Raw genomic sequence first — 71,283 nt, 5'->3', positions numbered from 1 at the left:
TGTACAGACAGATTTATTTTTAAAATTTGATGCACACAACCAGGTGCAGCAGCACATACCTGTAATCCCAGCACTTTGGGAGGCCAAGGAGGGAGGATCACTTGAGCACAGTTCTAGACCAGCCTGGACATCACAGTGAGATCCTCATCTCTACAAAAAATACAAAAAAAATCAGCCAGGTGTGATGGAGTGCACCTGTAGTGCCATCTGCTGCAGAGGCTGAAGTGTGAGAATCACCTGAGCCCAGGAAGTGGAGGCTGCAGTAAGCTGTGATTGTGCCACTGCACTCCAGCCTGGGCAACAGGAGTGAGACTCTGTCTCAAAGAAGAAAAATTTGTGCACATGATTGTGGAAACATGGTAAATCCGAAATCTGTAAGATTGACTGGAGTTGCAGGGAAGACCCATAGCCCAAGTTCAAAGGTTATCTGCTGGCAGAATTCCTTCTTGCTTAGGGTAGGGTCAGTCTTTGTTCAAGGCCTTCAACTGATTGGATGAAGCTAGCTCACGTTATGCAGGGCAATTTGCTTTATTCAAAATCCACAGATTTAAATGTGAGTTTCATTAAAAAAAAAAAACCTTCACAGAAACATCCAGATTAATGTTTGACTACATATCTGAACACCGTGACCCAGCCAAGTTGATACATTAAAAATAACCATCACAGGCAGTAATGGACAAATTCATTTATTACTAAGAGAGGGGTGTGTGTGAGTTCATCTAGAATTTGGGCCAGGTTTCCATGGTTACTGCCTGAAACGTCAGTGTTATAGATGCCGGAGTGAGGCCACCTGTGGTTCTCATTCCTGGTCATGACAACCACATGGGGAGCTGTGAAAAGATGCTGAGGTCAAGTTACCCTCAGAGCGTCAGAGTCATTTAGTCCGAGGTGGGGTCAGGCATCGATAGAGATTATTAGAGACCCTGCAGTGTCCCTACATGCAGCCAGGATTGAGAAGTTCTGGGCCGAAGTATATCCCTCCAGGATGGTGACTTGGGGAGGTGAGCATGGGCTTTACAGGGAGGTGGGCTGGATTTGAGTCTCACTTCAAGTTAGTAATGGGATGCTGGGACTGCCATTTCGCCTCCCTGAAGCTCTTGATAAATAAGATGCTGCCTAGAATGAGCTCAGACCTGTCCCCCTAGGAGGAAGGAGACCTGGAAGGTGTCATTGTCCTCTGCTGCCTGCTCCTGCCACCCAGCACGGTGTTAATAACTTGGGGGTCTCCTTCCTTTCATTTTTAAGTTCCTATTAAAATATAACAATGATGTTGCTTTATTAATAAACGTATTGAGCTTTGAGTTGGACACTGTGCTAAAGCAGGTATTGTCTTATTTAATCCTCACAATAACCCGACGAGGAAGATTCCATGATGGCTCCACGTTCCAAATGAGGAAACAGGCACAGAGAGGTTAAGCGACTGGCCTACAGTAGATGCTGACAGTCTGAGATGTTCGAGTCTGATGGCTAAAGTTTTTTATAGAACTTGCTTCCCTGACACGTAAATCAAGGTTACGGCCACTGAAATGGAGGAAACAAGAACTGGCATAGTTTCCAGATCTCGCCATTGTGTTCGTAGAAACCCTAAAAAAAAAAAAAAAAAACAACTCTTGGAAAATTAATGGTAGTTTAGCACAGTGCCAAGATACTTGGTGCATATCCAAAACTTAGTCATGTTCCTGGTTCATAGCCCCAGTCCATGGAAATCTAAAAATAAAGAGCCCATTCACAATAGGGACAAAAATAAAACATAGGGAAAATCTGGCATGAAAGATGTAGTACGTGAATGAATAAAACTACTAAACTTTATTAAGGGGTCAAAGAAGATTCAACCTTTGGAGATATGGTCTGTGTACATCATAAATGTTATAAAAATTTTATTTCTTTTTAAATTACCTATAGATTAAAATAATTCCTGTTTTTTTTCCATATCAATGTTGGGCATGGTAGTAATTTCTAAACAATTTGAAAAATTCCAGGTACAATACAAAGAGTGCCTTCTGAGTTCATGGCAACTGCCAATATCTCAGAAGTGAGGAATCAGTCATCCTGGGTACCTGAGTCAGTTTTAGATTTTATTTAAGATTCAGACATCGATGGTAGTGAGATCCTTTTTGCTTGATGTATGTGGGTGCACTCAGATCTAAATTAATCAGTTAAAATAATTACTTCACAGTTTAAAAATATCTAAATTGTGAAACCTATCACAGGTTTAGAAATACCTATCAAGTATATATACAATTAACAAATAAATAAACACATGTAAATGAGCACAGAGCCCCTGAATTCTGAAACTCTTGTGCTCTGGGATCCCCTGCCTGTGAGTGTGGGCAGAACATGTAGCCTGCCTCTAGTCATACGGGGGATGGTAAAGGTGAGGGGATGTAGGTATTCCACACATGTGATTATGTGTTACGTTACATAAGATTGTAACATGAGTCTTGGCTGGGTACGGTGGCTCACATATGTAATCCCATAACCACGGGAGGCTGAGGTGGGTGGATCACTTGAGTTCAGGAGTTCAAGACCAGCCTGACCAACATGGTAAAACCCCAACTCTACTAAAAAAATACAAAAATTAGCCGAGCGAGGTGGTGCGCACCTGCAGTCCCAGCTAATTGGGAGGCTGAGGCAGGAGATTTGCTTGAACCCAGGAGGCGGAGGCTGCAGTGAGCCAAGATCATGCCACTGCATTCCAGCCTGAGAGACAGAGTGAGACTTAGTCAAAAAAAAAAAGATTGTAACATGAGTCTTGCTGGAGACTCTGTCCCTTGCTGGCTATAAAGAAGCAAGATACCATGTAAGTCTCCTTATGTGGTAGCCACGTAGCAGGAAACTGAGGGGCAGCCTCCAGACCTCAGCAGGCAGAGACCAAATGGTGCTGACAACCACATGAGCTTGGAGGCTGATCCTTCCCCAGTTAAGTCTCAGATAAAACTGCAGCCCAACCAACCAACGTCTTGATCATAGCCTTGCAGAGGCCCCAGCTAAGCTGTGCCCAGAGTCCTGACCCACAGAAAATGTGGGATTATAAACATCCATTGCTTCAGTTGCTAAATTATTTGTAATCTTATTATTCACCAAAGATAAATAATATGGCCACTACTCAAGTTAAGCAACAGATTTTTACCAACACTTTAGACTCCCTCATGTACCCTTCCTAAGCAGCTTCTTCTTTCCTCCCCAGAAGCAAGCACTATCCTGATTTTTGTTTTGATTGTTCCTTTGCTTTTCTTTATAGATTTAAAACCTATGTAAGTATCACTAAATAGAATATGCTTTGCTTTGAAAATATGAATATCAATTACAAATGTAACTGGAGCAATTTTTTAAAAGGTCAATGGGGTAATTTTTAACTTGAAAATGTAACTTTGAAGTTGACCTTGAAAAACAGATAGTAATGACAAAATCTCTTGAAAAAAATTACTATAAATTAATTGTGACATCATAGTTTTTTTAAAAAAGACTTTTCAATGAAGTAGCAAGTTAAAAATATCTAGTTGAATCTTCACCTCACAGTGCACTTCTGGCTGCATACACACACTTATATACACAGTGTCACACATCCACATACTTCCACATTCATGGTTGATTGATGGATAAAGGAGAAAGTAAAATCACAATACAAAAGAAAATAAACGTGAATATTCTTCTGACTTGGTAATTAATTTTCTAAGATTTCTAAGTTTAAAAGAAATAAAAAGTCATGAAGAAATTTACTGATAGATTTGACTACATAAAGATGGAAGTCATTTTACCAGTCAGCAACCTAAACATTATTAGAAAACAAAATTGAATCCATGAGGCATATTTATGACACATATAAAATAGCACCAGCTCCTGAATACATATATGAAGAGTTCACACTTCAAAGTCTAAGACATTTATATAAGGAAAAACATAGACAAATAATAAATACATTAAAAATGATCAAACTTAGCTGGGAGTGGTGGCTCACGCCTGTAATCCCAGCACTTTGGGAGGCTGAGGCAGGTGGATCACCTGAGGTCAGGAGTTAGAGACCAGCCTGGCCAACATGGTGAAATCCCGTCTCTACTAAAAATACAAAAATTATCCAAGGATGGTGGGAGACACCTGTAATCCCAGCTACTTGGAAGGCTGAGGCCGGAGAATCACTTGAACCTGGGAGGCGGAGGTTGCAGTGAGCCGAGATTGCGCCATCGCACTCCAGCCTAGGGGACGAGAGCGAGACTCTGTCGCAAAAAAAAAGGACCAAACTCACTCATGCAAATTGAATTGCAGTGCCATACTAGCAAAGTTTGTTTCAAGTTATGATGCCTTGACGAGGGTGGGATGAGACAGGCTCACCGTTGAAAGGAACACAAATTAATAGAATATTTTTGGAGAGCAGTTTGGTAAAATTATCCCTGTCTTTCAAATGTGCATAGTCTTTGTCCTAGTTATTCCATTTGTAATAATCTCTCCTAATGTATTAATCCTAAATACAAGGTTTATGTTGAAACACATTTATCAAGACATTTGATTGGCAAACATGGAGATAATGTCAAAATTAGGGGAATAACGAAACAATGGTTCACTTGTTGGGTGAGATGCAGATATTTTAAGATGAGGTTTACTCATAGTTTTTAATGACAGTGGTAACTCATGGCCATAAGTTAAAACAAAAATAAAGTTGGAATCCTGTAGTAAATCTTAGCACCAGAGTTTTCTGTGGTGTTAGATCAGGATCAAATCCCCATTACATACCTATTTGCTGTGTACCTTTGCGGTAGTTGCTTAATCCTTATGAGCCTCATTTTTTGCTCATAGGTTTGTTTTAAGGCTCCAATGAGATGACTAAATCCAGTAGTCTTGCATATTCTAGACATTTGACAGACATGTCCTGCCTCCTCTTGTTAATAACGCTGAACATGGGATGATGTCACACGCAGAGAGAAAGGGACAGAATCAAACATTACATATAGACTGATTATAAATTTAAAATACATGTTTGTCCACAAAATGTTTGAAGGATCGAAATGTTTAAAATTTTCAATTTAAAGGAAGTGAAAGTGTTGGCTAACTGTATTTCAAAAACAGTGTGGCTTCTGTCTTGTTGGGGACTATGACAATCTTGTTCACAGGGTCCTTGTCCATAATCTTAACAGGTGGGAAATCTCACACCAATCTTATTCCCTTAGGGACCGATGTGTGAAAATCTTGTGACGTTCCACCCCAGATGGGAAATGGGGTTTGGTGTGATTTGGGGGTTGACAAAAGCACCCCCTCACAATTGCACCACCTGCAACCCCGGTAGTCAACGTGCATTAGCACCATCAAGGATGCAAAATGCAGATTCGCAGAGATATTTGGGTTTGGTAGGTCTGGAATAAGGCTGGGAAGTACATGCGTGTGTGTGTGTGTTACAGATAGTAAAGTTTATAGATCTTAAGTATAGAGCTCAGTGCATTTTTACATATGTAAGTACGTGTGTAATCACCATTCAGATAAAGATATTGACCATTTCAAATAACCTAAAAGGCTCCTTGATGCCCCTTCCCAGTCAATAACTCCCAGCCCCACTCCAGGTAACGTTATTCTAATTTCTGGCACTACGGAGTAGTTGAGCCTGTTCTTGAGCTTCCTATAAATGGAATCACACAGCCGATACTCTTACGTCTGGATTCTCCTGCTCAATGTCATGTTTATGAGATGAATCATGTTGTCTATATTGGTAGTTCCTTCACTTTTATCACCCAATATGGATAAACCACAATCTGTTTGCTCCTCCATTCTCCTGTTGATGCACGTCTAGGTTGATTCCAGTTTGGGGCTACTGAACAGTGCTGCTCAAATATTCCTAACCATATCTTTTGCTGGGCATAAACCCTCCATTCTCCTGTACATTCTTAGCCATGGAATTGATGGGTGCAGGATAGGCATATGTCTGATTCTAGTAGATGCTGCCAAACAGTGGAAATCCATATTTTTAAAATTGAAAATTATTTGTAATTGACACATAATAATTGTACATATTTATGGGGTACATATTATATTTTGATACATATATACAAAGGTATAATGTTCAAATCAGGGTAATCAGCATATTCATCACCTCAAATATTATTTCTTTATGCTGGAAACATTCAAAATTCTCTCACATTTGAAACTATTATTGAAAACAAATTATTAACTACAGGGCCATAGAGTGCTATAGCTTATTCCTCCCATGCAGCTGTAATTTTGTACCAATTAACCAGCCTCTCCCTATCCTCCTCTCCCCATCATCCCTTCCCAGCTTCTAGTAGCCACAGTTCTACTCTCTTTTTTTTTCTTTTCTTTTTGAGACGGAGTCTCGTTCTGTCACCCAGGCTGGAGTGCAGTGGCGCCATCTTGGCTCACTGCAAGCTCTGTCTCCCAGGTTCAAATGATTCTCCTACCTCAGCATCCTGAGTAGTTGGGACTACAGGTGCGTGCCACCACACCTGGCTAATTTTTTGTATTTTTAGTAGAGAAGGGGTTTCATTGTATTAGCCAGGATGGTCTTGATCTCCTGACCTCGTGATCCGCCAGCCTCGGCCTCCCAAAGTGCTGGGATTACAGGCATGAGCCACCGCGCCCAGCCTATTCCCTACTTTTATAGGCTCAATGTTTTTAGCTTCCACATATAAGTAAGAACATGTGGTATTTACCTTTCTGTGCCTGGCTTATTTCACTTACCATATGATCCAGTAATCCCACTACTGGGTATATATCCAAAGGAAAGGCAGGGAAATCCGTTTTTCCAAAGAGATATCTGCACTCCCATGTGTATTGCAGCACTGTTCACAATAGCCAAGATATGGAATCAACCTGTGTCCATCAACAGATGAGTGGATGAAGAAAGTGTACCTACACCACGGAATACAAATCTGGCCATGAAAAAGAATACAATCCTGTCATTTGTGGCAATGTAGATGAGCTGAAGAAAATCCATATTTTTATAAGTACTTACAGAGAGGGGTGGTCTTGGACCACACTTTGAGAAATGCTTCTTGGATAAAAGCCCTATTATATGGACAAATATATTTCCTTTAGTCCTCAGTTCAAGTAGAGAAGGGCTTGCTTTCACAGAGATACCAGCTAGGTGATTTGGGGAAGAGGAGAGAATGAGAAATCAACTGAGGGCCATCCATTAGCACCCCTTCTGAACAAATTATTGCAATTTACCTCTTTTGCCCAAGAGAAAGAAGCTGAGAACAGAGAAGCTTTGATAGGATTTGATAGGGAGAATGAGATGCCAGGCCACTGTGTCCAGTCAACCAAGCCTCCTCTCACCCTGGCCATGGGCTAGAATAATGCTCATTCATTTGCTGGTAAAAGGAGATGGCTTGGGGACCTGGGTTATCCCTGCAGGGAGCAACTATCTCCTCTGCTCATCTTAAACAAGATAATTGCAAAGCGGTTCCCTGCCAGCCCATCCTCTTAACAAAGAAGGTGGGATAAAAGAGATGGCATTCCTCCTGCTGGGCCCAGCAGGCTTGACAACCAGTGCCAGTTATGGGGAAAATGTCCCTTTCAGCCAACTCGAGATCTTTCAAAACAGACCCAGGCAGTTTCTTTGAGGGCTGAAAGCCAGGAAACAGGGGTTCCTGTTGGCTGAGGCTTGGAAGGAGGGCCTGCCTGGTCTGTTGGCCCATATCAGGCTTCCTTAGCACCTCTGCTGGGAGCCAGTTATCCTGCAGGCTGACTCAGCCTCTGCCCGGTCATGATCTGAAGCTGCTCTCTGCTGTTTTAAACTGAGCACTGCAACCGGTGACTTCAGACATCAGAGATAATGCAGGCCTCCAGAAAGCGGGAGAAGGGCTTCTACATCAAGGCTGGCAGGAGGAATGGGAAACGGGCATTCAAGGACTTGGCAGTATGCCAGGCTCTGTACATCAGGACCTCATGGAAACCAGAAAGGTAGGTCGATAATTCCTACCCACCCCAGGCTGGGCCTCATGTCCTTCATTGGGCTCCCACAGCTATGTGAGCATTCTTTACCAACACGGCACTTCTCTCCTGGAATCCCTTGTGTAACCTCTTCCCCACTGCTCTATGTGTGGCGGCTCCTGCCTGTAGTCCCAGCACTTTGGGAGGCCGAGGTGGAAGGATCACCTGAGCCCAGGAGTTCAAGGGTGCAGTGAGTTATCATGGCACCACTGCACTCCAGCCCAGGTGACAGAGTGAGACCCTGTCTTTAAAAAATAAAATAAATGCAGGGACACAAGACAACCTGTATCTGTTTTATTCTCAAAGCTGCATGTGTCTCCAAAGTCAAGTGAGGTGTCTGGTACCTAGTTAATGACCAATGAACACTGGCTGTGAAGGAGTGAAATTATACCACTCGGGCGTATTGACACTAAGTTAAAGCCACCTGAAAAATAGCAGGTGCAAGATCACTCTGACCTTCACGCCGTTTGTTAAAAGCAAAAGACGAGATCCCTACATGAAAGATGCAACGGTCTTACTCTCAAGGCTGAGAAGTCGAGATGGAAAGAATTCTGTACCAACCTTGTGAAAATAACTCTTACCTTTTAAGCCTCCCCACATCATTTAGTTGCTTCTTCACAACTTACTATTATTTGTCCAATTCAGTATATCTGTAACTGACTACTTCTTGAGGTCTTTATTTCCTTATGAGGGTGCCTGTGCTACATAAAACTTGTATTTAAAAATGTGCATGCTTTCCTCCTGTTCATCTGTCTTATGTCAGTTAAATTCTCCAGCCCAGTCAGGACCCTAAGAGTATGGAAGTGGAATTTTGCTGCCCCCACAGTTGATAACATGAGTGAATAAATGATTGAGTGAATTTTGAATTATAAAGAAGCTAAATATCTCAGTTATGGTTTTTCTTCCTAAGAAAATTAATCTATTAAGATGACAGAGTTGTAAAGCTCTTCTAACAGCAGCAGCAAAAACCCAGCTCTTTAAAAATAAAAAGGAACTCTTTTCTGAATTAGCAATGTCTGGAGAGATTTCTGGTTGTCATGACTGGGGCAGGGGTGCTACTGGCATCTAGTGGAGGCTAGGGATGCTGCTGACACCCTGCAATGTACAGGACAGCCCCCACACAAGGAACTGTCCCACCCGAAATGTGAGTAGTTGGTTGTGCTGAGGTGGAGGAAGCCAGCTCGAGGAAGTCGTCTGCCAGAGGGATGCTGTCGACACTGCTTGCTACACAGCAAAAGTTGCCGCTGAGAAATGTGTTCCAGTTGAAAGTAAAGATTGGAAAACTGCAAAGAGCTGGGCGTGGTGGCTCACACTATAATCTCAGCACTTTGGGAGGCCAAGGCGGGCGGATCACTTGAGGCTAGGAGTTTGAGACCAGCCTGGCCAACATGGTGAAACCTGTCTCTACTAAAAACACAAAAATTAGCGGAACATGGTGGCATGTGCCTGTAATCCCAGCTACTGGCAAGGCTGAGGCACAAGAATTCCTTGAACCTGGGGGGGTTCAAGCAAAGGTTGCAGTGAGCCAAGATTGCGCCACTGCACTCCAGCCTGGACAACAGAGCGAAACTCCATCTCAAAAAAAAAAGAAAAGAAAACCTGAAAAGAGTCCCTTAGAACCCAGGCATGGTGGTGCGCGCCTTTCGTCCCATCTACTTGAGAGGCTGAGATGTGATGATCCCTTGAGCCCAGGAGTTTGAAGCTGCAGAGAGCCATGGTCGCACCACCACACTCCAGCCTGGGCAACAGAGTGAGACCCATCAATTTTTTTAAACCACTTAGAGAGGGTTTTACAAGTTACATGAGGAAAAGCTAAATAACTAATACATCCATGTGCCAGAAAGTGAAGAAACGATGAGGTCTCTATGGGACATGTCAGCTAAACCCAAGAATGTGTTTGCGTCTTGTGGCTGAGACAATGATCAAGGCACCTTTCCTCTCAGGGCAAAGACTGTGGTTTGTTGTGGCCATTTAATTTGGCCAAACCTGAGTTTTGATGAATAATACTTTGCAATCTGTAAATGATATTAATTTTGTTTCCAAATCCAATGAACCAGAGGCTGTAATTCAAAGAAGGAAGAAAGGGAGGGAGGAAGGAGACAGAAAGGAATGAAAAGAGGCAAGGCAGGAAGGCAGGCAAGAAAGAAGGCGGAGTTGCCAAAAATCCAAGTTATTTGAGGCATACTGCTTGACCTGACTTTATGCAATACAAACAAAACCAGGGTAAGCTAGAATTCAGAAGACAAGGGTACCACTGTGTTTCTCCCTGGAGCACTCTCAGAAGTGTGACCTTTTCTAATCCCAAACTGCTTAAAAAATGATGTCTTCTTGGGGTGCCATTTAGATTAATCTGTGACTGGACCAGAAACGAGCTAAGCTGATGATTCTAATTCAATTGCCAGTGAGATGGTGTCTGTCTCCATTTGTAAACGTCCTTATCCTGCTCTCAATGGGGCCACATTGATGGTTGCAGCCAGCATTATCCCTTATAACCCTTTTAATTTTTCGGCTGCATGACATGATCTTCTGTGAAGGCAGAACTAGTTCAAACAAAGTATTTCTTATACAAGAGCACAAGCCCTTGGTTACATTCTTAAGAACTAATTCCTTGCCTGTGTGTCTAAACCGCCCCAGCTAATAAACTCCCCCCAAATGTGGCTTTCCTGCATTTCACCAGCCTGGTGGTGTATGTTGGGGTGGGGGTGTGTTATGCCATTTTATGCATGGAGGCTCAGGGTCTATGATTACCTTGTCCAAGTTTAATCAGTGGGTGAGAAGCAGGTGAAGAACCCTGGGCTATTCTTCTGTTCACAAGGGTAGTGCTTTTATCACCAGACAGCACACGCCTCTATGGCAGTGTGTTTGAGTCCAAATGGTGTCTAATGTAGAAGGTGGGTCCCCAAAGTGCACTTCAGTTTATACTGGCCACTCAGCCCGCATCTGCTTGCGTCAAGTTTAAATGTGTCTGGACTGCCGGGCGCGGTGGCTCAAGCCTGTAATCCCAGCACTTTGGGAGGCTGAGATGGGCGGATCACAAGGTCAGGAGATCGAGACCATCCTGGCTAACCCAGTGAAACCCCGTCTCTACTAAAAAATACAAAAACTAGCCGGGTGAGGTGGCGGGTGCCTATAGTCCCAGCTACTCGGGAGGCTGAGGCAGGAGAATGGTGTGAACCCGAAAGGCAGAGCTTGCAGTGATCTGAGATCCGGCCACTGCACTCCAGTTTGGGTGACAGAGCGAGACTCTGTCTCAAAAATAAATAAATAAATAAATAAATAAGTAAATAAATAAATGTGTCTGATTGCAGCCATCGTGGCTCCCTCAAGGCCACCAAAGCAAGTTCTGCAGTTGCTTCCTGTTGCTATTGTGAACAGAGTTGCTACTCTTCAGAGTCTACTTTGTCCAGTTGCAGTAGCAGTGAGGCCCATCCATCAGGGATGCTGGGCTATGAACTGGGCTTCTTGTCTTGCAGCCACTTCCATCATCCCAGGGATACAAGTTACTCCAAACCTAGCTTCCCTGCAACTCCATTTCCCACGCCAAAACATGGAAAGGATAATGCTGACATCCCACTAGGGCTGTGGGGACGACCGATTTTGCTGTATGACTGAACAGCTTTGCCCTCTTCAAGTCCCTATGAAGGCACAAGCCTTGATAACCATTTATACATAAGACACTAGTATGATGAGCAAGGGGGTTTTTATCCTTCTTAAAAAAAAAATTAGGGAGTGGAAGAGTAGAATGGTCATTGTACCAGATTAGGTTATAATCGCAAAATGCTGCAACAGAATCTAAGTGAAAAGACCCAGTTTAGGGTCCCTGGGGCTAGCCTGGCTCGTGGCACAAGAAAACGTGCCTTCTTAGCATAGGGTATCTAATGTCTTGGGACATCTCTGGAATATTTCATCTAAGATTCTTTTTGCCTTTCAAAATTAATTAGCTGATTAAGAATTAATCACATGAACTATTTGGATTGCTATTTAATAAAATGTTAATAATTTATATAATAATAAATTGCTTGACTGATAGGTAATTAATACATTCCGACTCACCCAGCAAGAACATTTTTGTGGCAACAAGGTAAAGAGTAGGATAATTGGATGGCCCAAAACTTAGACCTCAATAAGTGAAAAGCGTGTGTGTTAGTATCAATGCTCCTAACTTCTATCATTATCTAACAAGATTTTCCAGGCAGTGGCACCCTTAGAATCCTATCTTCTCTCAGTTTCCACTTCCTGGTAGCTGCCAATCAGGATGCCAACCATCCCTGATTTTATATAGGATGATGATAGCCAGGGGCAAATGAGGAAACCGAAGACTCACAGAAATCCAGGACTAAATAAAAGAATTTTAAAAATTGGAGATTTTTATGGTAAAGAATGTGAGGTTTGTAGTTTTTTAATTTCCACAGGAGAAATGAACAAATGATTCCATGTAAGAACACTGGAAGATACCAAATTCCACCTTGACATTTTCCAGGAATGTCACATCCTTAGTCTTGGTTGATTTCCTGAAAGTGTCCTCTCTAGTCTTGAGGGACCTCCTGCTCCAGGAAGCCTGCCCTGATTTCCCAGCCAGAGATGGTCCTCTGAATTTCTCCTGGCCTTCAACTGGCCTCTCTAGGAGCACAGTCACAATTCATTGTATATTATCACTAATTAGATCCTTATTTCGTGTCCTGCGTTCACAGTGGTAACTAGCATGTATATACTTACAGTTTGATAACAGCCTTTCTTTCACATCTACAAAAACAACACTAATGCCTAATATCAACTATATTTGCTGTGGGTCAAGCATTCATTTAGGGCTTTACTTGGAGTATTTCATGTACTCCCCATGCAGCCCTATATCTCTACTAAAACCAGGAAAAATTAGCTGGGTGTGGTGGCACCACCTGTAGTTCCAGCTATTCAGGAGGCTGAGGTAGGAGAATTGCTTGAACCCGGGAGGCGGAGGTTGCAATGAGCCGAGATCATGCCACCGCACTCCAGCTCGGCTGACAGATTCCGTCTTAAGAAAAAAAAAAAAAAAGCTTTGCTACTCTAAGCACTAACCCCTTCCTCCTCTACCTTCCCTTCTTAGCTTCCTTCCCAGAATGCAGACACTACCCTGGAGGGCGAGCTGCCAAAATGGATGTGGAGGCAGCAGCATGACGACAAAAGATGCAATCTGAAGCTGATGGAACCACAGGACGGGAGCTCGTCAGTGAGGGTTTCATGGAGGCCGTGCACAGGACTGCCCCCATCTGCAGGGACACTGTGGTTATTCAGTATTGCTGTGTACCTAAGGGCAGTTGCTAAGTAGTGGTAGCTACAGAGCTGGGGAGGGGCTCTGTGAACCAGGGCCTCCTATGGCTCTTGTTGGGTTTGGCCCAATGGGAGGCTCCAAGATACACCCCAGCCTCTCATTCTTGGCTCCCATTCTTGGTGGGTACAGGTTCCCTCCCCTTGTGTCTGCAGGCCCAGCATTGGGAACAGCTTCCTTCTGAGCTACTTCCTGAGCGCTTCCGCCCCTTCCTGGCTTCCTTAATCCTACCTGCACCTCTCCAAAGGGTCCCTTCAATTATCTTCAGTTTAACCCTTTGAGCTGCCATCCATTTGCTGCACCCAAACGGGGCAGGTGGCTTACTGCTTCACAGGCAGCAACCACACAACTGCGGCTTGTCTTCCTACGTCTTCTGCATCTGAAATAACAAAGAACTTCCATCAGGGCTCAGAGTCAGGCAGCATTAATTTCAAGTCCCTGTTCTACTTCCTGCAGTTCAATCATTTGCCCAAAATTACCCAGCTGATAATTGTCTGTTTCATTGTCTGCTACATGGGGATAACATCTACTCCTCATAGAACGACTGTGAGAATAAAGTGGAATAACAATGTATGTAACGTTGACAGATTTGTTAAAAAAACAATACAGGATGCCCAGTTAAATTTAAATTTCAGATCAACAATGCTTTTAGTATGTCTGTGCAGTATTTGGGATATACTTGTACTAAAACATCATTTATCTGATATTAATATGTAACTGGAGGTCCTGTATTTTATTACTTTATTTACTTTTTTTGAGATGGAGGATCTCACTGTTACCCAGGCTGATCTCAAACCCCCGGGCTCAAGCAATCCTCCCACATAGTTGGGATGACAGGTGTATGCCACTGCACCCAGCCTATCCTGTATTTTATCAGGTGAACCTAAGTACCTGTGAAGTGCATAGCACATCGTCTGCACATTACTTGCCTCTAGTGAATAGTAGCAGCTGATATTATTATAATTTGCAATTCCCATATTACTAGCCCCTAACCTAAAACAATACCTGACATAATGCTCAAGAAAACAGCAAAAATGAATAAAGAAATGAACAAATGGAGAAAATGAAAACCACAGAGGCATTTTGTCTGCAGCAAAAGATGCCCAGCTGACAATGGCAGAGAGTCTGGAATTTAAGTGTCCTTGATTCGAGCCTAGTCCTCCAAATTGCATTGGGAACAAAGTGAAAGGAACTGCCAGAAAAGGCAGGGGACCAAAACATGACACCGAGTGAATCCCCAAAGTTGCTGAAAACACCTTTTATCTTTTACCCATCACAATAATTATGTCCTTATTTTAAGTTTAGATTACAGATCGGGACTGAAGCTTCATATCATGGACATTTGCGGTTTTATATCAGTCTTAGCAATTTCATGTCAATCTCAGTAATCAAACATTTCTCCACTTTGTTTTTGCTGCAGAGTAACTGTATTGAGAAAATCTTGGTCAGGCAGATGAGCACTTGGAATTGATATTTTTTAAAATTCATCTTGCAATCCAAGGAAACTGTTAATAGAGATGTCAGGAAAAATTATATTCCCAGATCTTCTCCAATACAACTCAAGCTTAGCAAGGCAAATTAATGTGTCAAGGATGTGTTACATTAGAATTTGGCTCATGAAGAGTGGGCTGGCTCTCTTCCCTCTCCCCTGGAGCAATGGAGTCATGGCTGGGCCTGGGGCCACCTAACCAGGGCTGCCAGCCTCCTAGCCCAGCCACCTGCCCCTCCAAGGTAGATATGCTCACCTAAGAGTTCCTCATAAAATGGGAGTGGACCTGAGTGTGTGGCCCTCAAGACTGCACCTGTGCCTCTGCCGCGCTTTCTGCCTCTTCTCAAACCAAAACGTAGCTGCAACTTCAGCCTGGCAAATGAGACAGATAATGGGAAAGAACGAGGACAGACACACCCCAGGACCTGGACTATTCATTTGGAACTGCAAGTTCTGTGAGCCCAGTGGGATCCTAACAATTAAATGATGTTTCTGTCAAGATTGGTGGTAACCTGTAGAAATGTGATTTTTAAAAATACTTTCTGAAATGTGTCCACATTTGAAAGATTAGCATAACTCAATGAATCACTTTTTTTCAAATAATCAAAGAATGGCACAAAATTGTGCACAGATAAAAGTTGTGTTCAAAGTGGATTTTGACAGGGTGGCTAAAGATTCATTGATAGGGTTTCAGATTTCACACTGCATGAACCTTTAAGGAATTTTCACTTGTTGGATTTTGGCATAATGCTAAGGATGAAAATCCAGTTTTCTGAAAATGCTATTCAAGTTCTTATTCCTTTTCCAACTGTGAATCTGTGGGAGACCATTTTCTTCGTGTACTCCAAACAACAACAACAACAACAACAAAATGTATTTCACACATTGAATGGAGAAGGCAGATGTGAAAGAGATTTTCCAAAACGTAAAACAATGTTACTCCTCTACTATTGTGTTGAAAAACACTTTTCTTTAACGTTTGCTATGGTAACATGTAATGGGTTTATAATTGGCAGAGACATTAATGTATGTTTAAAATTTTTTGTCTTTCCATTTTTGGTAGGGTATATCTTTGCATAACCGAAAGCTCTTCGGAGTGTTCAGTAACTTCCTAGTGTCAAGAGCACCACATTATGGGTTACAGCACAAAGGGACCCCCAGCTCTCAGAGGTCCAGATACAATGCATGAGGTTCTAAGAGGCTCAGGGTCAAACACTGGCCGGATTCCCATAAGGTTGAACCCAAGAGATCCTTTTGCTAACACAGTAATCATTTGAAGAAAAATTGTTATGCTAAACAATGTCAGTTTGGTGATCAATACATTTTTGTTAATGCTGTGATCAGCTGTAAAAGTGAAAACTTTGCAGCAGGGATTCGATTCCACCATATCCTGTCAGTCTGCACATGTGCACACACACACACATTCACTTTTCAGAAACTGATCCAATTGTTCAAATGCATGTTATCTACATGATCATTTCACAAAGGCAGTGTCCTAATGGAAGTAGACTTTGTTCTATATCCCCAAGAGGCTCTTAGAATCTATATCTTCTAGTTCAGCTTCTTCTTATGAAGAGAGGTCAGTGTGTCAGAGCTGGAAACAGAATCCAACATTCCTTAGTTTGGCTTTCTTCTCACTGCACTGCTTCCTCCAGAGCGAGTGCCAGGTCTGCAAGTCCCTAAGCTGGCCGATGAGCATGACAGGAGATGCCTGCACCCTACCCTACCCTCTCCATCCACAGGCGTTGATCCTTGCTGGTTATTGCTAATTGATCTCAGATCAATGTGTAGTTCCAGTGCAGCCCGAGGTCTTGGAATCCTGAACAGTGTTCCAGGTAGCCAAAGCTGGTCTGCAGAATGAAGCTGGTGTGCACAAAGGTATCATTCTGCCTTGAACGGAGCTGTGAGGATCAGCTCCATCTGGGTCACGCCTGGGATCCAGCTTCTCTCCTCCCCCAAAATGACTCCTATTTGAAGTTCAGCCTTGTGATCACGGATTCCCAACAAACGATTAGCTTGAAAATGCTGCCTGCATTCTTTTCTCTCCAGGGATAAAAAGTGGTTTTAGTTTTCTCCTTTAAAGCTTACTTGTGAGTATAAAGATCTTCCTCCTTGAAACTGATGCAGATCCTGGGTAGAGATTTAAGTCTTTAATTTCACTGCATGAAGGAGTAACAGGTACCCTCCCTTCTGCCATGGATCTTCTAAGCCTCTGGGCCTTGTTTGTACCTTGAGTCTGTGGCCTTTTTTCACAAATGGAACCACACTATCTGCATTCTTCTGTAACTTAGTTTTTAATCATATATTTTGAAAACTTTCCCATGTATGGACACAATATCCATGAAAAAAATTTAACCTGTATTAAAGATGAAAAAATTTAACCTGTATTAAAGACAAATTATGTCAGGTGTTAAACACATCCTTCGGTCTAGTTACATGTTGAAAATTTTTGTGCCATTTGTCTTTTTTGATTTTGTGACTGGTGGTTTTTCCCCCTTCAACAGATTTCAAAAATATATAGTCAAAAGTATCACTTCTATTCTTTACCATTTTTGTCATTCTTAGAAACACTTGCGTTTGTGTGACTAAATTCAGTATTTTCTTGCCCTCCTACGGTTTTTGCTACAAGGACAAGGTAAGCAAGACTATTTTTATCACCCAGTTTTATCATCACCATTTACTGAATGATTCACCATTCCCATTGATGTGAAAGTGCCTTGTTCCTAACCCAAAATACACATAGAAACAAAGTCACTTGTGGACTTTATTAAGATATACAATGGTCTATAACTTCAGAAGTTATAGACTAACATTTTATCCTGACTTTTCTAAGAAGCAATGTAATTATACTCTTTGAAGATTTTTTTTTTTTAAACTGGGATAGCAAATTTAGACAACTTTACAATTGTTACAAAAGTACAAAAGGCACTTTCAAAGAACAGTGCCTCTCACTTTGCAATTAATTTGGATGTTTGGGAATTTGATTTTTAACATCTAAATGCATGCTATTCCTTACCTGAAAGCTATAGAGGCTGCTAAGAATCTGAGAAGTAGATGGGATGTAGACATCATCTGGTCCAGTGTTTTCAGTTGACAAATTTAGGCCCAGAGAAGGGCAGGGATGTGACCCAAGTCACAGGATGATCTGGCGGTACGGCTGGGGGCAGGAACTGAGGGTTCCAGCCCCTTCTCTGGGGTTTCCCTTCCACCACACGATGGATCTGACAATCCTGGGTTCCAAATATTTCCTGCCTGAGGCTGCAGGCTGGTAAGACCCCTAAAGCCATGAAAATTCCACAAAGGTTCCTCCCCAACCAGCCGCCCCACATACCCCCATCACACAAAGTCAGTGATCCACAATGAAGAGAAAAGATATTTAATTATTTCTCAGGCTAATCTCTTAAAGCGCTCAAAGTGTTTTCACAAGTGCAAGGGGAGGGATTGTTCTCAGCCAACATTTACCAGTGATTCCGACACACGCAAAAACACTCCCAATCACGGTGCTTTATACTTACTTTTAATTTCTGCACTGAAAAAGAAAAGGAAGGTAAAAACGATGACAGATTAGTTTACAGTGACTTCATCTTTGTCCTTAAATTAACCTTTGCTCCTGAGAGCAGAAGAGGGAGAGAAAGACAGGGGAACATCAAAGCATGATGGTGAAACGGTGACCAGGACACCTCGGTCTGGCTAACAAGGGTTCTAAAAACCTGGACATGGTGCCGTCAACACACTAGTTTGTAAACACTGACAGGCAACAGTTAAGATACATTAAAAAAAAAAAAAAAAAAAAAAGAAACCAAAACAACCCACAATTCCATTCTTAAAATCAAGCACAAAATCTGACAAGGAAACATATCCAGGGGTTGTGTCCCCCATCTGATCAGGAGGTGGCACTCTGAAGGCAGCCACACAGTGTGAGTCACACACTAGGGAGAGACAGACATCTGCTCAACACAGAATTCCGGCTTTGCTGAACTGCAATGCATATTCCCTCTTCTCACTAGTACAGAAATGTTCTGCAGGCAGGAACGTGAGCCCCCCCGGCTCACTCACCTGTACAACCTCCCCTGACAAAGACAGTGAGAGCCACGGCGGGGCCAGGGGCTCTGTGTGCTTTGGAGGCTACTGCCTCTGGAATGTTCCGCATTCTCAAGGTTTGGTTGGGCTGTGGGTTTTAGTTACGCTCCACACATTGTTTAGGTGCTTGCTTTATTTTTCATGTGCAAACTGTTCCTGTCTAAAGCTTTCAGAAGAATGTGTACAGACACCCTGCAGAGACGAGGGTCATGACGGGGCCCTCCTGCCTCTTGCAGTGGGGCGGGGGCATGGGGGCGTGTCACAGAAATAGAGAAAGGACATGTTCCGCTGCAGTTAAACTCTAGTCCCTGATTCGGTCCATCCAGAGGCGGGGGTAGGGCTCCTCAGTAGGTGATTGTCCACTCCTTGACAGAGGCGTCATGGGAGGTTGTGACCAGTGTGTGCTCGTCCAGCCAGGCCAGGCTGCTGACATGGTGCAGCCGGTGTGCATCTGGGAAGGAAGGGTGTGATTTAACGAAAAGCCAAACTTCTCTGCATCTATGTACATCTTGGACTAGGAAGATGGAACAACCTGGGCCCTCAAAAAAATGGCCACGATCATTGTAACTCAGGAATCTGGCATGGTGGCAGTGGGGCTGAATTCTCTGCGTGGCACTCCTGAGCCCTGGGGCGGGGTACCTCTTTTTCATGTGCTGCAGGGTAATTAGCAGGATCCCTGGCTCCACCTACAGATACCAGTGGCTCCCTCTCTCCAAGTCTTGACAACCAAGTTCCAAGGGAGTGAAATAACAATGTCGTCTTCTGTATAAAAGCGATGACATGCAGACAACACACAAACCACTACACCGTATCCATGCCCTATTAAAATGGGGCAGGCATGACAACCAGTAAGAGGCTGGAAAACACAGGACTGGGGGGACCACTGACTTTCCCCTCTGTGACAGTCACACTGTGGGTGACCAGATTTGATTCCCCATCATCTTGCCTCCACCCACCCGAGAGGCCAACAGTGAGATGGTGCCTGTGTGCTTATGGCTCCTCTGTGGCTGGCTCTGCCCATGATGCCCAGGGAGGCTCCCAGCTGCAGGCAAGGGGGTTCCCACCAGCTCTCTGCTCCCCAGGTCCGGGAGGCCCCCAGCCCTGCCTAGACAGGGTAAGATTCAGCCCCCACCCCACCTGGCACGGCACACACCCTGATGCAGGAAGCCTTGGCCTACGGGTGGCCCAGGAGCGCCTTCAACCACCAAGCATGACTTGGCTGTAAGGCCAGGCTTTAGTGCTCCGTCCACATCGCCAGGCTGGCTCTTTTCCAGGTGCAGAACTCAACTATCTGTACGACAGCCCGACGCCAAGGTCACTTGGTCACTTCATGTTTGGTGGCCTGTGACCCCATAGTGAAGACACAGATCCCGACCTCCTACTCTCTATCCGACTAGCTCTTGCTGTATTTTTTTCTGGATCCATTTCATTCATGAACTTGTTTGATTTTCACTACCAGACTGCCGACTGCCTTATAAACCAGGACGGACATTGAAACCTGCTTTGTGTCTCTTCCCTTCCAGACCGGGCTGCCTTCCCTCTGCCTGCCCCACACCTGAAGCCTGCAGCTGGGGAATGGGCTCTGGGGGTGGGCTAAGACATTTTTAAATAGGAAAGGACCCCATTTATGTTTAACACAAAAGGGTATCTTTAAGGAGAATGGATGAGGGGACTTGACCACACACTAGGAGGAGAGTGGTTGGGGGGCACTTGGGGAGGGGAGGGTTTGGACAACACAGATGATGCCTCCACATACGTGCGCGGCCACGCGAGGACATCATAACCCCCACAGGGAGGAAGATGACATGCAGGACTAAATAAAATTGACTGTTACAAATCATTTCACCTGTTTCCTTTTTAAATGTGGCTACCAGGAAATTTCAATGCTACATGAGGCTCACATTATACATTGGACGTGGCTGTCTTAGGGAGGGCGAGACCCTGGTTCCACATGGGATTTAAGGGGTGGGTGGGGGAAGTGAAGATGTCAAAAGTGAGACCTTCACTCAGCTCAGCAGGTGTCCTGTGCATGGGGCCCCCATGGTTCCTCAGTACAGCCAGCTGCGCAGCTGGTGTTTGCTGGAAGGAAGGAGACCCACACCTCTTCCAGGCCACCTGCCTAGAAGCACAGAGGCTACTTAGCCCTGGGGACCGCAGCCAGGGGATAGCCTGTGAGTGGCCCGTGGAGCTCTGGACCATCGGTGGTCCCTGCCAAGGCCTGGGGGCGGAAGTTACCTTGGATCTTGACTCTGGTTTCCGGATCACTCAGGGTCCAAACATACACCATCATGTCCATGCCACCGGAGGCAAAGTGTTCATTGTCTGGGGACCAGGCCAGGCAGACGATTTTTGCATGGTGTCCATAAAAAACATTGTTCTCCTAATTGCAGGTTGAAAACAAGAGAGGTGGCAGGTCAGGTTCAGGCCACAGTTGCCTGTATCACCTCGCTTATCCCTCAAGGCGACAATGGGGACCCAGGTTTCTCAGGCACTAACTCTATGCCAGCGACCCCTGCGAACCCACCAACTCCTCAGAAGCATGGCATGAGGCACCTGCTACTTGTCGAGGCAAGAAAGCTACAGCTCAGACAGGCTCAGCTCAAGGTGACCAAGTCACGGATATGAACCTCCCACTGCCAACTGCACTGCCCAGCACGGGGACCGAGAAGCCCGCCACCCACTCACCGAGTAGCCGTCAGCAACGCTGAACACTGTGACCACCTTGCTGGCGTCACACACCGCGAGGAAGGCGCCATCGTGAGAGTAGGCCACGTCGGTCACGGGGCCCTTCGCCTCTAGGAGCTTGCCCTCATCCTTCAGCGTGGTGCCCAGGATGGAGTACAGGCGGACGTTACCATCCTACGGCAGGGACAGAGAGGAAGTGAGCCACCCCCGAACACACACACCACACCCACCCTTTGTGAAGGGAGGGGTTGAGGGCTTAAGAAAATGTGCTATTCCCGCTAACTGCTGCTCCGCTGGGCCCATGCCAGGCGCTGGGCATAGCTCTTCCCATGGATGGGCCTGAAACCTACGTAGCTCTATGAAAACGGCTGTCGGTACCTCAGCGCACTGCTGGTCTCCTGAAGCCCTTAAGCTGGCTGGTGGAGGAAGCCACTCCATGCCCTGGTCACATCCGGCACCTGAAGGACCGGGCAGCAGGCAGACCCACCCGGCCCCTAGCACGGAGGGCACTGCCACGCCTGCTGCAGGACTGGGTTATCGGAGGGCTGCCCTCCAGGGCTGGGGCGCGGAAATGAGCTCTTCTACAAAGCACTCAGGACTTGGCCAGGCAGACTGTGACCGGGCCGCACACACAAATTCAAGGGCGCAGAGGCCGAACTCAAGGGAAATTGTAAAATGCCTGGTTAGTACTGCACCTTGAAGATGCTAGGAAATTTCTGTCACTCTTCATTTAATCTATGAGCCGAGCCCAGACCCAGGGGATGCCGTTCCTTCATTTCCTGACCTGCTACCCTCTTGTGCTCCCCCCACCACTCATGGGGCTGGCTCTGAGACCCAGCTGTCCCCTCCTCGGTACTCTCCTTACCTCACTGTCCAGTCTTGTGGGAATCCGGACAGTGAGGTGGGGGGAAGTGCCAAGGGGGGCAGGGGAAGGCTCCAGCTCTGGGTGGCAGGAGGTGGCTGGGCCCCAGAGCAAGTCCCTCGCCCCCACCGCCCCCATCCTTCCCCTGACCCCTTGCCTTCCCTGAGATAGCCCTGGTACTCACACAGCTCAGACTGTCCCCAAATCACCCAGATACCAAGGACAGAGAGCATGGGGGAGAGGAAAGTGCCTTACCGCACCCCCAACCGCCACTGTGTCCCCGCCGGGGTGCACTGCCACAACTTCGGGCTCATAGCCGGGGTTGTCGATGCTGAAGCACTTCCTCTGATCCTTCAGCAGGACAATCTGCAGCACACACAGGCAGCTGGTCAGGCAGTCCAGCCCTTCGGGACAAAGCCCTCAGTGGCAGGAGGGGCGCGTCCCTGTCAGGGCTCACTGGAGTTGGGTTTGGCTCCGTCCCCAACCTCTTTGCAGGGCCACCTGGGGCTCTGAGCCACACCACCTGGACTCAGTCCCAGCCTTGTGACCCTCAGTCAGGTGGGGCAGGAAACACACCTAACTGTGACCATCACTGTCATCACTACATTACTTCCACTGCAGTCACCACAGCACCACCTCTTGGAAAGTCAATTGGCCTCTGAACTTTAGCTCCTCCAGACAGTGAGGGAAATAAGTGCACTCCACTGAACAGTGCTCCGAGGCATCAGGAAGGCGGGAGCACCCAGGGCAACAAGGCCGCAAAGCAACAGTGCAAAAGTAGATGGCACACGGGATCCTAGGTTCTGGCTTCTTAGAACAAAAGAAAGAAACAACTCCTCAGCGCATGGTTCTCCTACAGCCCGGGGACAGGAGAACCTTGTGGTGCCCAGAAGACACAACACGGGCACCCAGCTGTGGAGCGTCCGCCTCGGACTCCAGCAGATTGGCAGTGGAGCTGGAACGCTCCAGTCTACAGACTCTGCTCCCCAATCAAGCGTGACTCGCAGGGGTAGAAGGGCAGATGGCAGCACAGCACAGTGGCCGGGAGACTGGTGCCTACTCCCTGGGGCCAGGGTTGCTTCTCCTGATGCCCCAAGCCCACTGGGAAGCATGCACCCCTCATGGTGGCTGCCACACCAGAGGGCAGCCTCCGCCCCTACCCTCTGGGCTTCTGTTTCTGCATGGATTGTGGGTGGATCGGGATGAATGGTAGCAGCGCCCTGACTAAAACCTACTACCGAAGACGCATCTCTGTCATCTGCTTGGCTCTGGGGGTGGCCTTACCTACTCACAGGCGAAGAAGGAAGGCTTAAGCATTTGCCTGAAGCTTTGTCTAACATGAGACTTGAACCTGGTTGTTTCCTGATCTAAAATCCCAGGCCCCTCCCAGTACCCTCCTAACCCTTTGACTGGTGACAGGGAGCTCTGCAGAAAATTCTGACCCAGAGCAGGGGTTCCAGATGCCCTGGGAGGACTGGGTGATTAACAGCAGATCAGACAGAAAATGCCTCACAAGGAGGTGGAGGGACCTGTAGCCTGTACCCCACACATTACAACCCTACCGGGGACCTTTCTAACCTCTTCGGTGGCAGACGCCTGCTGGGCCTGTCTGAACATCCTCGTGGGATCCTTACTCTCAGCCTCAGGTGAAAGGATGGCCTAAGATGACCACAACTTTACAGATGAGGAAACCTGGGTCTGGAGACACAGGGCACTCCTCCCTAGGCCTCATCCCCTCACCCACAAAGCCCCATGTGCAGACCCCTTGGCTGGGAAGAGCCCTGCTGTACAGACAGGCCACCTGCCAGCCTTCTAGAACTCTGCTTTGTAGCGTTTCCCCCAGGCCCCGAGGCACTCCATGTGTGGATTCCCTTTGCACCTCCCCACCCCCACTGGCTGTCCAGGCTGTTTGCAATAATTACTTGGCAGGGATTTCTTATTATCTAGGACACAGAGAAATCTACTCTCCCTAAAGCAATTAAGTTCACAAGGCAAAGGAGGGCTGGAGGGTCCTGAAAACAGCTTTCTTTAGCAGGGCTCGCCACTCATGCCAACAGGTGCCCCTTGCCTTCCCCGGTCTACATGCCAGCGAGCCTAGGCTCGCCAACAGATAATATCTTCTGCAGAGCAGAATTCTGTATAAAGTGAGTCAGGCTTGGGTCTCAGGTGGCTTTGGTCCGGATATTCCAAAGGTGTGCAGGTGGCCCCGCTGTCTGGGGTGAGAAGCCAGGCTGGGGAGTCAGGTGCCACCCTTCTGCATGCGGGAAAGTACCAAGCTGCTCTAGGCCTCAGCCTCCTCATCTGTAGAAGGAACCAAGATGGTGTGAGGAGCCTTACATGTACTTCCTCACAATCACCTGGATCCGTGAGTGCTGGGGATGGGAAACTAAGGCTCAGAGAGGGTGAGGTAAATGCTGGAAGTCACACAGCTACAACGCAGCAGGGCTGGGATGTGTGCTGGAGCAAAGGCAGGCCCACCTCAGAGTCTCTCATAGACCTTACAGGCTGACGGGCACGCAGAGTTGTCTGAGGCTAAGAGACAAATCCCAGCTCTGCCCTCTGACCAGCTGCGGCCTTGGACAACCAACTTATCCATTCTGTGCCTCTATTTCTTCATCTGTACAACTGACAGGATGGCAGTGAGGATTAAATATGTGAGATCCCTTGGTGCAGTGCAAATGAGCGCTCAACCAAAACACTGACTAGAGCAACGGTCAAACGGGACACAAGTCAAATTCAGCAAGCAGGCACCACACAGCTGCAGGCTCCGACCCAAACACTAAGCCAGGTCCCTACCTGCCCAATGCACACGACCACGGCGTATCCCCCGGGGCCGACAGCTACGCACTTTGGTTGAACATCAAGTTTCACAACTCCTTGTCCGCTGTTGGAGAGAAAGGAAGCACATTACTGCGACATTGCAGCAGCTCAGTGTAGGTATGCATACGTAGTTACTGTTAAACCACAGCAATCTTGCTCCTTAGGAGAAGGCAATTCTACTGCCATCTATACTGGAGAGACTTGCTAAAATAAGGGATGGTGGCAAAAAAATGACCCATGACTTTGGTGCAGAGATTATAAATCATAATGGGGGCCTGGGTGGGGGGTGGGAAGGAGTGGTGGGAGGCAGTGAAGGGCATTGTTTATGCTCCTATTTATCTGTGGTAAGCTCTCATTACACCCAGATGTGGCTTTTGTCCCCCTGTTGGCTCAAGACTCTGGAGTTTACTGAGCACAGACAGAATTGAGCTCTGCTCCCCAAACTGGATGGGTAACTTTTAAGAATCCATTACCTGTAATGGGTGAAAATCATGTTATCTTTAGCCTTGGCCAATGCCACCAAAACTTGTCCTAGAAAGACTCAAACACACAAACTTCTTGAAAACTGAGATAATCAAGAGAATTTCTGTGTCACTGGGCCAAGTGTGGCATCCCCAAAGGCTCCGCAGCAAGGTCACCAGGCCAAGGCTGGCTCTGTAAGGACCTTGCCTGGGGTTACCTGGCCCAGGGAAGACCTTCATGGGATGTGTTAAAGAGTGGGGTCACCACAGGGCACTAGGAAGAGGACCAGGGCTCAGATGCCTGCACTCTGGGGCCACTTCTGCCACTCATCGGAAGGCCCAATTTATCTACAGATGCCCAGTCCGCCAGGCAGGCAGGGTCTGTGCAACAAGGACAGCACATCTGATAGGAGCTGCGTGCTGTATCCTGTGCCAGGCTCCCATCAACAGGCCCCAGGAGTCCCCATCTCTCAGGCAACACAACTTAGGCAGGACTACTGGGTCACAGAGAGGTCTACACAAGAAATGTAGGGCCAGAGGAGGGGTCAGACCTGGGTGTGGGGACACTGGATGTGCAGTAGCCTTGTCAGGGCCTGGAACATTTCCCTTTCAAGTCTCTCCAACTGCATTTAGGACTTCAGATCACTTGCAAACTGCTACTCTCCTAGCTCCACTGACTGCCAATCAAAGGCCCAAGAGTAAAAACAAACAAGACATTGTCTTTTAACCAGATCACTGTGTGCCCATCTCACCCTTGAGCAGAAGGGGAATGCTGTCTTGTTCTCAGCACCTGCCCTGTGCCAGGCTCACCTAACCCACAACGGCCTGAGGCAGGCTCCACTGTACCCGCCTTTACTGATGAGCAAAGGGAGACAGGCAGAGACCGCAGCAGGTTCCTGAAGAACAGGGCTGTGATCTGCTGCCCCTGCTTCCAGGGCAGAGTCCACACCTGGCCATCGTCTTTGGGCAAGAGCATTACCCAGACCACTTGGATCTGTAACACAGTGCTGGGCTCAGGGCCCAACAACAGGAGAACAATGCTGGGGACAGGGCGGGAGATGAAAGCAGCAGGTGAGGCATCCTCCAGAACAGGAACTGCTGGTGGCACAAGCCTCAGCAGGGAGCTGAGGCTCATCTGGGACCCCCGCAGACCCAAGCACTCTCACCTGTAGTCCCGCAGCGTGAGGCTGGTGTACCGCACGGTGTCGTCCATGCTGCAGCTGATCAGCTGCCCCGACTCGTCCACGGTCATCCTGGACACCTGGTTCGTGTGGCCCTTCCCAGCGAAGGAGTCGTTCTCCCCCGTCTCTGAATCCCAGTAATGTAGAGCAGGGTTAAGGAAAAGCCCAGCTCCCGGGACTGCTGGGTGTTCTCTCCAGTGTGGCTTCAGTCCTAAGATTCTCCGTTTACATCAACAAATGAGAATGTCATTGCAAACGGATGTAACCATTCCCCCCTGGGAAGCCAGCAGTGTTCACTGTTGACATGTTCTTGGGAAGGGATATCGAAGTGTGGGTGCACACACAGGGACTGGGTTGAGGCAGAAAGGGAGCCATGCTGGAGGCTCACTGGGGACCAGAAAGCCGGGGAGACTCCAGGGTTCCTCTGCCACTAGTTATCGGGCAGGCACACCCCTCCACCCCATTTCTTTACGTTTTGGGGGCAGAGGGTGGCATGTCTGCCCTCCTCTCCCAGCACTGGGGGGACCTCCTTGGGTCCTGGACAGTCCCTCTGGGAGGTACAGCACATGCAGACCAGAGCTGTCCACACAAAAGGCAGTCTCCAACATGGCACGGTGCTCAGCGGGGGCAGCAGGACAACGCACAGCAGGTGCCTTCATCAGCAATTTGTGTGGGCCTCCCTGCCCAAGCACTCTGCAGATGGTGGCTCCAAGATTCAAGACAGCCCAGTGAGCAGGGTGTCATCAGCTCCAGGCCATGCAGGAAAAACACAACAGAAGCCCCCATCATCGGGGAGAAATCAGGACTCGTTTAAAGAAATCAAGACAAGGACTTACAAAGGGGACACAAACACCTCCAGGGAACATCACCGAAGGGCCACAAAGCACTTCGCAGGAGCTCCAGCCCTGGCTCTGCGGACCACAGGCTGCGTGACTCTGGGGAGGGCACGTCAGCTCTCTGGGCTCCAGTTTTCCTATTTTTAAAAAAAGGGGACCCAACGTAAGGGTGTCCAGGTGCTTGTGAATTCTAGGAATCAAGAATCCCACTGTGTGGAGTAGGGCCAAGGTTGGCGCCAGCTGCCACTGGCAGGGACAGTGGCAGCCCAAGCTCAGAGCCGTTAAGCCACACTCTCAGGGTTGCATGACAAGAAGGGACTGACCAGGTCGGAGCCGCCCGTGGCTTTTCCTCAGCCTAAGCCCTGGAGCTGCCAGGGCCCCATGTGCAGACAGGCCACCCCCTAGAGGCCATACTGGTCAGAAGAGCGTGTGGCTGTGGCTGCAGCTGGAGCCACCTGGCTGGCCTGGCGCCTGGCACCGTGGGAACAGGAAATTCTCCTCTAGAGCCAGTGGCTCCGGAGCCAGTTCTGTGAGTCAAAGGATATTAATGTGTCCGTCGTGGCTCCCAGAGTAAATGTAGGACTTGCCGCCGTTTTTATGCACCGTCAGACACTGGATGGATTTACTGTGGCCCTGTGGAGGAGATGCACCGGGCAGGTAAGCTGAGGACACACCGCCCTGCCCTCTGCCACCCACTTTCTACCAGTGAAGCTTCTGGGTAATGGGGGGGCAGATGCCCCTCAACCCATGGCAGTGCAGATGTTCTGAGGCCCCAGTAGCCCCAGCTGCCTGAATGCATGGCCCACAAGCCCTAAGAAACCTTTCCAAAGCTACCCAGTCACCTACAGACCCTGCCCTTCATTCCCCTCCAAGGTACCTAACCCAGACCTGGGCCCAGACCTGCGTCTGACCAAGGCCCAGCACCTGAGCACCTAACGTGTGCAGACATGTGGCCTGCATCCAGCCGACTAGCACCCGTCAGGGTGGAAGCCGCAAGGGGGTCAGTCCAGGAGGCCTTCAATGGCCACACTCGCTTCAGGCCCTGGTTTGTGGGGTTTCTTCTCTCTCCCTGCCCAGGAGTGCTGGCCCTGCTGAGGGCAGGGGTCTCTCTGACCACTGCAAAAGCCCAAGGCTGTCTGTGAACACTGACGCTCCTACCCTGACCTCCCTGACTGCTACAGTGGAGGGCACACAAGGCTGGTCGACAACCAGACAGCTGCTTCCAGAGGGAGGCGTTTAGCTCTCAGTATCTAATCCTGGGACAAAAATAACGGCTGGGGTGCAGGCCCTTCATGCCTCTCCCCTGCAGAGGGAGGCCAGCCCCTTTCCTCTGAGCTCAGGGATTCTCCGCAGTAATTCTTGATCTCTGTAGTATGCCACATGTTGCCACAATATGGCATGGATCTTTGGAGACAGGTCTCCTTGGAGATAAGTACACAAGAGTTACCAGTGGGACTGGAGAATGGGCAACGAATGCAGCTACTTCCATCTTTTCCACAGAGATGTGGGGAAAAATCATCACATGCCCCAGTAAGAGATGCTGAGCTGGGCTGCCTCCTTCCAATGTGGCGTCCCACCAGTCCCGCTCCTTAGTGTGGACCTCAGACCAGCACAGCCCTCACCAGCAGGGCTCAGGCCCACCTTACTGCCAAATCAGAACATGCACTCGGCAAGAGACCAGGAGACTTCTGTGCATGCTCAGTGCCTGGAACTCACCAGAAACACTCCCAGCCCTGCCCAGAGGCCCACAGGTGTTCCTTCTGGAGACCTCCCTGTAAACTGAGTGCCTCTGGGGCGTCAGCAGCCAGCGCTTTTTAGAGCTCCCAGGTGGTTCTAACATGCAGCCTGGGCTGAGACGGGCTGCTCAACCCCACTGCAGCCCAGATCAGCACCGAACATCAGCACCAGCATGACTCACACAGGTGTGGCATTTGAGAGTTGGGACGTGGGGATTTTGATAACTGGCCCTTGGGGTTTTTTTTGGTGGAACGGTGGGATGGGATGCTGGTTGTTTTTTTGGAACATGAGTTTAGCCACGGTGGCAGGCCAGGTGCACCGGCCCCAGACAGTTGGCAGCAGTGGTATTAGAAGAGCACTCTCAGGGCAGCCCCACCAACAGACACGGGATGGCAGACCTGGGGGCTGACACCTGGAGAACACCGTCGGGGATGGCCCACGGGAAACTGCTTTTCTGGGCAGTAGCGAAGCCTTACTCACTTGTGTACAACTTCTCACCATCCCGCTTGGAGGCCCACTGGAGCATGGTCTCGACAAGAGCCCTCAGCTACCCCAGGCAACAACCTCCTCGGCCCCACGCTGTGCGTGCCTTCCTTTTTACACTCATCACCCTGGGCTGTGGGCCCAGCAAGGAGGCGCTCCCGAGGAACCTCTATCCTCAGGGTCACATCTAGTGAGCCTTTATGGTTCAGCCTTTCCCATCTCAGCAATGCTGCTGCCCCCACTGCCCCGGCACAAAGGAACCGTGACTCTATACATGAATGCTAAGGTGACCTGGTCCTTAGGAATCACACACACAACGTTAAGGAGGCCCCTTCCTCGTGGGCAAACTCCCCTGTAAAATGGGGATGGTGATTCTAGCAGCCCCTCCTAGAAGCTGTGGTGTGAAGGAGCCACCGACAGCACAGCACGCTGCTGGGTGCACAGGCCTGGGAGCTGCTCCAGGCTGGCCCACGCTAGCCCTGCAGGGTTCGCACCCTCTGCAGAGGCTGGTCCCCAGTGCTCCATGGCAGCAGGCTGCAATGGGTGAGGGAAGTGCTGGGGTTTGTCTCCCCGAGTGGCTTAAAGCAGGAGCCCGAGAAGGCTTGGCTGCTCGGATGAAGTGCATTGTCCACTTCCCTTGATATTGCAGCTTTGAATAGCAGGAGAGGTCACCCACCGTGGGCCACCAGCGCTGGGGAAACCTGACTTGGAGTTCCCAGCAGATGCAGTATGGGAAGCAGGGGCGGGTGCTGCTGTCAGATGAGGCCCTGAGGATACGGAAGGGACCCCTACTCTGGCTCCTGTCCAGCTGCGAGATTCCCAGAGGCATCAACTTGGCTGGTGTGGATGGAGGGAGAAGGTAGGACCCCTCCAGCCAATGGAATACAGGGAGCCTCTGGCTCAAGTGAATCCTTCCAGGTTAGGGTTCAGAAGCAGGTGCCTTGCTCCTCCCTAGGCTGGCATTCCGGGCCTCCACACCTGGGCCCCATGCGTGATTCTAACTCCCTTTCCTCCTGGTTCCATCGCTCCCTCATGCAACTCCAGTATCTCCTTCACACCATGCCCACATTCAAACCCCAGGCAGCGCCAAGGCCCAGGCCCAAGGCCACCTGCTCTTCCTCCTCCTCCTGCCCCTGGACCTCCGCGAAGCCCCCTCACCTGCCCTGGCGCTCAGTGAGCTCCTGCTCTTGCCTGCAGTCAGGTGAAACACAGGCTGCACACTCCCAATTCAGGGAAGGCCGAGCCCTGCGGGAAGTAACCGCTCTCAACAGCTGGGGGCGATGGCCACTGCCCTGAATCCCTAGGCTCCAGCTCTTACAGTAGCTCAAGGGGAGCTTGGCACCTGGCCCACCACCATGGCTAAACTCATATCCCAAGAAAGCAACCAGCATCCCACCCTTCCACCAAAACCCCAAGAGCCAAGGAGGCTTGAGGACACCTCTCTAGCTTCCACCTGGCCTTCCCTCGGTTCCCCTTCCTTGCTGGCCACACTGGGCTCTTCCCTGCCCACCCAGGGGACAGAGCCTTCCCCAGGGCAGGCCTTACCTTGATGACGCGCAGGGGCTTGCTGGGGTTGTTTCTGTCCAGATAGTTGATATACCCGGACAGGGAGACACTGAGCAGGTGGTCCTTCTGCCATAGGCAGCCCAGCTGCTGGTCCAGAACCGTGGAGCCCATGGGAAACGTGCTGACCACGGAGTTCACGTTGACGTCCCAAATCTTGGAAGTTTTGTCCCCAGAAGCAGAAAGCAAATGGGTGCTGTCGGGACTCCAGCTAATCTATTCAGAGAAAAGCAGTGTGTCATGTGCCAGAGGACTAGACTGGAGAGAGACCCCCAAAAGCAGCTTGTCCACTGCCACTGTTTCTGAGTAGGACAGAAGGAGCCCAGAGGGGGTGGGACATGAGTGAGGCAAGGACAAAACCCGCCTCCAGGTCTCCTGTTCCAGCCACTACCTTCTCTTCACCTCACTGCAACCTTAAAGCTTTTCTGGGCAGAGGCATAAAACCGCCGTGACTTGTAGTCCCTCATTTCAAGTTTTTGTCTAACTCCAGATTGAGTATGGACGGACTGACACATGGACTCGGCCAAATTCCCACCACCAGGCTGGGAAACACACTCATACTCACGGCGTAAATCCCACCGTCGTGGGCCTTGCTTCCGCCCAGCGCGCACACCTTCTCCCCAGTCTTCCCGTCATAGATGTATATCTTCCAAGAAATAAAAACATGTGGGTCACGTGTGTGTAAGCAGTTTCTCCATGGACGGTGGCTCTAGAAAACGAGGGCTAACAGACTGAGCTCCCAGTGTGGTTTAAAAGCAGACATGCGTTTACTGGGCTCTGACGACACGTCTGCAGAGAAGGGGAGGGCGACGTCTAAGTTCTGCATGTCAGGACTAGCCTGTGGCTCTGAGCGGTCACGGGAGCAGGCAGACAAGCCAATCCCCGCCCTAAAACCCATCCCAGGTCTTACCTGGCCGTCAGCACTGGCTGTGGCAAATCTGTTTCCATCAGGAGAGAATCGCACACAGTTGACAAAGCGGCTGTGGTCCTGCAGGAAAACAATTACCTGCCTGGTGAGGGGCCACAGGCCTGACTCTAGGTTCAAGAATGCTCTATATGAAATACAGTCTGCTTGTAGCTCCAGCTGTTCATCAGTGTGAACTGTTAGTCCACTGGAAAATGTTCAGAGCTTAAAAAAAGGTCCCGGGCAGTCCCTCAGTGGAGGGGTAGGAGTCTGCTCCAGCCTCTCTGCCACGCTGACCGCTCTACCTGCTGGGAAAGCCGATCAGCCCGAGCCAAGGCAGACCGCCTCCAACTATGCACCCCTCAATGAGGTGTCCCCAGCAACCACCCTCTTCTCTCTGGGCTCTGAAAGAGCTCAAGCCCCGATCCTTAAGCTTCATGATGGCTGAGACCAGTAGGCCTCTTCCTGGGGGCCCCAGCCCTGTCTTGCTCTGTTGCCCAGGCTGGAGTGTACTGGCTCAATCTCAGCTCACTGCAAGCTCCGCCTCCCGGGTTCGTGCCATTCTCCTGCCTCAGCCTCCCGAGTAGCTGGAACTGCAGGCGCCCGCCACCACGCCTGGCTAATTTTTGTATTTTTAGTAGAGACAGGGGTTTCACCGTGTTAGCCAGGATGGTCTCGATCTCCTGATCTCGTGATCCACCCGCCTCGGCCTCCCAAAGTGCTGGGATTACAGGTGTGAGCCACTGCGCCTGGCCAATAATTGACTTTTAAACAAAGTTAAACAATGATTATGACCCTCATTGAGAACAAGAGCCTAAGTGACAAAGGGGAAATGACATGAATTCCAGGGGCAACTCTGTTACTCGAATAAGGAAATGAATGCATTCTTTCCTCAGTCAACAAGAGTCTGTATCAGAGAATGATCCTCTAAACAAGCAGTCGCAAAAATGCCAACACCTGCCCCGCCCTCTCGCTGCCCACCTGCAGGCGGCGCTAACCCAGCAAGTGCACATCCAGTGCTACCAACTCTCGGCACAGGAAGGGCTTGCTGCTCAGTGGGTACGGACACTAACCTTCAGGAAAAGCAATGCAACACAAGGCGGATAACAGCGGATAACCTGCCCCATGCTCTAAGTAAATCATGGACTTAATTTTAAAGCATGAGCTACCTGCGTGGGGGAACTGCATGTGTTTGATTGTGTAATGTTTTCTCTGGGACCCCGTGAGATCTTATTCAGAAATAGGGTCTTTGCAGATGCAATCCAGTTAAGATGAGGTCAATAGGGCGAGCTGTAAATCCAGCAGGGTTTGGTGTCCTTGTAAGAGGGGAATCTGGACACAGATAAAGAGTTGGAGTGAAGCTGGAGGCAGAGATGGGAGTTCTACTCACAAAAAGTAACCCCCAGGGCTGTCAGTATCTGGGAAAGACAAGGACTCGGAGGGAGCGCGTCCCTGCCCACACCTTGACTACAGACTTCTGACTTCCAGAGAACAAATTTCCATTGTTTAAGGCACCCAATCTGTGGCTTAACAAACTTTGTTATGGCAGCTGCAGCAGACTAACACATGTAATCAATGCTGCCTCTGACACTCATGTAATAACCCACCAAGGTGAGCTGTGCCCATTTCACCAATGAGGAAACGTAGGCCCAGAAAGAGGAATCAGGTGCTGGGGTTCCCGAGGGTCACTCTCAAGGAAATCAATGTCCCCACAAAGTCCGTCAGAGTCAGCAGAAGATACAGACCCGGTTCAGCCCGGCAACGTCCCCAAGGCAGGCAGCTCTTGTGGAGAGGCCCACTCCCGACCCCAGAAATCTCTCTAGGCCCAAGAGTGATGCGACCCCAGAGCTGTGGTCCAAAGCAACCCTGGGCTTCCTGCACTTCAAAGATTAACCCATCTCCTTCGGCCGACAACCCAAACTTGCTTCCCTCTGGTGAGTCCTCCCCACTGGTCTTGGTGAGCTGCCAAGACCTGCTCACGGCTGGAGTAAGGCTGGACACAGGCCCAGCAGGCCCCGGCCCTGCACCTGAACCAGGACCTCCCACCTCATTGACCCGTGTTTTAACCAAGATGAAGGCCCGAGAAATCCCACATTCTGACAAGGGGAGTCCCAGTGCTCCTCGGGAGCTACTGAGGGCGACAACAGTCACATTTCCATCCCAGTAGATGAACAGATTGTCCTCCCTGCCTCATTTCAGGGAGCGCTGCTGTGGGGCTTGTATTCTGTTCTATGACTGAAGGGCTCGTCCTCTGTAGGTTGTGGTCACCGCCCACGAGGAACAGGGATGGAAGCAGCAGGCTGGCTCATTCTGAACTTGGGCTCAGGTCTGTGATCAGCTCATGAGCAATGGGGCTGGCAAGCCTTTTGCCTGCCCCCAGCACCTAGGTGCTGCGAGGCTTGGCCGGGCAATGCAGTGCAGAACTACAAGGCATGCAATACCCAGGCGGGCCCAGGGCTAACTAGGAGATGGAATGGGGGACACTGCACGGTCGTCTCTGGCTCTGGTGCTAGAGGTCACCCTTCCTTGTGTTTAAGTGCAGTTTCTGCATTTTGCATCTTTAGTTCCTTCTGTACCTTTTCCCCTAGTTCTAAGGCTGGCCTTCTTTGCTTAAACGGTCTGTGTTGTAAGTTTTCTAGCATTTCCAGGTAAGTGAAGTTGGGGAAAGCAGTTTCCCCAGAAGGCCCAATCCATTCAGCTGCTGAGAGTGAAAACCAACTTTCCAGATGGGGCTCTGGGGCCCTCCAGAGATGCTTTACCCCTGGAGGGGCCATGGAGAGCCTGTGGGCAAATTCCTCACAAGAGAACATCAGGTCCAGAGCGGCGGGTAACGCAAGCCACATCACCTGCACAAATCTGGTCTCCAGTTTCCTGTCCAGAGCTCTCGTCTTAGCTGCGCTGGCCCCTGGGCCTTGGGCAGGTGCTCGGCAAGCCTAGGGGCGCTCCAACCCAGAGCCATCCCAGAGGTCAGATCCCTAACTCCGCGGGCCCATTTGCAACCCCCTTTCTGTTGTTACTCGCCATCAGGGAGCCATCACGCATTGAGGGCCGGTTCCCGCTGGGGTTAGCTGATGGGGCCCACCTCCTATCTGTGTCAACATGGCCCACGGTCCCTCGTCCATGTCAGCCCATAAGGTCCACATTCCCTGTGTCAAAGGGCCTCACAGGGCAGTTCTCAAGAGGGCTGCAGGAAGGAGCCGGCTGGGGTGAAGGCAGTGGTGGGAGGGCCTGAGGCAAAGCCCTTCCAGACCCCCTGTGGGTGGGGTGGACAGGGGTGTATGCACCACTACTCCTTCCAGATGAGGTCACACAACCTTGCCCATGACATAACCACAGCTTGAATCCTAGACCTCTGACCGGCACATTGAGTTCTCTCGCTGCCCAACTCTGCTTCCTCCACCAGCACAGCCCTGCCTTGCCGCTGACTTCCCACTGGCTCCTCCACGCCAGCCTGAGCTTCCTTGAGGTGCAGTGGGCCAGGGAGATGGCTGGGCCTGGCTAACCCCCTGAGTCCTTCTGACTGAATGAGTTAAGAACTGAGAAAAGAGCTCACTCCAAATGCCCGAATCACCCAAACCCAGATGAGTGGGTGGAACAGTGGATGCTGATGGCTCTTGCTACAAACTGGAGAAAACTATTCAGCCACTGTTCAATTCCAACCTGTAACAAGTGCCAATTTCAGTGGCTCCCTGAGGTTAAAACACGGACATTCCTACTCCAGTTCCAGGTCACAGAAGCGAGGACACTCCTGCTTGCCCAAATCCCAGGACCTCAAATCCGAGTCTGTGGTTCACCTCTGCCAGCGCCTCCCACAGGCTCTGGGAGGGTGGTGTCATGTGTCCCTCCCTTGCCCCAGAACCCAGCAGGGGCAGGGGAGGGGCCTGACAGTCCAGGGACGCAGATGCCCCTTGAGTAGCTCATCCTCATCACCTTTTCCTGCACCTCGAGCCAAGGAGTCCAAATGCAGAGACTGATGTCTGCTCCTGAAATAGCCCCTTCAAAGGGAGAAGCTGCAAAAAGCCCATTAACCAAAAAAAGCGAGGGCTAAAAATAGCCCTTTCCACAGGGAGGCCAGGCCAGTGAACAAAGAGGGAGAGGGTTTGGGGAACCTCCCAGGGAGTTCAGGGAGGTTCTGCCTCTGTCCCACCCCAGCCAACCAGCGGGGCTGCAGCAGTCTCTCGGTCCAGCCTCATCCCTGGTGGACACCCCACGGTGTCTGGTCCACACTCTCTTGCCTGTCCTCCCTTGTAGCCAAACACACAGCCAAGGCTGACCCGTAACAACAAGCCCCCCTCCCCACAATCCTCACTTCCTCCCACCAATATGTTCCCTTTCACCACTGAGGAAACGGAGGCTTGAAGCACTCAGGTCATAATTAAGTACCACACCCATGTCCACATCAGAGGACAGAGCACTACAGGCCCTAGCTGGCCTGTCTCTAGCACACACACGCTCATTACCTACCTGGTCAGCTCAGGAACCCTCTGGGAGCCCACCCCATTCCCCCCAGCCTCAGCTGACCCTGTACACAAGAGGACCACAAGCCCACCCTTAGGCTGTTCACATGCCTATGAGCTGGTAGAAGGGGACAGGCTCTCGGTCCCCATGCCCACCCCCACTCCACACAAGCCCAGCACGGGGCCTCCACGGCCCTTGGTCAGTGGGTGTTCCCAAAACACCTTTACACGGTGACCTGTGAAGCTGGCTCTGGCCCCCATCCTTCAGCCCACCCATCCCTCCGAGCAGACTTCCCTGCAAAGTGCCCTGGGGCAGCCTTGCAGCCCCAGCCCACTTAGCTGGGCTCAGGGGCATGAAGCAGCTCCCCACCCGCCTGCCTCTCCCATCACCCAACATGGGTCAGTTCAGTCACCATGTTCCCTGGAGAACAAGGACCATGTGAAGAGACAAGAAGCTCATCCTAACTAACCGTCCTTGAGCCACCTACTGGCCATGTGACCTGGGCCAGGTCACCCTCCCTGCTGTCAGCCCCCAGTTCTAAGGAGTCAGCCAACAGCCCAGTGAAGAGCAAGGCCAGCCAACAGGAGGGGTGGCGCATGCTGAGGACAAGGGAGGGGGTCTTGTGTACCCATCACAGGGGCATGGCCCAGGCAGCCACCATACATGCCAGAAAGGCTGAAACATCTGCTCTCTGCCCTGTCTTGAGTAAGGAAATAGGAAAAAGAAAAACCACCAGAAACCTTGCCTGTTTAGAGCTCAAATTTTCCTTATCTATCAGTAAGGCAGCACTTCTGATAACAGCCACAGCTGAGGTTTCCTGCCCTGCTTGGCTCCAGCCTCAAGTAGGAAAACTATGTGAGGTGCCAGGCCCCCACAGGGCAGAGGCGATGGACAGAGGGAGCAGCAGAGGCGACGGAACAGAGGTAGCAGTGGCACCCTAGCGAGGGAACCGAGGAGTCCTCCGTGCTGAACATTTTCCCACCTAGCATCACAGCTTGTTAGATCTGGCAGTGAGTTCTCAGTTCCACAGCATAAGGCTGAGCCCCCAGGCCGACATGCTGCTCTAAGTAACCATTTCATGAGACACAAACTATCCGGCGCACCAGCAACTCCTGGGACCTGGGACATGGACACAGCTGTGAGCCACACTCCAGAGGGGGCGTGTGGTGATCAGAGGGCGCGTGTGGTCATCCTAGACCACCAACTGCTCACCCGACTGGAGGAAGCAGACAGCCAGAGAGGCAAAGAATCTGGCCCAAGTAACGCGCATGGCAAAGGCAGACAACAGAGAGAAACTCAGTGGGGGCTTTAAACCCATCCAGGAGTACCTATCCCAGGAGCCTGCCTAGCATGAAGACTTCCCCATGGGTAAGATAGGGGGAGGCAGGGAGATAGTCTCGCCACCCTCCCTTTTTCAGGCCACGGTCAGACCCTCCGAGGGGAACCTACCCCTGGGTTCGCAGAATGCCAGCACTGGAGACCAAGACTGCTGTGCCCAGTCTCGGTCTCTTTTCAGAAATGTTCTCCTGAGAAGATCCCGGGAGTTACTTCTGCAGGTCACCCACCGAATCTTCAATGTCACTGGGTAGGGATGAGCCGGCACCTGGGCCTATTCCAGGTCAAATGTTCCTTCACCCCCATCTTCCCGGAGCCTCACTCAGGTTCAGGCAAATGAAGACCAAAGCTGGGCTACGGTCCCTCAGGAAGAGGGACACACAGGGGAGCCTGGCTCGAGCTGGGCCGGGAGTCCACACTTGCTCTGCACAATGGGCTCTTCAACAAAAAGGAAAAGCCATGTGACCCCCGAACACGGGCCAGCGAGATGAAGGTGGCCTCCCGGACTCCACAGGCAGGGCCCCTCGTTTTCCTCGGAATTAACTCCACAGGAAGGGTCCCTCATTTTCCTTGCGAATAACTGCTTGCATTTCAGCTCAAGCACAGCGTCACGGGAGTTCTGCTTCAGCTTGTACTGAAACACCTTCAAAACATGCCTTGTTCCTTTTCAAGGCAGCAGCTCCAACTCGACCCAGCTGGTCCCTCCGCAGTCGTATGCCAGTCCCTCTCCCACCCAGGTGACTAGGGAAGCACCTACCACCCCACCTCTGCACCCCCAAGCTCAGGCCAGTTTCCTGGTCCCGGCCACATGGGTCCTCTGCAGGGAGTGGGTGGGGAAGGCGCAGATGAAGACAGGCCCGAGCTGCCGCCACAGCCCAGCGGCTCATTCTCTGGAGGGGAGAGGCAGCAGGCAAGGCCACCATAGCCCGAGCGCTGGTGCCGAGGCAAAGGCAGCCCAGACCCAGTCGTCATGGGCTGCGGAGTGAGAGATCTGGGTTTTGAAAAAAGACACACTGCTGTGTGGATTCCACAATAAGTAGAACTTAATTCCCTCTAAAATAAAAAATGCCCACATATACTTGAGTTTTAAAAATCTTTTACTATAAAAGGCTCAATTAATTCCTGAGAACTTCCACATCCCAGGCTTTCCGACCGCATCAGAAGAGCCCACATATGGAAGGAAGCCCAGCAATGCTCAGCCCACCATGTCCTCAACACCGGCTGTGGCTGGGCCTCATGTTAGCACTCACGCCTCCTCTCACTTCCCCCAGCCTGGACGTGCTCCCTTTCTCTGGGGTTGGTCCTGGAGGGTACGACCACAGCTTTCCTCTGGGGTCTGGAGGGCTTAAGTGTAGATACACACCAAAGTGTATCAGCAACTCAGAAGGTATTCGGGGGCAGGTGTGGGGTCCCTGAGCACCCTTCCTGTCCTTCCTATGCGGGGGCAGTTGAGTCCGCACAAGTCTCCTGAGCATGTGGATGGTCACTGCTGCCTCTCACACCCTCCCTGCGGCTGAGGGTGCAGCATGGAAGGGTCACTGTCACCCTGTTTCCAGAAGGGCCCAGAGGCATGACTCGCCCGAGGGGGGCAGAGCCAGCTAGCTCTGTGCCAGGCCACAGCTTTTTCTATTTCTCCCAGGTCCTCAGGTAGGGCCCATGGTTGTGGGTTCCACAAAAGACTTCAAGACACATGGTGGTATCCACCCTGGAGCTGGGCTAGCTGGGGAGACATTTCTACCCAACACTCCTGGGCCAGGGCTGTGGGGTGAAGTCCTTTCTGAAGTTAGAAAGGACAACTAAAGAGAAAGAGTGTTCTGGCCAAGCCCCCAGGCAAGCACACAGCGGCCTGGTGAAGAAGGCAGGCTCCAGCCCACCCTGGAACAAACCTGAGCCCCCGACCCCGCAGAGCACCCTGTGCTGGGTTTAATGCACCGCTGCAGAGTGGAAATGATCCCTCCCAGGGCAGGCAAAGGAGCCCCCACCCACAGCCGGCTTCCGGCTACCACAGAAGCCTCTGAGCTGCTTCCTCCCGCCCTGGGCTGAGATGGGGTGTGCAGTTGACTCAGCATTACTCACCCTACTCTGCAGTGCCTCCACCCCAGTGAAGAAACATGGCCTGAAGCCACAGCCTTCAATACAGCTCCCAAAATAGCCAGGTCTCCGCTACCTACCCATTAGGCAGTAGCCACAAGAGTAGGGTCTGAGAGCTGCCCCGTGTTCAGCTGTAGACAGGGAGCCTCCCTATGCTCTCACCTGCCTGGCTAGGCCCAGCTCAGCCTGCGGCTCTGCAACAAAATGAAGCCTGTTTCACTACGAACCGGGCATCCTTGGAAAGCCCTCCTGTACCCTAAGCCAAGAACAGTCTCGGGAAATTCTGCCCACTTTGTGGGTCCTGTCTTCACCCTTTCCAGCTGCACTGTGCAGGCTATTTATGATTCATGGCATGACGTCACTAAAATAGACAGTGCTCCTCACTGAGCCACTTTAAGGATATGATCTCATTAGTTCTCCATAAGGCAGACAGTGAAACTACTGATGGTCCCAAGAGAAGGAGTCCCGAGACCTTGGTCCAATCTGCAAACACAACCTCCTCCAAGAATGTAAAAAAAAAAAAAAAAAAAAAGTGCATTTCTGGGTCCATTGTTCTCGTCCATCCTCAGCACAAGCACAAGTGGGATGGGGAAAGCCGGGGCAGAGCCGTGGGGCTGTGCTGAGACCGGCTGCTGGGCTCCTCCCCTCACTCCTACAAGGCTGGGGCAGGAAAATGGGCATCACAGATGCTCCAGACCTGCCAGGTGGCTCTCCTACTTCAAATTCATAGTCAAAACCCTCAGATGCTGCTGGCCCCCGTACACCCCCATCTTGCAGTGCAGAAGGGAGAAGTGAGGAGGCTTGGCGAGGCCTGGGTGACTGTCTGAGGCGGGGTGGATGCACAGTGTGGGCCTGGGATGCTGCCAGCTACACCCAAAGCCTGCGGCACTCCAATGCCACATTTCTGGCACATTTCTTCCACACAGTATCTTTTAAGTCTTCTAACCGTTTGTCACTTTGCAGGCGTATCACTGCCCTCGCTGTCTCTAGGGGAGGCCCTCTGAGAGACCAATCTGGATGTCCCGCAAGCTCCTTTCCTCTGCCACTTTGGTGGCCCAGCTAACAGCAGGCCCCGCAGGCTCCCCTCTCTAATGAACACCTCCAGCCCCAGATGCTCGCCTGGTTACGCAGCCTCAGGGTTACCCAGCCCTGCCCCAACCCCTGACATGCGCACATTGTCGTAGGGCAGGGCCCTTCCTTGTGGGAACCATCCATGCCCAGCTAAGGGCCTGGGGAGGACGAGTGCTGGGTGGGGGAGTCCTCCCTCTCTCTGCACACCCCTGGGAGCCCACTTCTATCTGTGTATCATGGCATACGTGGCATGCGCTGTGGTCTCTGCCATCAGCACCTAAACAGGCTCAGCCTCTGCCAGCCTCATATACAAACCATAAATTTCACCCAGAAAGTGAAGTTCACTTACGCCAATTGTGAACTTGAACTTGAATGGGGGTCCCTCAAAGAATGCAGCGCAGTTATCATCGCTTCCCGTGGCCAGCCGGTATGGCCGGCTCTGCTTGATGTCCACACTGTTGATGACTTTGTTGTGTCCTGTGATCTCACCCACAGAAGAGCCACTATCCCACAGGAAGACTGCTCCAAACCTTGACCCAAAGAGGATGGAAGACAAAAAAAAAAAAATCAATCCCAGAAGGTTGGTAAGCAATCTGACAGCTGAGCTGCCAGTGCACAGAGGATGGAGTGACTGCCAGCAGGCAGCTCAGAATGCCACAGGGACAAACGAGGGAAGCACCAGGGTTCTGGCTCCACGAGGCATTTGTCCAAATGACCCAAGAACAAAAGGGAGCAAGCCAGCACCTTCGGGAAGGGGTGGGTGTGTGTGTCTGTGGGGCCCCACGCCACAGGGCCCGGGGCTATCTTTATGGCTTCACCGCTCTCCTTACAGTTCTGTTGGGAGGGAACAGTTACCTTCCCTACAGGAGTGAGATGCCCTATTCTTGGCTGACATTCAACAAAAACACTGTTTTAGTTACTATTTGCTACTGAATAAAGGAATTAAGACCAACAGGAATGACTTGAAAAGCCATGGAAAAACACCTACCGGAACATGTATGAGAAAGTGCCTTGCAGTGAAGAACAGACATGCCACTGTCAAGTTCAAGAGCTTATGGCCAGCCATGGCGCTGCAGGGGGAATCTGACTCTCTTGAAGTAAAAAAACCTGGGTTCTAGCACTGACCTCACCAGTCGCTAGGCCCCTGAGGTCAGTAGCCACCAAGTGCCACCCAGCCAGCAGCCACTGCCCCTCCGTCTTCCATCAGGGACCCTTGCGGGAGGTGCCCAGCTGGAAAAAACAGTTCAGCCTCCCTGGCAGCTTCGTGGGGCAGCTGCTGCGAGGGACCCCACCGGAAGCGGTGTTGCTCTTTTGCTCCGTCCCCTTCTTGCTGCCTGCAGGTGGGCATGACAGCTGGGGTTCTAGGGGGCAAGGGGCTCAGGACGTCAGAGATACACAAGTGCTGGGCCCTGGGGGCAAACCCATTGTGATGTGGAGTTCTGCCTTACCTGTGGCCGCAGCCAGTCCTGACAGGGCCCGGCACCTATCGGGAGCTCAATCCTCACGAGTCCAAGTTAGTCCCGACATCAGCGCGTCCCCCTCCCACCAGGGTCATGGCACATGGATGCATGAGCCACGGGAACAGGGCAGGGAGGGGCTGAGACTAGTGACTCACTTCTCTCTTCCTTCCCCGACCACGGCGATCCTCTTACTGTCTTCAGTCCAAGCAATGTCTTTGATCTTCCCAGCGAAAGGCTGGTACTCATACTTCAACAAGTGCTCCTTCTGCGTGGTATCCCAGATCCTGAGCTTCCCAGACACATCTGTGGGGCACAGTGGCGGGGGGGGGGGGGGGGGGGGGGTGAGAGCCACATGTCACTGCCAGGCCAGGGCCACGTGGCCATAGGCCCACTCAGCATGTCTGGTTGCTTAGGCTTTCTAGAGGAAAAACCCTAGTGAAGAGAACGTGTCTTAGGGCTACGATATTCAGCCACTCTTAAGTCAGAGCCCGTGGCCTCCAGAGGCCTGCCATTCGAGGCCTCTGCATTTTGCCAGAGATCATCTGGATAACAAACCCTGCTTCAGGGACACATGATGGCAAACTCCCATATGCCAGAAAGCAGTTGAGTTTTCTCACTGTTTCTTTTCTTGTAGGGGCATCAGAATGACGTGTGGGCCTCAGGCCACCTTTGGGGAATGGGACGACACTGGCTACACCTGTCTCTCCTGTGCAGTTGCTGCAGTGACTTCTGGAAACGAGGTGCACAGCTGTGAGGGTGCAGCGTGCTGCCCAGTGCGATGCCTCAGCATGGTCTGGCGGCCTCCACCCGGGCCTGCAGACCTGGCTCCCTGTGCAGCTTCCCACAGCGTGCTGCTGTCTGGCAAATCAGCAGCCTCACTCACACACCGAGCAGTTCTGCAACTCACAGGAATTCAAGCGTAAGATTCTTTTGTGAGAGTAGCAGGTGGGTGTTGCGGGGGAAGGAGAACTATACACAGAACTTGATGCTGATTCTCTCCTCACTGGAGCGTGGGCAGCCAATTGTAACAGAAGCAACACTAGGGGCCACGTACCCCCAAACCCCCATCACGATCCTGTCACCAAGTACCAATCCCAATCCTGACACACCCTCTCCAAATGAGCACTGTGTTGGTGTGAAGAAATGGGAGCATTCTAGACTATCTCAAGGCTTCACGGCTTAAAACCTTAGCCCCATCCGCTAAGCAGGTAAAGGCGCCTTTTTAAGAGGATCTTCAGGCCACGTTAACACCCACCACAACTCTACAGCAGCTTCCAGTGAAAAGAGCTTTTGTTTTCTTGATGGAGCTAAGCAGCTCAAGAGAGGGCAGCAGCTAAGAGCCAGGCCTTGGGAGCAGGGGCCCTGGGTTCAAATCCAGCCTCTGCCACATACAGGCTTTGTGGGGCTCAGCAAGCAATGTGGCCTGTGTCCTTATCCAGAAGAGGGGAAATAACACAGTCACTCACAGGGCTGCCACAGGTTTCACGAGTTAAGATGTGCAGTCTCCAACTAGTCCTCAGTGCACAGCAAGAGCTCATTACGAGTCAGGTGGAACTAGTCCACGAATTAACTGAGGCTCTGCACAGGCCACAAAGATGTCTTGCTTGCGGGCTTGTTGGACACACAGCCCGAGCCGCGAATGAGCCAGGCCCTGAGATGCAGGAGATGCACATAACTGTCCCGCTCTCAGCCCAGCTGCGGGGACAGGCAAGAGGAGATGCCAAATCCAGTGAACAGCACTAACTAAGGGGAGTCTCAGAAGGGCCCAGTCCTCTGCGCGAGGTCCAGGAAGACCACCTGCTGTGCTGCCCGAGGTGAGCTCCAAAGGGGACCTGCAGATCGGCTTAGTGAAGTCCTTTCACTGATAAAACAGGCTGCAGGGGAAGAAGGGGTCAGAACAGGAAGTCACCACAGGCTGGCAGCATTGGAGGGGAGCACTGTGTGTACAGGAAGGACACGCATATACACTCAGGAGCATACATACCCACACATGTACACATGACCACACACGCACACATGCAGACACACATTCACACATGCACATGTGACCGCGTGGTCTGCTGTGCTCAGGCCCGCCCAGGCCCATGCTGCCCCAGGGAGAAGACAATGCTCTCCAGGACAAGGCAGAGGGCATCCCACCCTCTCACACAGGTCAGCCCAGCCGTCCCACCTCCCTGGGCTCAGCAAGCCACTGCCTGCTCTGCCCATCAGCTCAGATTCCATCCCAGGCCTGGTTTCCCAGCTGTTTTCCTACTGCCTCCCCTACCAGAGCATCAGCCCCCTCCCCCATTGGATCCTGCTTATTTTTCTAATTCTTCTCCGAAGCAGCTGGGGTAGGAAAGAGACAGTGGGACCTAGGGAGCGAGTGCTCAGACCCTAATCTAATGAGGACAACCCTGATGCAGTTGCCAAACACTGACTGAGGGCCGGCTGGGTGTCAAATGCATGCCGGAGGCAGAGCAGTGAGCCCAACAGGCCAAGTGCCTGCCCTGCTAGGAGTCCAGAGGGGAGGTGAAAATAGAGGCACACCTTCAGTTATTAGTCACCAGCAGTGCAGGGGACACAGTGAGGATGGGAGGGCTCCCTCTCTCCGTAAACTCACGGAGACAAGGGACTGCACCAAGAAGAGCCGCTGTGCTCGGGCCCTGGGCTCAAGCGTAATTCACAAGCTGAGCCATCTCTGGTGGGCCACCTCTAATGGCCCCTTCCTCCAGGAAGCCTGCCCTGGGCCTACCGCCAAACCACACGCCTGTCACATGGCCCTCGCTGACTCCCAAGGGCAGCCTGGAACCATGGCCCCAGCGCCAAGGCAGACAGAACAGTAGCATGGAAATAACCTCAGGAAAAGGAGACCTAGGTCTGCCCCAGAAATGACCCCTGCACTCTGAGGACTGCCCTGTGGGAATGCGGGCTCCCAGAGGGCAGACTGACCATTGTGTTCAGTGCCAGAGGCTCCCAGATGCAGAGCCCTTCCCAAGGTTCAATCCTTCAGCAGTCATGAACCAGCCAGACTGACAGGGTCTAAAGATCCCGCAGAGGGTTGGGGCCAGCTGCCAGATAACCCACTTAGTGAGCCAGCACAGCTCTTTCTCAGAACCCCCTCCAAATCACCCCCCTACCACACTATTTTTAGCGCCACTTCATCTCTGCAGCAAACGTTCCAATGTAAGCCTTAACAATTGCTTTGCTCTATTCAAAGAAATGTATTAGAAACATAAAATGTGATCTCGCCCAAGAACACCTGGACCTGAGGATGGCCCAAAACTCCTTTGGCTCTTCCACAAAATCAGGGCACTTTTCAGGGAGGACAGCGTCCCACGATGGCCACTTATTTATGTGGTTTTTGTCCTTTGCAACAGTCTCCGCAACAGCCTTCCATTGATTTCTGTCTCACTGGACACCCTTCTGGGACTGGAGAGAGGGCAGGCCTGGGCCCGCAGGCTCTCAGCTTGCAGCTGACAGGGCAGGGACAGTGTGCCAGGCAGAGGCGGAGGCCCTCGCCAACTGCATTCCTCTCCTGAGAAGACACTTCTCAGAGCACTCGGCTCTGTGTTAAACATGTAGAGACATTCGGGCCAAATCTTGGGGCTTTAAATTAAGAGACTTTTGCTGGCAAGCAGGGCTTGGGGAAAAAATAAATCACGGAGCTAAATAAATCATGGGATATAAACGAGAACGTGTTTTACAGATGGAGCTAGAGAAGATCTAAACACAAAACCATTAAATGCCTATTATGAGCCAGACTGTGGGCCCAACCCTTCACCGTGAGCACAGCCGACCGCCAACAGCAGCCAGCCAGCTCACGCAGCGGCCTGTCTTGGTCAGAACAGAGCCTCAGTTTTGTGACAGGTAATGGGTCACCCAGGGGGTAAGTACCCATTAGTGCAAGAGCCATGCTGGGCACGTCCACGCCTTACTGGCTCCTTTACCACACCCTACGAGGCAGGCACTAGCAGCCCCAGTTTGGAGGAGAAAATTCAGGCCCAGGAAGGTGAGTTACTCAACTAAGGCTATGCAGCCAGTAAGAAAAGGCTATGCAGCCTCCAAAAGCATGTACTGGAAACTTAATCCCCAATGCACCAGTGTTTGCAGATGGGGCCTATGGAGAGGTAATAAGGCTAGGAGGGCTCTGTCCTCAGGAATGGGTATTATGACACAAGTGGCTTCCTGATAAAAGGACAAGCCCAGACCCTCTTGTCTCTCTCTTTGCTCTTCCACCATGGAATGACTCAGCAGAAGGCTATTGACAGATACTGGCCCCTGCTGTCCAACTGCCCAGCCCCAAGAACTGTGAGCCAATACATTTCTGTTAGTTGTAAATTACCTAGTCTGTGGTATTCTGTTATAACAGCACAAAGCAGACTAAGACGAAGCCAAACCCAGGTCTTCCCCAACCCCAAGGCCACCATCTCCCACACACCCTTCAGGACAGGCTGCTGTGCACACGCAGGGTGGTACAGGCAGAGGGCCACGGTATGCGTGAATCCTGCCCTCCCCTACTGGCTGCTTAGCTCTCTCAGCAATCCGGTTACAGTCGTCACTCTCCAGAGAGGCTGACGAGGCCCACATCAGCTTACTCACTTGGCCTCCCTGGGCTGCAGATGGCTAGGCAAGGCAGGCAGTAAGTATCTGTTGAGCTTATGAATGAATGAGCAAGTGAATGAATGAGTGGGCCACGACTCTAGAAGGGGTACCACTCTTACTCCTGTGCCTCTTATTCCCATCTGTATACAGGAAAAGCTCTACGTCAAAGAACGAAGTGAATAAAAAAAAATCCTTCAAGAGGAAAGATCTCTCCACCCCCGCCTCTGCCTAGCCTCCCACTGAGCCACACAAAAGCCCAGGCTGCAGAGAGCAAAGGCCCAGTCCACAAATAAAACGTGAGCACTGGCCTGGAGGCCAGCATTGTGCTAGCACTGGGAAAGGAGCAGCGGGTAAGGATGACACAAAACAAAACATCATTTCTCACACACACACACACACACACACGGCCCACATGGGCTCCAACATACCATGCCATGGCTTCCTGCAAAAGGTCCCTGGCCAATCTCATGGTGGTATTTCTGCTGACCTCCAAGCTGGAACTATCTGGAACACTACAAACTAGAAAGTATACTTTCTGTTCTAGAACTAAGGCCAGTTTTGAAAAGGGGCATTTTGGTAGCTTATACCAGGGGTGTCCAATCTTTTGGCTTCCCTGGGCCACAGATACAATACACTAATACTAATGATAGCTGATAAGCTTGAAAAGAGAAGAGCAAAGCAAAGCAAAAACACCTCATGTTTTAAAAAGTTTATGAATTTGTGTTGGGCTGCATTCAAAGCCATCCTGGGCCACATGCAGCTCATGGGCCGCCGGTCCGACAAGCCTGGCTTACACATTCCTTGTCAGCCTCAGCTGAAACTAATTACACTGGCTCCCCTCAACTAATCCACCACCCCCAGCCTGATCCCCCACCCCCCACCTCCCTCCTCCCACTCTCCCAAGGCCAGAAGCCCAGCTTCGCCCTGGGCCCTGGGCGCCACCCAGGCCTCCACAGGTATCCATGAGCCTTGCCCCCGTACAGTACCTCCAGAGGCAATGTAGAATCCGCTGGGCGCATACTTGGCCACCACCACCTGATGGGCGTGCTCTGTGTAGATGTCAGCAAGGGCTGGGTTCTGCAGGAGGAGACCCCGGAATGAACAGAAGGAATGGAGAAGCAGTCAAGCTTTCAGCTCTCCACATCAACAGATTTGGGGTGAAAGGGGTGTACAAAGAAACACTGAAGTTAAAACCTTCATGAAGAAAATCGCAGAAGCATACCACTTGCCTACATACCTAATGCCTGCCCACCTATCTCTGGGTGATAGAATTTTATGTTACTTTATTTTCTTTAGTCTATGATTGTACAAGGTGATTTCTTTCCTTTTCTGTACTTTCCATAATACAAAACAAGTGTATCAGTGAATCACATACACAAACCAAAAGTTGGATCAGAGCAAGAAGCACTGGTTCTAATCCCTCCCATTTGTGGGAAGCTGTATTCATTCCAGTGCTCTGTTCTCTTCCCTGTTCAGGACCAGCTCTCCTGGCTGCCAGTCAATGTTGGACCCCAAACACTGCACCTGGCTGTGCTGCACAGGAACAGAGCAGGACAAGCTGTGGGAGCCATCCCTATCAAAAACCTGGGTTTGGAAAGGAAAGTCGATTCCCCACTCCCTTTCACAGCACAGATCAAAGGCTGGGTGGACTTTGTGGCAAAAATGGGGCCAACATTTGAGACTAGAAGCGTCTTCAGCAATGAGGTTTTAACATGTAATGTGCTAAAAGTAGATCCCTGCGCCTCCCTCCCCGCATGCACACACACGCAAGGCCTCAGTGAAATAGAAATACACACACACACTGGGCTGTTCTCAATGTCTCCACAGTGAAGCTTTCTTTCAGGAGGGAACAAAGACGTGGCCATCTAATCTCTGATACCTGCTGTCAGCTTTTTACAAACCAAGTACTCTTTGAAAGAGGCAGCTTCCTGCTGGCTTGAGGCTTAGGACACATCAGATTCCTGTGAGGCTGCCCGGGCACCCCTAGCATGACCCCACCTGCTGCCACCCCACCCCTCATCTCCCTTAGACCCCTCCTCCAAGCCCCGAGGGGCCTCCAGGTCACAAGATCCCCACACTGCCCCCATCTCACGAGACTGAGACCATAGAAGTATACACCCCGATTCCTGCCCACCTTCTGCCATCCTGTTTAAGCTCCACGTCTCTGTGTAGTTTGTGCCCTCGGCCAGCACCTCTCCTTGCCTGCGGACACTCACTCACCCATTAGGCCTAAAGGAAGCGTTCCCTCCTCCATGAAGCCTCTGAGTACAGCCCAAGCTACCCATAACACTCTTCTGCGCTTCCAGATCATTTCACATGTCCCCAGGGATGGCACAACACACATCATAGTCCCTAGCATTCCGGTCCATCTTCTCCAACTCTGCTGTGACCTGCTTCACATGACCTTTATCTCACTAGCCATCTCAGTAAGTGGTTTTGGGGAGAAAAATAGAAGTTTACACAGATCTTCTCTTTCATCCCTAAGACTTAACACAGCATTATGTGATGTAATAGACACTTGTCATAAATTAATCCATTTTGGGATAATCATTTGCCAGTGAAATTAGAATGTATCAAGGTGTCTATCCAAAGAAGATATTATGAACAAGTAAGCACATGAAAAAGCACTCAGTGTCATTAGTCTTGGGAAATGCAAGACAAAACTACAACGGAATACCACTCCCCACTCCATACTCACTAGAATCAATAAAAATAAAAGACTGGGCCGGGCGCGGTGGCTCAAGCCTGTAATCCCAGCACTTTGGGAGGCCGAGACGGGTGGATCACGAGGTCAGGAGATCGAGACCCTCCTGGCTAACACGGTGAAACCCCGTCTCTACTAAAAATACAAAAAACTAGCCGGGCGAGGTGGCGGGCGCCTGTAGTCCCAGCTACTCGGAGGCTGAGGCGGGAGAATGGCGGGAACCCGGGAGGCGGAGCTTGCAGTGAGCTGAGATCCGGCCACTGCACTCCAGCCTGGGCGACACAGCGAGACTCCGTCTCAAAAAAAAAAAAAAAAAAAAAAAAAAGACTGACATGACCAAGAGCTGGCAAGGGTAGAGGGGTGGCGACACTGGAATGTTCACACCGCTGGTGGACATGCAAAATGGTACAGTAGGAAAAGAGTTGGGCAGGTTATTTATAAACCTGAACAGACACTACTCACACCAAACACCAGCAACCCCACTCCTAGGTATCTGCCCTGGAGAAATGCAAGCACGTGTCCACCAAAAGACATGTAAGCAATGCTCACAGAAGGTTTCTTTGCAATGGCCAAAAACTGGAAACACCCAAATATCCATCAACAGGTGAACAGAGAAACATGCAACACACTGCACTGCTTAGTGATAAAAAGGAACAAAGTGCAAATGCACTCAACACCAGCTATCAATCTCCAACACATTATGCGAAGTGAAAAAGCCAGACAGAAAAGACTACATGTTGCCTCTTACTTCATATGAAAGAAGATTTTAGAAAAGGCAACCCCAATGACAGAAAGCAGATAAGCAGCTGCTGGGGGCTAGGGTGGAAAGGGTCGGGGGGGCACCTTCCGGAGTGACTAGAACGTTCTGTCATGACTGGGGTGGTGGTTATGGGACTATATAGGTATCTGCCAAGATCCAAGCCACACACTGAATACTGACAAATTCTACTGTATCTAAATTACACCTCAATAAAACTAAGATGCTGGCTATCTATTAAACGTCTGCCCAATCCAACCCTGTCCCACTCCAATTAGTCCTTCCTATTCTGACACTGACAAATCCCTACCCAAAACACCTGGCAAAAAAACGATCCAGTTAACAGGCAGCCTCTCCAAGACCCTGTTCGGTGTCCACTCACAGCTGACTGGGGGTGGGGGAGGTCTCACGCTCATATACGGGGCACCTGCCCATCCCCCCAGACAGATGGGCTCTCCCAGCCTGGGCAACCTCCTCCCCAGGCCACACTGCCGTAGAAAGGGTGGGGCTCCCACGCGCCTTCGGCAGGGGAGGGCATCCAGAGATGGAAGATGACTAGGCAGGGGCATGGGAGGAAGTTCTGCCCCTAAAAATTCCTTCCCCTAAATGGTCAGGGCTGTGTGTAAAAACCCCAAAGGGCACCAGAATACTGCCAGCTGATGAATCACTCACTCTCGTTTGTATTCTAAATACAACTGGGTCAGCGGTGGGGGCTGAGATACTCCAAACTGCAGATAATGACTTACATCTGAGTCAGAGCAGCCTCCTCCCCAGCTCCTCAGCTCACAGAGGGAGGCTGCTTACTACAGCCAGAAAGATACCTCCCACCCCCACATGTCACTCGGCCTGTGAGGCTCTGTCCCCATCAGCTGGGTCGAGATGGCACCTTGACACCCTCAGAGTGCTCCTCTCTCCCCAGCCTCCTCCCTCTCCTGCCATCTTGGGGAAGAAGAATGAGATTGGGGGTTGAGAAGCTTATTTGGGGAAAAACTCTGGAATAGGGAAAACGGAACAGGGAGGGCAGGAAGCCAATTCCAGGAGCCCCAGTGCTGCTTTGGGGCAAAAGTGCTGTCTCCCCAATCTCCCTAGGGGGCTGGGGGAGACTGCCATGAGGAGCCTTGGAGTTGCCCACTCAGGGACACCCCTCCTCCCAGGCTTTCTTCTCGTGCTGCTGCAGGCTGGGCCAGCTCTGGCAGTGGGAGGCTGCCGTTCAGTCCTCACCCCAGGCCTGCCCAGCTTTCCTTGCCAACTCCCGACCCACCTTCTCTTTCACCTCCACCATTGTCAATGCAGTCTTCCTGTTCCTCCTGGGAAGAGCGATGACCGCTCTGGAATTCATCTCCACCCTCCACCAAGCCAGTCGTCTTCAAATCCCGACCCTGAGGTAATCAGGCTTGCAATCCACCCTTCCTGAGCTCCCTCCAGGCCTCAGCCTACTCATCGCTGCCCTGCTGCCTTGATGTTGTCAGTCACTCCTTGGGCCGACTACCCCAACCCACGGCCCCTCACCCCCACTCTTGAGGATAGAACAGGTGCATCCCCTCTACCGTGCTGGCCCCAGACCCCTTTCCCAGTGGCCTCCACACCTGGGGGTCAGGGCCTGTGAGGGCCAGAGCTGGGGCTGGGACGAGATCTCGAGACAAGCCCCAGAATTCCGCCACCACCCCTGGAGGAGGCCAGGGGGCCTCTGAGAACATGAAGGACACCAGCCAGCAATCAAGGAGTCACACACGTGATGCAGACCCAGGACCTACGGACTTCGGCACGTGACAGCACCCAGCCCTGCCAACACAGGGCCTGGTTCAAGGCCCACTGGTGCCCTTTTGAAGCAGAAGCTTTGGACTTGACCCCGGAAGGCCATTCTACTGTGTCACACCATGCTCAGGTCCCACCCACCAGCCCCTGCCTCCCAGCTGCACACTGAAGTATCCTGCCCAGGAATAGCTGGTCTTTTTCTGAGAATCCTGTTGAATGGAAAACCTAAACAAACTCCACCCCAGCACCTGTCCAACTTCTGTCCCGACTTTGAGACTCACTCTAATACACAGGTCATGCAAACAAGCGCACAGAAGCGACATTTACTTAACTCTGCTATGCCCAGGCAGCATCACTTACAATTAGCGAGCCCCGCAAAGCTCTCTTACTTTCCTATGTCCTCCCAGTCTCAGGTGGTGACGGAGGGGTCAGAGGTCACTACTCCAATTTATAGGTAGGCTGTGATGACCCTGTGTCCTGGGGCTTGGGTCTCAAGGCTTGGCACTGGTATCTCAGCTCCTGGCCCACAGTGAACCTGATGGAACATGCTAGAAGGTTGGAGATACCTGCCCAAGCAAAAAACATTTCAGCAGTCAACGACACAACACTGACGAAGGGGCCTCCTGCGCTCTCCTTTCGCTGCCGACTGTCCCCAGGAACCCCAGAGAAAGTCTTAGGCATCCTCTATCGTACACCCAGGCCGAGTGAGTGTGAGTTTCTAGTCAGGGCACTGGCTTTGTAAATACTCCAAGCTCCTGCAAGCAACAGAGGCTGAAAGCCATGACTGCTGTAACTGGCCTGCATAAACACAACTGGCCAGGGCCATTCTGTTCACTGGTGACTACAACTAAGGGCAAGGCTGAATGACAGCAAAAAACCTCAGCTCCAAAGCAGGAATGTAAACTTCTGCGACAATGCCTTCTGATTATCTTCTAAGGCCCAGACACAGGCCATCTCCTCCAAGAAGCCTTCCCTGATGCTCCAAGCTAGAAATGATCTCTCCCACCCTGAACCCCATCTTCCCTGACTCCCACCCCACTGCCCGCACTACTTTCCACCTTGGAGCACACATCATTTGTGCCCCACCTGCCTTCTGCACCACAGTGCGGAGGGTTCACACCTGATTCACCACCGCAGCTGCCAAATACCCACAAAGACCAGAACTTGGCTGCAGCCTGGTAGCTGTTTATGAAGAAATAAATCCCCACCAGCCACTTACTATTCACTCTCAGGCCCTGGGTGGGCCCTCAGTGGATTCTCTTTGAAACCTCACAACACGTGCTGTAAGGAAGGTAACCTCATCATCTCACATGATGAAGAAACCAAGGTAGACACTGGGCGATGTGCCCCAGGCCCCCCAGCTGGTAAGTGGCAGCGCCAGACCTGAACTCAGGGCCAGTTGCTCCTGACTCATCATGGGTTATGAGCACATAACTAACACCACAGTGAGTCAAGGGAGGTACCGAATGCTTGCCACCTTCATGCCATCCGAGGTCATGCCACTGCAAATCAGGGACCATCTGTGGTGGCCTTTACTCCTCCCTGCGGTTTTGTTCTGTTTCTTATGGTTGGTCCCAATGTTAGTGTGATTCTTTAACGCAGAGAATCAAGTCTGCACTGGCCAATCAGCTGTGTGCTTCCGAACAGTGTACAGGCAGCTCCTTGAGCTGGCTGTGGACAGGGGTGGTCACTCACAGGTCGCCATGTCCTGAACGACTTTCCCTTCCTGCCTCCCAGCTCAGCCTCAGATGCTTTGAAACAGGCCTGGGGGGGACTCACCGTGTGGCCCTGCACAGCAGCAGCCCTCACTGGACTACGTGTGAGCAGGTCACCGCCACCTCCCTTTTCAGTCTTCCCCTTGCCTATTACTCCCCACCCAGGGCCCACTAGGGCCTTAACTGATGAGTCGAAAAAGTAGCCCTGGGCGTGGCTGCCATGGTTCAAATCCCAGCACCTTCCAGAAGTTCAGCATCCTCACCTCTCAAAGGAGAGATGAGGGCATCCACCCAGCAGGGCAGTCACGAAGACAAAAGCAGAGGTCCCCGCCAGGGCCCAGACAACCTTCTGAAGACGCTTTACGAATTAGCTCAGTTAAACCTTACACTGATCCCATGATAAGATTCCTCCCACTCTCGCAGGCGTGGAAACAGAAGTGGCAAGCACACCAAGTGTCAGCCACAGACCAGCACGAAATATACTCAGCAAAGAACAGAGAGGTGCTCAGGGGTATGCACTGGATTGGACAGTGGGGCAGGGGTAGGGGTGGGCTGCTGGCCTTTCTCTGGGTAAGACCCTGGAGAGCAGGCAGGACCCATATGTAGAAGTGACAAGCAAGGTGACCAAAGCTGAGGACCCACAGATCTAAGGAGCAGGCACATCGCCAGGGCAGGGAGTGCCCGCCCATCACTGAGATGGTGAAGAGATGCAGGGGGCCCTTTCCTGTGTCCACAGCTGTTCCTAACGAGGGCGTTGCAGAAGGTAGAGGTCACGCTCCAAAGAACCATCTCCAACCACTCTTGGGCAAGGCCATCTCTCCACTAGTCTTAAGCATGAGGCTAAACCTTTTCTCTTACCTCAAAGATGGCTTCGGTATCCCTCCCCTTACCTCCAACAGGGCAAGAAATGTACCAAAAGCAACCCACAGGAGGCCACAGTGGGGCTGAAGGACCCAGGTGCACATGCTGTTTCCTGCCTGGTCTCGCCCCACCTCTGCCATGTGTCTCAACACTCCTCCTGGAGAACTCTTATTCATCCTTCAATACCCAACTCAAATGTGCCACTTCTCCAGCAGCTGTCCCTACTACTCTGTGGCATGCCATGTGTCTCAACGCTCCTCCTGGAGAACTCTTATTCATCCTTCAAGACCCAACTCAAATGCGCCACTTCTCCAGCAGCCGTCCCCGCTACTCTGTAGCACAGCTGGCTCCTTCCTCACACTCCCAAAGCACCCAGGGCATTGTTCTTTTGAAGCACTTAACCTGGTGTCTTCGAACGTTCTTTACCAGTTTTCAACCTTGGTACCACTGGCATTTGGGGATGGACAGTTATTGGCAGAAGGATGGCCATGTACCTTGTAGATGTTTGGCCACATCCCTGACTTCAGATACCAGTGGCACAAAAATGTCTACAAACATTGCCAGATATCCCTCAGGGGAATGAGGTGGGGGAAAACCGCCCCTCCCTGAAAATCACTGATTTTAATCCTGGTGCTCTGTGGCTTAGGGTAAGGACTACCAAGACAAGGGCTTAGTAAATGTGTGCGGGAAACATGAGAGCCAGAGATGGCTGCACCACCCAACAAGGACCCGCGTTGATGCCTTCTTCATCTTTGAGCAGCTTCCTAATTGGCCTCAGATCTTAAGATACAGAACTTCTCCTTACCGTAGGCTTGATCTGATGACTTGTCTGTGAGACGTCTGAATGGCTCCAGTGGCCTTCAGAGCAGGGCTGGGCTATGGTAGGGTTGCGTGAGCCACCTGCCACCAAGGAACACCAGGACCTCCCAGCCTGGGTCCTGTCCACTCCCCTCACGCTCAGTGGCACAGTCACAGCCCATAAGCACCGGGCCCTTCGGGCCTCCCAGATGTAGTCCCATGCGCAGGAGCCCAGTGTTCTGACTGGCATCTGCAGTCACTCAGATTCTGCTGAGATGAAGGCCCCCCACTGCCCTCTGCTTCCCCGGCCATCAGGTGGTCAGACTGAAGGCCTAGAGGTTCCTGGCTCTGCACCTGGCAGGCGCTGCTGCCAGCTCATTTGCGCCCAGGTGATAATCCAACCCACCACTTCCTTCTGCCACCTAGAGTTTATTTCACTCCCACCCAGGACAGTGAGCTCTATGCGGGTAGGGCCTCCATTCTGCACCCCCCACAGGCCAATGGCCATCTGGATACATGCAGGGACTTAGCAGCCGTGCAATTCCAGAGAAGCAGCTAGGTCAGCCCTCAAGCCATCTGTTGTGCCGCCATTACCCCCAATCTGCAGGAAACACAGGGGAGTCCTCTGCATGTGAATGGTGGCAGATCGCACCAAGGGAAACCAAGAGTGAGCCCAATCCCCCCCACCACTTGGTCTGCCCCTGTTCAAGGAGAAAAGTCCACTGACACTGCCCCTGGGTTCCCAGCAGTGCTAAATTGCTACAAACCTTGCACTCCCGGAAACTCAATTTTATAAACATCACTTTTCCAAATGTGTATTTTAGTTCTGGTATCTAGGAACTGGATACTTCAAAAAGCAGGCCCCAAACTTGCCTGCATAGCAAAATCTGCTGGCTGGCTGGCACAGCACAAGAGAGGCTCTGTTGTGAGGCAAAAGCTGGTTTTTTGTTTTTTTTTCTAAACAGGGACTACTGGCACTACTGGTATTTTAGGCTGGGTAATTCTTTATTGTAGGATGGCCTCGTGCCTTGTTTAGAACCACCAACAGGTTCGTTCACAGCCACTAGCGGTGACCCTTCCCAGTCTTTGCACAGAGGTCATAAGAGGCAGAGGTGATGCAGGTAGGGTAAGGAAACCTAGAAGGAACCACCCCAGACCTGAGGAGGTACCAGCACCTGAAGAAAGCCTTCCTTAGACCCCCGAAGCACAGACTACCCATCCCTTCTCCGTGGGGTACTACCGTCCCTCAAACACAGCGTACACATGGTTCACTGGAATCCCCTTCTCAAAGCTCTCTCCTTCTGGAATATTAGTTTCTAGATGGCCATGATAGTCTTTTCACTCTACAAAGAAGAGTTGCCTCTCCAGGTGAGGCAATGACATGTGTTGAAAGACATAGACAAGAAACACCCTTTTTCTACAAGTTTAAGAAGTGCCATTATGCTGGGTTCACAACACAGCTTTTAAGTCAATAAATGACAGAGCGGGCTCCAAGTGCAAAGTTGGCAAGGGTGCTTGCCTCTTAGGTTTGAAAGGCGGATCCCACAAAATTTAGGTCTGACAATCTACACTGAGCTGAGCTTTCCTTATTCTCTTGCAGTAAGATCTCAGTGGCTGCCTATCATCTTCACGACACAGCCTGGTTTTCCAGGCTTTCAACAATGAGTAACTCAATGAGCACCTACTGTGTGCCAGACACTTTTAGGCGAGGACATGGCAGCGACTGAAACGGGAAAGCCCTGCTTGCCTGGAGCTGCCGCAGTTAGCAGCACAGGCCGATACCTATGCACTTATAAGCAGCAGTAGTCTGCTGCTTGTTAGTTTGCTTCCTACTTATTGTCAGCAACGAGAAAGAGAGAAGGCTGAGAAGGGAAAATTCTTTTCCGGGGATGCCCCTCTATTAAGGTGAGGACATCTAAGTAGAAACCAAGGGAAAAGGCCCGGCATGGTGGCTCGCACCTATATCCCAGTACTTTGGGAGGCCAAGGCGGGTGAGCGGAACCCTTGAGGTTGGCAGTTCAAGATCAGCCTGGCCAACACAGTGAAACCCCGTTGTCTACTAAAAAATACAAAAATTAGCTGGATGTATTGGCACGTACCTGTAGTCCCCCCTACTCGGGAGGCTGAGGCAGCAGATTCGCCTGAACCCGGCAGGTGGAGGTTGCAGTGAGCCAAGATCACACCACTGCATTCCAGCCTGGGTGACGGAGTGAGCCTCCACCTCCAATTAAAAAATAAAAAGAAACCAAAGGGAAGACAAAGAGCAGGCCTCGCAGCTATCTGAAAGAATGTCCAGGCAAAGGCAATAACTAGCAGGTCCCAAGACAGATGTGTGGCATGCTCCAGAAGCAGCAAGGAAGCAATGCTGGAGCCCAGGCCTTGGTAAGGACTCTGGCTTTCACCAAGGTGGGAAGCCACTAGAGGCCTGTCTTGTGTTTCAGCCACTCCAGCAGCAGTGTTGTGAACAGACCCCAGGGCAGCAAGGGTCAAAGCAGGGAGGCCTGTTTGGTTTTGAGGAGTTTGCAGGGGCAATAATTCAGGTGGAGGAAGACAGCTTAGTTGGGGATGGAGGCAGAGGAAGCAGGGGAAATCTGTTAGATTCTGAAGACATTCGAATGTGGAATCAGAAGGATTTGTTAAAATTAAATGTGGCACAGAAGCGAAGCAGCGAGTGAAAAAGGAGTCCAAGGTCTGGGGCCTGAACAGCTGGAGGAACGGTGTTCCCTTTTACGGGAAGAGCACATGAGAAACCCCAATTTGGCTTGGGGTATGTATGTTGAGTCTGAGATGTCAATGAGACATCTGTTAGATCTTCCATGATCTGGTCCTAATCTCCATTTCTTCCCTCTTTCCTCCCTGAGCCTGCATTCCAACCAGACCATCTTTCTTCCTCAACGGTCATGCCAATTCATGTCACTTTATTTTTCCAAGAGTACTCTGCCCTACAAAAAAACCTTACCCACCTTTACTTGAGTACCCAGTTCACCCATCCAACTAGCAAGAGCCTCAGTGCCTGATCTACATCCAGCCCAGGGAGGGCTATATTAGTACCATCTCATGCTGACCTGGCATCGCAAAAACTTAAAAATAGATGAGAAGGGAAAGAGGGTAACCCCTGAGGAGAAAACGGCAAACCACGGGGAAGGAATAAGAATACAGGTCTCAGAAACAGGCAGAATGGGTTTCACAAGCCGGGAAATGCTTTCTGCAAAGGGGTGCCTGTCCCTGTATGACCTCTCCATTAGAAGCAGCTCCAGTTACTGGCCTGCCTCACCTTGCTAAGTCTGACTCCTCTTTAGAGTAACGGGCCCATGTGGGGTGGAAAGAGATGCTGCAGTTTAAGAAGCCACCATAGGGCCAGATGCACAGCAGGTACTTTATGTGAGGCCCCCTCCCTGGAAATGAACGTGGACTGCAATGACAGGGAAGGGCTGGCTAGGGGCAAACCCAAATATCCTACTGCTCTGTATCCGAGGATGTGTTAGTGGATTTTAATTGCCAAACTACTAAATATCTCTTTAGGGGTGTCTCAATTTTTAATTTCTCAAGAACTTCAGGACCTGACTTTGGAGACTTCCAGATCATTACCATTAGATCCCTGGTGATGTTTCTCCGGTTCTAAGCAAGGCCGTTTGGGCTTTCTAGGAATCTGATTAGCAAGTTGTTAGCACCTTCAAAGCACACTCACACCCACCCACCCCCTCATCTGAGATGCCCAGCAATCCTGGGCAGGTAGAGCTCTGTCTTCCAGCAGAGGAACAGCAGCGACTGGCTGGCTTAAGGAGACGGATGGGGGCAGTGCCAGCAGCTCTTCAGACCAAGAGGCTTCTCCTTTCATAGCAAAGGAAACTGAGGCCCAAAGACCCCTTCCTTCCCTCAGTCAGTTGCTGGCCTCCTGGAGGACAAGTGTGTCTGATCAACAGTCCCAACCTACCAAGGGAAATCAGGCTAACTTTAAGTTGACAACCCTTGTATGCCTATGGCCTATAGAATCAATCAATTCATACACCTTTGTGCCAGCCGCCCCACTAAGCACAGCACGGGAGAAATCACCCAATGGCCTGGTGGGCACCTCCAACTCCCCCCCCAATTCCATCACTCAGGCTGAGGAAGGGAGAAGCAAAATTTAAGTGTGTAACCCAGGAAGGGACGGAGGCTGATAGACTGGGTCACCCCAACAATTACAGAGGGACTTGCAAGGATTACAATGAACTTGCAAGGATTTCCCAAGGAGCTGGCTCTAGAAGCCTTTTCAGCCTGGGTACTGGAGGCCTGCAGAGCATGATTCACGGGAACACACTGCTTCCTGTTTTTGCTTTGGGGCTTAGATCCATGGCGGCAGATCAGGCTGGCCCAGAGACGTGGGTGTTTGTCCGGGCTCTGCCACACTGGAAGACCAGGGTATTAACAGCGAGTTAGCTGAGTGCCATCCAGCAAGGGCTCAACGTGCACCAGGCACCGCTGGGCTTGGGGGACGCCATCAGCTCATTCATTCCATCCGCCCACCCAGCAGGGGAAGTGGAAGTGGTCATCATCTCATCATGTTTTACAGATGAGGAAATTTGGGCTCAGAGAGGCCCAAGTCGCCAATCTTCTCAAGGTCATGCAGCCGCCGACTGGGTCAGTCTGATCTCTCAAATCCGGAGCCCTTGCTTTTAAGGAATGAACTAATCTAATCTCCCATCCACGTAGTAACCAGGCCTGACCCCGCTTAGCTTCCGAGATCAGAGGCGATCCGGTGCTTTCAGGGTGCTATGACCATAGACAGAAACAAACTAAGCTTCAGTTTCCTCATCAAGAAAGAGGAGAAAGGGACCTGGGTGAATCTAAAGCCGGCTTCCGGGGCTCCTAGGTGTGGCTGCCCATAGAGGGGGCGTGGCGCCTTCACCCTCCCCGGCCAATGGGCAGGAGGTGAGGGGTGAAGGGGAAGGCGAATTCCCCCATCCCAAGGTGGCTCCGGAGCAGAACCGCGCCCGGGGCAGGGGGTACTCACGTCGATGTTCCTTAGGATGACGCACTTTCCATTGGTGTACAGAAAATTGTTGCCCTTAGGGTCGCCGCCGATGATCTTGGAGACGCCCCTCTCCACCTGGGGGAGGCTGGCGAACACCTTCTCTGCAGAGACACAAATGCGGCGGGGCACGTCAGGGCAGGGCGGGGACGGCGGGGACAGAAGGGAGGAGAAGGGGACCCGGACCGGTCTCAGCCGGTCACCTGTTGACTGCGCCGGGAGGGCGCCCTCCACTTTCCACGAGCTCAGGAGACCGCACGACTTCCTGGCGCCCAGGGCCAGGCCCTTCGGGGGCAGCGGGGCTCCTTCGGCTCGGCCCACGGCGCCAACTTGGGGGCGCTCCCCTTCGGCGGGGTTCCCGCCCCGCACCCCAGAGGGCAGCTCCGCCACGCCTCCGGCCGGCGCCCGCACCCCTCCCCCGCGCCGAGGACCCCTCCCCCCAACCGCACCGCGCCGAGGGCTCTGGGGCCGGGGCAGCACGGCGGCCGCCCGGGGGCCCCGCGCCGCGGCACTTACTGATCTCGTACGGCATCCTCGCCCACTTGTTACCGCGCCGCGCTCGCCGAGAGCCTCCGGGGCCGGCCCGCGCTGCGAATCACACCTCGCCGAGGCCGAGCCCGGGGACGGGAGCCGGAAGGCGGCACCGGGCGTGCCGGGCGTGGAGGGGGCGGTCCGAAGCCGGGGCTCCGAGGCCAGCTCGCGCCTGCCCTGCGCGCTGCCGCTGCGGACGCCCCGAACCCGGAAGCGCGGCCCCGCGCGCGGCTCGCCCCCAGCTTTGACCATATATAGTCAAGCACTCAGCTCGGCGGCTGCAGTGCCGGCGAGCCTGCGCGGATCTGGCGCTCCCCTCCCCCGCCGGCCCCGCCCCTGCCCTGCCTGCCCCGCCCCGGAAGTGACGTACAACACGCCCGCGGACCCTTGAAAAGGCGGCGCAGGCGGCTGGCAGCGTCAGAACGCTCCTGGGGGAGAGGGAGAGTTCGTCTTTAGCTGCTTGGGGTATGCGGAGAGGCTGGGCTGCAGGAAACTTATTTGCGGAGTCTTACAGGCGCTGAAAGTGTGGGTGGGCTTCGGTGGGGGTTCTGGAAAACCTTTTCCGTACCTGTGACTGCTTGGCGGGTGCTCCCCGGGCTCTCCTTAGTGACTGGCTCCGGGCGTTCACGAGCCGCCAACCCTCCTACTGCTCGGGGTTTGTAAGGAGAGGGATTTTTTTTTTTTTTTTCTTAAAAGCACGGTTAAGTGCCCTTCCTTGAAGTAGTTGCTGGCAACAAGAACGTAGGGGTTGCTCTTTGTTAGGTCTGAACTCGTGCTGTTTCTCTCAAAAGTTAAGCTTTTAAAAAGCAAAGGCGTTGGTGGGGGAGGCGGGGGAGCTGCCACTTTTAAGGAAGCTAAGGGTTATTTCCTAAGCAAAACAGTGAGCCCCACTTCTAAAACCAAGGGCAGTGGCTCAGTTGCTGGGGGAGAGCAGAGGCTGTGAAGCGTCCAAGCTTCAAGTCTCACCTTTCAGTAGGGTGGGTACAAGTTTTTCCTCGGGGCTGTGGGGGCTAGGAGGGCTGTAAAAGCAGGAGAAAGCAAAGCACTTTGGGGGTAGCTAAATGTTGCGAAACCCACGCTGAGCGGTTCCTGCTTTCTTATACTCTGGAAGGTGTGTTCTGCTTAGGGTTGTATCCAGGTCTATTGCTACCTACTTCTGTAGAATAGTTCTTGTGGCTCACCTGGGTTAGTGGCCATGTTGCCTGTCTCCTATTCTCACACCTGTTCTCCAGGTAGCCGAGTGATCCTTTCAAAGTAGAAAAATTTTCCTTAGCTTGTCTGTAGGGTCTCCAAGTTTCATGAAGTAGAAGTTAGTCTTGATGAACGGCCCATTAGGCTCTGGGTGATAGTCTCCGGGTCACTTGAGTCCCTGCTCCCCGCGCCCCCCCAGTCTGTATCTTTGCCTTGGGTACTGGCCTGGGAGGCCGTTTTCCTGAAACTATCTTCCCAGAGATCTACTTGGCTGACTCCTATATACTTCGAGAGTATTGCTCAAATGTCACTCGATAAGTGTCACCTGTCTAAATCGCAGCTTCAATCCTTTGCAAACACAGCTGCTCCTTCCCCGTTCCTATGATACTGATTGTCTCAATAACTGACACCTGGGAGATGCTCCAAGGGATGACCCCACTCCCCACCCACAACCGTTAATCCGGAAGTAATTCCAGAAGTAACGGATATGAAGGTAGCTTTGCGAACTTGAGGGGCCGTGGAGAATGTTCTCTGTACAAAAGATTTCTAAAGCAGACGTAGTGGTTTACAAGCCGGGACTGTATCTGCGCCGATAACTTAAAACTTATCAAACCACCTTAATGAGACCCTTAGAACAATTGATACAACTGCAGCCACTGCTAGTGCATTCTTGTAACAAGGCTGTTAGGAAAACTAAGGACCAACTTCAAGCTCTTGCAAGCTGGTAACCTTTACACCTGTGTATAAAGCCTTGCTGGAGTTCACACTGAAAATGAGTCGAACTTGAGTAAAACATTCCCAAGCCACCAGCTGCTGGGCTCTACAGCTTATTTTTTAGCTTGTAAAGGAAGTGAAGTGTTGAAGTTGCAGAGGTTTAGAGACGGGGATGAGGGAGCTGTTTGCTCTTCGTCATTTGAGTCTATGAACGTGGCAGGAAATATGAAGAGTTTGAAAGGAAATAGGAAACACTAGGGTATGTTCCAGGCTTTTCCTTGTGGGACGAGTTCAGTTTCGTGGTCTCAGCTGTTGTAGGAGCTCTAACACTTGAACCATGTTTCCTGTGGGTCCAGCCCTATTCCTTGGGCTCCCCTAGTCCCCACTCATGCTTTTGTTTAGCGTACCCTGTTGTGCTGTGCCCCAACTGAATTCAGTAGGGATGGCTCCATGTTCGAGGCTGAAGAGACCCAGAGCCAACAAACACATATGGTGTATGGAGGGGACTTGCATACAGGGTGGCCCAGAGCAGTCGGCTGGACAGAACTGCTCTTCATAAAGCAGTTGATATAGATCAGGTGTGCCTGCATCCCCAGGGTGTGGGCTAAGCTGCTGTCAGGTGTCTAGCGTAAGGGTCACTGTCGGGATATGCTTGAGTTGCTCTCAGATATGTCATTAACCCCCAATAGGGAATTCTGATCTGCATACGCCAGTGGTTCACATCTCTGGGGACCCAGCTACTTACTCTGGCCCCTTCTGGGATTAGCTGTCTCCTGGGAAGCTCCATAGGAAGGTCTGAAAGGCACCTACTCACACCAAACCACAGCCAGAATAAGACCTCTTTGCCTTCCCCTCCCCTGCTGACTTATCTGAGGTGCCCCTTCTGACAGTGACCAGCGTCCTTGTATCTCTAGCTGCCCTGACCAGAAATCTCACCCACCCCCCCGACTTACGTTAAAGCCTTCACCAAAGCTAGTTGCTTTAGAAATCTCTACGTCTATGGAATCTTTCTCTAGCACAGAGCTGCTCAGTGCTCTCCTTCACCTGGGTTATCCTAACCACTTCCTGACCAGTTTATCTGCATCTGCTTGGAGCCCCTCACTGCAGCCAGGGTAACTTGAAAAGCCTGCTGAGCCTTGGTAGCCTGGATCTCAGGATAGGGACTGAACAATCCCCCCTGGGCTTCTGAGACTGGTGTGCTGAGGCCCTGCCTGATTCAAGTAGCCAGTCTCCCTGGGTCATTCTGGTACCTGTCTCTGGGTCTTCACTGATAACCTCAGTTTAAGGCCAGTCCACCCTCAAGCTTATACTCAGTTACTGGTTTACTTGACTACAGGGTTCATCAGTGTCTTGACTCTCCCCTTTCTGCCTGAGATGAGAGCAGGGACCCTATTTCTCAAGCACTTGGTGCAGGGCCCACCCAGTTTGAAACGATGCAGGTTTGCCTGGTTTATGAACGGCGTGCTTTTTAGACAGTGGCAATTCTTTCTCTTTCGTTGTGAGTGAGCAACACAAGCATCACCTGAAATTGTACTTAATTCTAAAGTGGCAGCAATATGCTCTTGAAACTTACAGCAGCAGCTACGATACTTGAACTTTTTGACTACCTTTGGGGTAAACTAGCTCCAACTGAATTGGGTAATTCAGGCAAACCGCTAATTGGTCTCAGGTGCTAAGGAGCTGTTTGACAGCTTCCCCTCGGAGGGAAAACAAGTTTCGAGTTGGTTCCTGAAGGCTTTTATGTAAGACAAACACTGGGGGCGTGTGGCTTCCTGGACTGCACCTTGTCCTCTGAGCACGCTCTACCTGAGTCCTGGCTTCTAGAGCGGTAAACTGTAAATACATTAGAGATGTGTGTGAGGCTCCTGGAAGCTTCGGGGAGGAACAAAGCCACAGGACAGCTCTGAACTTCCCTACAAAGCCTGTCAGGCTACTTCCTCACTTTCAACCCTCATGTTTTGTCCAGGCTCGGAGGAAAAGGGGGTTTTCTCTTTTCTGTTTCTTCAACTGTATCAACCCCCTAGGAAGGGCCCTGTGCAAGGGTAGTGCTGCTTCTCTGTAGCTCACCCTGTGGACTGAACTCCCACCCTACTAAGGACTGTTGGGTATGGGGGCGGGGGAAGCCTGTCCCTCTAGGAATTTCAGTCCCTTTCCCAGGCCTGTCCCTGCTACTTCATAAGTAAGCTCAAGTCATACTCAAAGCTTCTCCGGAGTGTCCCTGGAGCAAATCACCCTTCTCTACCACCTTAAGCCAGTCTCGCCGCCTCCACCTCCCATCTGCACAGGGAGTGGAGTGGTTGCCAGTTGAGGCCTCTATAGAGTGTCTGAAACATAGTAGGAAGTGACTGCCCACTGCCTGAGTTAATTTTGTAATGCTTTTGGCTACCCATCAGGCTTTCAGATCTTAATTCTCAAATCACTGCTTGGATTAAGAGTCCATAGTCTATAGCTGAGACTAGGGAGGTTGGTGAAATGCAGGGCAGAAGAAGCTACTGGTACCCACCTTTGACCTGGAAATCTGGGGTGTGGGGCCTGGGCTGTCCCTCCAGAGTTGAACTGGAAATTGGGCTACCTTGCCAGAAGTGCTAGATGTCTTTGTCAGAGGACCGATAACAAAGCCCTTAACCTGCCAGCATAAACCTTATGCAAAAGTGTTAACCTGTTAACTCATTCCGTGCCTTGGCAGAATTATCTCCAACCCTGAGGTGAACTCGTTACTTGGATGCCTTCTTGGGGCCTATCTGTACATAACTGTTTCCAGTTGAGCAGCCCATTGGAAAGCGGGTTTTGCAAATAAGCCAAATACCTAACACTTGTAAGCTGCGGCAGCAGCTTTAAATCCCTGCAAGTCGTGGAAGCCTGGGCATAACTTCAGTTTTGAGGTTACTGAAGATGTACTTCTAAACACCTAATAAGCAGCATAACTTTAACATAGTACAGGGAATATATATCCTACTTGAGTCACCCTCATTTCTTAACCATACGTTCAGGCAGTGGAAACTTGTCTGGTCTGATCAAGATCCCGGTGAGGGGTAACTGGCTGGAGTTCAGCCTTGAGACTTGGAGGCCTTAAGGCCATGTCCCGTACTTCTTCAAAGCTCCTGTAGCTGCAAGGGACTCTGGGCCAGTTACACAATTCCTCTGTCCCATTCTGTGCTCTTGAACTCCCGTGAGTGATAGAACACAGTCGCTTCTCCTGTCTCCCTGCTGCCTGAGACTCGGTGTGGTGCTGTTAAGCCTGGTGTCGGGAGCTCCAGTCTGTCCTTTCCCGGGACCCTTCCTTGGAACAGTTTCCTTACCTCATACTTGCGAGCACTTCCTGTGAGCCAGACACTGGGTTTGTGGGCCCTTGGCCTTCATCTTACATCAGGGAGGGGAACTTGTGTTGGAACTTCACAGAGTTGAAAAGCTAAGTGATGCAATGAGGAGCTAAACGGATTAGGTCTTTTCAGAGTCTAAGTTGTCCCTCACATGCGAAAGGGCTCAAATGGGGATAGATCAGATATGTAAGTTTTAATTGTGCCCGTAAATAACCAACTTTGCCAGTGAAGGTAGTATCCAGTGGCATGCTCTCGGCCAAGTTCAAGGACAACATCAGTTGCTCTCCTGTTGAAAGCTTTCTCTTTGGGGCAGCTACTTAGACTCCTAGTGTTTCTGCCTTTTCCCTCTGACTCGGGCCACAGTGCCTGGGTCTTTGCTGGCCTCCAGTTGTGTGGTCAGAGGTAACGTGCTTGGCTGTTGAGCACTGGTGTCTGGCTTGGTTGTGCTCATGGTGCAGGGGCTTGGCTATGTGGTCACTGGGCATCCTGTGGTGCCGTGGGGGTCTGGGCTGAGGGTTGTGCCAGTGCCTGTTGCTAACATGGAGCTTCTCGTCAATGAGGCTCTTTCTGCAGCGAGTCTCCTTGTGCAGAGCCCCTGGCCTTTGCCCATTGGCCTGAGCACTTGGGTCCTTCCTCCGCTCCGTGGGCAAAGAAACTTGAGATCTCCACACCATGTTCAAGACTGTTACGCACAACTGGATCCCAGCTCTTTCCAGGGAGTGCTGCGAGTCTTTGAGCCCTGATGCAGCCACAGATCATCCCAGCTCCTGCGAGCACCTCCCAGTGTTGCCCCTGGTCCCTTGGCTGCGGCGGCGTCTGGCCGTTTCCAAACACTTTTCTGCTATTAGCTGCCTTTATAATCTGCTTACCCCCAACACGTGGACAAAGGGTTAACTCCTATGCAAAACACAGGATGGGACATACATTGTTAGTGGAGAGGGCTCTTGCACTTGTTGCCATGGAGAGAGAGACTGACCCAGCTGGATGCCCTGCCTCTCCATTCTCGTGCCTACCTGTCGGGGGAGGGGGATCTGATTACAGATGGGCCTAGGGAACTGGACATTGGTTGTTCAGCTCTTTCCTCCTTTGGACTCGGGTTCTGCCTGCTTGTGGTTAACAGGTGCTGTGATCTGCTTCCAAGTGGGTGGTGGTTCTGGGTCGACATTGCCCATCCCAGCGGTGGGGATCTGTGTGGTCATCCAGGTCTGCTTGTGGCTGGGAAGCTGTACTGCTCTGCTAGGGCTGGCATAACAAAAGTGCTATGAACTCGGTGGTCTAAACAAATTTTGTTCTAGAAGCCAGGAAATCCGAGATCAAAGTGGGGTGGGGTTGGCTCCTTCCCAGGGTGTGAGGGAGAAGGTTTCAGGCCCTCTGGCTTCTGGTACTCGGCTGGCATCTCTGCTCCTTGGCCTATGGGACCACCATCCCATCCCTGCTTTCATCATCACATGCCTTCTCCCTGTGTGCCTGTCTCCACTTTCCTGTTTATAAAGGACACTGGTCCTATCAGAGTAGGGGGCCCACTCTGTTCGAGTTTTACTTCATCTTAACTGATTGCATCAGCAGCCACCCTGTTCCTAAACAAGGTCACACTGAGAAAATAGAGGACTTTGAGATAATGCAACTCAGCCCCTACAGTGAAGGCAGGGACTTGACTCTCATCCTCCCACTCCTAAAGCCCCAACAAGCAGCCTCTCAGTGCCTTATGGGAGAAGGCAGAGGCAGTCGAGTTGCGGTGACCCGCCTTGTTGACAGTGGCAGTGATGGTCACACTAAAGTGTTGCCACCCCTTCTGGGGCACTAGCCCTTGGAAAAACTATGGACTAGGGCACAACCTGGATCAACAAGCCAGGTGCCTGCACTACATCTGCCAGTCAGAGGAATCACCAAGGAAGTGACTGAAAAACTGTACCCTGCCCCGGATTCTGGCTTTCATCCTAAAATGCTCCTAATGCAGCGGCCTTAAAACACACGGCTGCCTTAACCACTGGAGCATTTCAGGAGTTGCTCGACATCTTCCCCCGCCTTTGGGGACTCTGGGACCAGTTCCTTAGCTCGGCTGCTGTGGCCATAAAAGGACTTCTGCTAGGCATGACTGGAGGATGGTGGTAGCCGCAAACCAACCAGGAGTGTGCTGTCCAGTGTCCCTGGCTTGGGCCTAGGTCCTGACAAGGACCCGGGCCCCCTTTGTTCCTGTCTGGGTGGGCTCCAGTCATTCCTGATGACATTGCTGGGATTTGGATAGTAAAGGCCTCCCATACACAGGCAACTCAGGCTCATGTAAAGTGAGGCTCCTCAATAAGAGGGAAGACATCAAAGGGGAAGTTGGACGAGTGAGCTCAGACTCAGATGAGGCTGATAGACCAAGTAGCACATTCTGGAATATCTGGCAGCTGGCATGGACTCTGTAAAAGGATTTTAATTTGTGTTCACTTTTCGAGGTACAGTTGGGCACAGCTGTTAAATTGGTAGTTATGTCCTACTGGGAAAGATGCTGCAGTTGTGGCCGCCATGGAGGCTTCTAGACATACATGGGACAGGGAGGGTGGACCCTGAAAGACCTGGCCCTGCAGATGAGATGACCGAGGCAGTATAGTGTCGGCAGGGTCAGCCACATACCTAGTGCTTGCCTGGAACACTGGATGTTACATAAACGATTCTCAATCCCATTTTAGGTGGTATAGGAAAGTGGTCTCATTGTTCCTCAAATTATAGGAATGGTCTTCCAATGCTGAGTATAGTGAACTTAACGTTGTGTTTCCTTGTGTAACATCTGAAACTTGGAAACTGCAAGTGCTCAGTCGTAAGAGCTGATGCTGTCAGCCACTCGGTGTCTCTGGTTCACTAAAGCTTATTTCAGCCCTCCCAAATGTTCTCCCACTCCACATCACTACCCAGCATCAAAAGGAGGCCTCCAGGCAAATGGTCTGAGTATCACCCTTGACCATGGAGGAATTGTGAAGCCAACAATAGGACACATTGATCATGTTGGAGTATCACAACCTGTGGGATTGTGTGAACATCTGAAGTCATTATCTCACGTGTCTACCGAGTGTCTATCAAACCCCAGAGGGTCAGACATGAATGCAGTATTCTGGAGCTTGGTGCTAGTAACCTATTCCCCTCTGAAATCGGTATGTTACAAGGAAAAGCACAGGCTGTTAAGGCCTGGTTGTATTGGAAGTGCTCGAATGTCATGTACGTGCCAGGTGGCTAGAGGCACTGGAAAATGGGAACACGTTGACCCTCCTGTGGGAAGACCAGGGAGACTCTTGTAGGAGTCTCAAGTTGATACGTGTGAAGGATGTGAAGAGTAGAGTATGTGATGTGCTTGGCAAAGGAATGGAGTCTCTGAATACCTATGTGGAATGGAAGTAGGGCTGGAAATGGGAGCCAGGGAGAGTGACTGGGGCTGCTTCATGGGAGGGTCCCCAGTGCCCTCATGATCAGATGCCATCAGGATGTGTCAAGCATGATGTGGATCAGATTGACTTGTTGGGGGTCAGTACTTTGACCTCACTGTGGAGGGTGGGGTTAAATGGAGCAGCTTGGGACACGAGTTGGGCCAGTGTGAGTGGTGGCCTATGGAGGGTAGCAAGCCTGAGATGTGCAGGCGGGGGACACAGCACTGCCCTGGATGTCAGAGGAAAGGAGCCTAGGGACGAATCTATGGTTTGGACAGGGTGAGTGGTGGGTGATACCAGTCACTTAAACGAAGCCACCAAAGTAGCAAGGGATCTGACTGCCTCCTTTGCATGTACCATGAGAATTGATCCTTCTGTATCAACCTCGTACTCCTGGAAACCTATCCCACTGTGAAACATCTGGGTGTAGCTGGTGGCTTCAGGTAGTACTTGTAGCTTTCCCAGACACTTTGCATGTTAAACAGTGATGCTGTCAACTTAAGTACAAGTTGGCCTATTTGAGAAAGTTCTGCAGTCAAGGCTTTCCTAAACAGATCCATTGCATTTCAAGCTCCTCTGTAGAATCACAAGTACTGAGGATGTGTGGGTTCATGGTCATCTTGCTGTTGGCTGCAGTTATCAAGGTGATGGCACAATCCGGGTATACTATACTGGGGTCTGTCATCCTAACGAGTCTCAGCAGCTAGACCACTTAAGTTGTCACAAGGTGGGCCCTGATTGTCTCCTTGGAACCACGTCCCGTGTCTCCTGCTTTTTCCCTAGTCGGCACAAACATCTGGATTTAGAATGTACAATTTGCTATCTTTAATTCCACATGAATGAAAACTGACATCCTCATTTTAATGTTGAGGCATTAGTCCCAAAGTTAGTTCCCATAGTGCTGTATCTGACTAGGTAGCAAACCAATTCCCTCTGGCTTGTTAAGGATGATAATGAGCTAAGTTATGCTTTGTGTTAAAGGGAATTGGCTGAACTAACAGGGCTAAGATAGTATATAAACTTTAGTGTTGGTAAATTAGGTCTAGGCTTAAGGGGGGTATCTTGGCCTTGAAGATACAAATTTCCATTCTAACAATCACTAACGATCAAAACTGGTTTGACAGGATACCAGATAAAACACTTGAGGTAGCGACTCTTGATAATCAGCTGCTGCTTGAAGTC

At 51.0% G+C, this 71,283-nt stretch overlaps 1 protein-coding gene across 1 annotated transcript; it reads right to left on the bottom strand.

Annotated features, from left to right (window-relative positions):
- Window positions 1–18,089: 18,089 nt before the first annotated feature.
- WDR1 (WD repeat domain 1) lies at window positions 18,090–61,795 on the bottom strand. The gene is made up of 15 exons (XM_030923872.1): window positions 61,458–61,795; window positions 60,924–61,045; window positions 48,327–48,417; window positions 42,912–43,059; window positions 41,646–41,826; window positions 32,348–32,425; window positions 32,003–32,083; window positions 31,420–31,653; window positions 28,200–28,287; window positions 26,804–26,960; window positions 25,153–25,240; window positions 22,612–22,722; window positions 21,495–21,668; window positions 21,045–21,189; window positions 18,090–19,260 (listed from the first exon to the last, which is right to left on the bottom strand). The coding sequence occupies exons 1-15, from the start codon at window positions 61,471–61,473 to the stop codon at window positions 19,154–19,156; spliced, it is 1,821 nt and encodes a 606-aa protein (XP_030779732.1). The 5' UTR covers window positions 61,474–61,795; the 3' UTR covers window positions 18,090–19,153.
- Between the last annotated feature and the right edge of the window lie 9,488 nt (window positions 61,796–71,283).

This window comes from Rhinopithecus roxellana, chromosome 2 (genome assembly GCF_007565055.1).
Source record: "Rhinopithecus roxellana isolate Shanxi Qingling chromosome 2, ASM756505v1, whole genome shotgun sequence".
NCBI lineage: Eukaryota > Metazoa > Chordata > Mammalia > Primates > Cercopithecidae > Rhinopithecus > Rhinopithecus roxellana.
This window is presented reverse-complemented; position numbering and strand designations above follow the sequence as displayed.

Bases quoted from the DNA above. Each gene is read 5' to 3' on its own strand.
- WDR1 (XM_030923872.1), bottom strand. The intron at 48,418-60,923 runs GTGAGTACCCCC...CTCCTCCTGCAG, and splicing joins TCATCCTAAGGAACATCGAC to AACCCAGCCCTTGCTGACAT. The intron at 21,669-22,611 runs GTAAGGCACTTT...TCCCTGCCGTAG, and splicing joins CAGTGGCGGTTGGGGGTGCG to GATGGTAACGTCCGCCTGTA.